The sequence below is a fragment of the Anolis sagrei genome, chromosome 5 (assembly GCF_037176765.1).
Source record: "Anolis sagrei isolate rAnoSag1 chromosome 5, rAnoSag1.mat, whole genome shotgun sequence".
Lineage (NCBI taxonomy): Eukaryota > Metazoa > Chordata > Lepidosauria > Squamata > Dactyloidae > Anolis > Anolis sagrei.
In genome coordinates this window covers 146824006-146896094 of record NC_090025.1, presented here as the reverse complement: position 1 = coordinate 146896094, position 72089 = coordinate 146824006, and the positions used below count along the sequence as shown (strand labels likewise).

The 72089-nt window shown below is 39.6% G+C and overlaps 1 protein-coding gene across 1 annotated transcript; it reads left to right on the top strand.

The window, feature by feature from the left end:
• The first annotated feature begins 18238 nt into the window (after window positions 1-18238).
• E2F7 (E2F transcription factor 7) lies at window positions 18239-55450 on the top strand. The gene is made up of 13 exons (XM_060777421.2): window positions 18239-18449; window positions 22920-23012; window positions 27090-27368; window positions 29907-30075; window positions 37633-37920; window positions 38966-39124; window positions 40186-40323; window positions 42627-42821; window positions 45034-45100; window positions 46446-46938; window positions 49163-49424; window positions 50442-50857; window positions 53453-55450. Exons 1-13 carry the CDS (start codon window positions 18393-18395, stop codon window positions 53627-53629), a joined length of 2793 nt encoding a protein of 930 aa, XP_060633404.2. The 5' UTR covers window positions 18239-18392; the 3' UTR covers window positions 53630-55450.
• Window positions 55451-72089: the final 16639 nt, after the last annotated feature.

Here is a 72089-nt window from a genome sequence, read left to right as displayed (position 1 = left end):
GCAAATGTGTTATTATCTGTACATGAGAGAAACAAAAACAAACGTTTTCATGAGATGTTTTTCCTTGGCTATTTTAAAAATTATCTAAAAAATTTAAGTTCACCACAAACAGTCAAGTTAGCGAGAGTGGCATATTTTCCAAGATTGAGAGACTGGGAAGACATACACACTAACACAGAGAATTTACATGGTTTGCCCACGAAGAGAGAGGAGAGAAAAGTTGCACCAGGTGCAGAGGTTGAGCAGAAGCAGAGACAAGAGGTAAAGATTGAGCCAGATACACGTAGAAAGGAAAGGAGTGTTGCCACAGGCACAGAAGTGAAGAAACATGAGTCAGAAACACATACACAGAGAAAGAGTGAGAAAATAGCTAAACAATATGCAGAAGTGATGCAGAAGTTGCAGGAGAAGGCAGAACAAGGTGCACATTCCAAGGAAAGAGAAGCCACATACAAGTCAGAAGCAGAATCACCAAAGAGTAGAGGGGAAATGACAAAAACACCTGAAAGAAAGAGTGTGCAAGTTAAACAGGAACCTGAAGAGTTAATAGTTGCAAAGCAAGTCAGTTCTATGAGTGAGATAGATGCAGTGAAATACATGCAGTATCATAATTCGGCCACTGGGGGCTTAGACACAGTTGCAGTAGGGAAAGATTATACTACTTGGGATGATAGTGATTTCTAGAATCAGCAAGTACCAGAATGTTCTGAAATGAAATGAGTTTGTTATGATTTGGTTTAGATTATCAAAAATGTAGTAGTACAAGGTATTTGAAACTGTGTTCAAGTAAAGCGTAGGTGCCTTTGCTAAAATGCAATGTGTTTTATGTATTGTAATTTTGCTATGTGTATTGCTAAGATTGTATGATGCATTTATTTCCCCTGTATTGTTGCATTGATGTATTGAGACTAAGAAGTTAAATCATGTGGTGAAAGTTATAGAGTGTAAAGAGTTACAATTATTATGAAATGATTATGAAATGCAATGGTTATTAAAGTATTGAGGTAATGAAGTATAGTAGTTATAATGAAGAAATTGTGTATTAAGAAGAAATGTAAGAATGATATGTATTAAGAAATGATATGTAATAAGAAGTAATGAAGAGAAGTAAAAGTGTGTATTGGAGAGATTATAGAATCACAGAGATACATTATGAAATGAAGAGCAGTAATTATATGGATTTAATATGTAAAAGAAATGCAGAAATGTATGGAGACATGATTGTATGTACTAAGACATTATAAGATTGCAGGAATGTGTTATGTAATGAGAAGAAGTTATAGTGTGTATAAAAGTTATAATGAAGCAAAGCAGAGTAATATGGAAGAATTGTTATATGTGTTTAAGATGAAACAAACAGAGATAATTGTATGTAATGGAAATGTTATCAGATTGCAAAGAAGTTAAGAGAAGTTAAGAGAAGCAAATGTATGATGAAGTTATTATAGAAGTTAAGAATAGTAGACAAATGTTTAAAAGTGAAGAGTGAAGTTAAAGAGTAAGAATAAGTGAATATTGAAGTTGAGAATTAAGAGTCAAGAAGTTACTATTAAGCAAACCACATGTATGTAATAGAGTTATTGTAACACATTGAAAAAAGAGGGGGAATTGTCAGAATAGTTGTAGTTATTTCATATGTATGTTTTTCAATGTGTTTGTATTAGCATTGCAATGTATTAGTATTGCTTTTCAAAGATGGATTCAGTCATGTTCATTTATTGTTCAGTTCACATATGCAGAATTGTTATTGTTACAAAGTTACAGGCCAGACAGTGAAACTGTGATAACACAAAATTCCTTTGCCCTGAGAAAACTAGGGAGTGTACCAGCCAAGAACATAGAAAAGACAGAAGGGCGGATCTCGTTTGCTGTGTGTTTTTCTTGCTATGCTTTGTTCATCGTCATCTTATAGTCTCATCATGTAGTCTTTTGTGTATAGACGCTTTAAGTAAAAGCTACCTTGAAACTTAAGAAGAATGCTGACTGAGTTTGTTTATTTTGAAACCTCACACTTGCTGTGCTGAGACTGGAGAGTCTAACTCTGACAATTCAGTGTAGAGAAGCGTTTCTCAACCTGGGGATAGGAATCTCTGGGGAGGCGTTGCAAGGGGGTGTCAGAGGGGTTGCCAAAGACCATCAGAAAACGCTGTATTTTCTGTTGGTCAAGGAGGTTCTGTGTGGAAAGTTTGGCCCAATTTCTATCATTGGCGGGATTCAGTATGCTCTTTGATTGTAGGTGAACTATAAAACCCAGCAACTACAACTCCCAAATGTCCAGGTCTATTTTCCCCAAACTCCACCAGTGTTCACATTTGGGCATATTGAGTATTCGTGCCAAGTTTGGTACAGATCCATCATTGTTTGAGTCCACAGTGCTCTCTGGATGTAGGTGAACTACAACTCCAAAACTCAAGGTCAATGCCCACCAAACCCTTCCAGTATTTTCTGTTGGTTATGGGAGTTCTGTGTGCCAAGTTTGGTTCAATTCTATTGTTGGTGGAGTTAATAATACTCTTTGATTGCAAATGGGCTATAAATCCCAGCAATTACAACTCCCAAATGACGAAATCAATCCCTTCAACCTCACCAGTATTCAAATGTGGGCGTATCGGGTATTTGTGCCAAATTTGGTCCAGTGAATGAAAATAAATCCTGCATATCAGATATTTACATTGCAATTCATAACAGTAGCAAAATTACAGTTATGAAGTAGCAATGAAATAATAATATGGTTGGGGGTCACCACAACACGAAGAACTAAGGTATTAAGGGGTTGCGGCATTAGGAAGGTTGAGAACCCCTGGTGTAGAAGGACAGAAGTGGTGGGAGTATCCCTTTGGCTCTGTCTTGATCTCTTAGTTGTAGTTGAATGATCCTTCCTATCATAACACATTATAATCTGGTCAAGATAATATCCATGGAAAGCTGGACAAAAGACTATTGTCCCAGTTGAAAAAGGGTGGTCTATGTATGTCCACTGCTTGCTGGGTGAAGAACTGTGGGTGCCATCTAAATGTATATGTCTGATTATGATCAAATGCTGCAATAGTGTTGCTCTCACTATACGTGTATTCTTCATCTACATCAGTGGCTCTCAACCTTTCTAATGCCGTGACCCCTAAATACAGTTCCTCATTTTGTGGTGAACCCCAACCATAAAATTGTTTTTGTTGCTAATTCATAATTGTAATTTGCTACTGTTTCTTTTAAATGGTCTTTTAACTTATGATGATTAAGGTTTATCTGTCTTTTTATTAATTTTATTAATTAATTTTATTAATTTTCTTGGCATCTTATGGTTACCAATTATAAGCCACCCTGAGTCCCCCTCCGGGGGTGAGAAGAACTGGATATAAATGTCTTAAATAAATAAATAAATAAATAAATACTGTTATGAATTGTAATGTAAATCTCTGATATACAGGATGTATTTCCATTGTTACAAATTGGACATAATTAAAACACAGCGATTAATCACAAAAGCAATATGTTTGGGGGAGTATGGACAATGGATGATGGGATTTGCAGTGCTTTCAACCAATTCAGCTCAGAATTCCACAGACCACTAAGACCCCCATGAATGATAGACCTGGACCAAACTTGGCACACAGAATGCCCATGACAAACAGAAACTCCTGGAGGGATTTGGGAAGAATTCACAGTGATTTAGGGGAGATGTAGTAGTTCACCTACATCCGGAGAGCACTGTGAACCCAAACCACTATGAATCTGGACCAAACTTGTCACAAATACTCAATGTGCTCAAATTTGAAAATTGGTAGGGTTTGGGGAAAATAGACCTTGACATTTGGGAGTTGGAGTTTCTTGGATTTATAGTTCACCTACAATCAGTGCATTCTGAACTCCCCCAATGATGGAATTGAGCCAAACTTGGCACACAGAACTCCCACATCCAATAGAAAATACTGGAAGGGTTTTTGTTTTTTTTTTTGTTTTTTTGCTCCTGCAGTCACTCCAGGAGACTATTATTCTACATTATTATTATTATTATTATTATTATTATTATTATTATTCTCAGTTGGAAGGGAACCCCAAAGGCTATCAAGTCCAGCCCCATCTTTCTGCTAGGCAGGATGATAGAATTACTGTTCTATCATTATACATCATCATCTTCTTCTTCATAATAATAATAATAATAATAATAATAATAATATATTATTATTATTATTATTATTATTATTATTCTAAGGCAGTTGGAAGGGAACCCCAACGGCCATCTAGTCCAGCCCCTTTCTTTCTGCCAGGCAAGAAGATAGATTTACTCTTCTATTATTATACATTATTTGTATTAATATTATTGTGAGACTCAGACAGTTGGGAGGGAACCCCGAAGGCCATCTCATTGTACTTCAGACTCAAATTAATGTGTATTCAGGTGTACATCAATATGTAGATACTGATATGTGCTTCAAGAAAACCTGTTGCACCTGCAGAACTGCATTTGAGTCAATCAAATGTACAGTAAATATTCTGAAAGTATCACTGCTACAATCCTGTTGTTCTTCAGTTTGCACTCATTTGACATATTGAGGACCTGATTTGTGTATTTACCATTCAGGTGAAAGTATAACTGTATTCATACTGAAATAGTTTGACATACAAAGAACCACAAGTTATTATCATGTTCAACATTTCCCATTTCTTATACATCTATGGTAGCATCACTATATTTTTTCAGAAACAACAATAAGGGCTGTTTTCCCAGTGTAAATGACCAGAAGGGCACAAAAGAAAGAATGGTCAATGTAGTATAGCTTTTTATAATGGCATTGTTTGAAGAACTCCACATTTCCTAGTTTCTATATCCAACTGCCAGTCTTATTAAATTCCAGTCAAGTTCCAGGATCATGACAAAGTAGTGTACTGCATACATATAAGTTACGAAAATGTACTATCTTGAGAATTTCAGTTGGATATACCCTATGAACAAGCTTCTCTCTGAGAAGAAAGATGGAATTAACATAGTGAATGAACATCTAACTCATTATCCTGCCTCCGACAATGGCTCACCAGATGCTGTAGAGTAAGATTTTTTTTCAAAAATACTGCAGTAGGCAGATCATCTTTGAATATTTCATCTACTTTCCATATGACACTCAGTACTTAGCGTGCATTTGAATTTCCGTAGCGCTATAGAATTCTTATAGCTGATCTGTCTATGTACGTTTGAAACTTAGCAATCTCCTGCCTCACAGACTGTTATCCCTCTGTTGATTAGAATTATCAGGATAGAAAGAAAGGAAAGGAAAGAAAAAGCTGTAGATTTGAGTGAATTTTCTCATGTAGAGGAACATTCATTTCCTCAAACTGTTGAAACTCTGAGATCTTTGGAATAACTGATTCCCTGAGTTCTACCGTGCTCAAGAGACATGTCTGATGGGAATAGAACGAGATACTTTTTGTGATTGCTCCTAAATTCTGGTACTCTCCTCCAAGAGAGGCTACAATTGTCCTTTCCTGGTCCTTCTGAAAGACTTGTGAAAACAGACTGATTTTTAAGTAAAGACTCATCTAGAAGAGAAGAGTCTCTCTGGAAGTAATCAAGCGCTTCCAGTTCCTTCTGTCTGATTGTATCTGCGCATTCAAACTTTATCTTGAAGTTTTTCAGATTTCTCATTCTTACTTCTTAGTCCCTTGGACTCTTTCTCCCCCAATGACAATATGTCACAAGTAAACTTAGTTAACATTTCAGAAATTGAGTTTCACCAATTTTCTTTGAGACTTTGGTTTATTTTATCCAGGAATTGAAGGCGATAAGGTGGTTTTGCATGATTGCACTAGTTAAACATACTGGGATCATTTTGTTTTTAGTGCAAAGTTCCTCTTTCTTCCACTTGATATTTCTTGTATATGTGTACTGGAAACAAGAATTCTGTTTACTGGTAGTAGCCATCTTAGCTAGTTTTGTAGAATACAAAGGGAAAGCCAAGTAGACATATATTTAATTTCAGAAAATATGGATTAATTTATACTGAACTGTGACATAGGAATGAAAGGCTTATGGTAACATGACATTTTCTATGGCGGTATTTCCTGGGAAGATTCCAGGCAATACTTCAGGATAAAGAAAATGTCATGTGGACCTTTAAAAGAACATCAGTTACTACAGGAACAAAACTCTGGATTTCCAGAGCCATTTTCAACTGCAGAGACTAGGATTGGTAGAGCACAGAGCCTGGTCCCAAAGGTACATTTACATTGTCAAATTAATGCAGTTTTACCCCACTTTAACTGCTATGGTGTGATGCTTTGTAATGTACCAGCACTGTTTGGTAGGAATGTATAAAGACCTGTGTATACATATGTGCATATATATAGTATAATTTTTCTGAAACACACACACATACACATAGGAAAGACTACAAGCCTTGTGTGTGTGTGTGTGTGTCTGTATAGACATGTATAGACTATGTCTGTACACCTACACATACAACAAAATGAAAAAAATGTAGTACAGAAAAAAATACAAAATAAGACAGAAAAATAGAAAACATATATTGACTTCTGGCTCTCTTAGCAGTCATAAAAGGCTAAAAATACCTTCTTTAGATAAGGTTATACTTTATGAACTTTACTGATCAAAGTACTTGATTTATCAAATAAAGATCTCTATCAATTTATGCTTCTAGTGCTCAAACTACGCAATTTATTTAATAAATATCAAAACCTGCAGTCAACATATTGTACTACTGTATTTCTCAGCAAAATAACCATTAGTTTCCCAATCCTTCAAAAAAGACACCGATAATTTTCTGCTGTCCTAAATTTTCAATAATCTTTTTTTACATTACAGCCATATTCTGTGCATACAGTAATATTGTACCTTAGTAATTTTCTATATTTTTTCCATTTTGTCTTCTAGCAGTTCAAGTAAATACAGATCAAATATCATTTAAAATTACATTTGTTTTTGTTTTTTGTTTTTTTATCATACTATGAATTTGGCTCCAGAATATTTTGGCCACATAAGACAAAAAGATCTCACATATTGTTCACATTTCCAACATATATTAAGTACACCTTTACATATTTTGGGCGATTTTTCTGATGTCAAGCACCAGTGGTGTACCATTTTGTAAAAACATTTATTTCAGATTATAACACAGATAAACTTCATTCCTTTAGTTAATAATTTCTCCCATTGTTCTGAGTGTTATGTCCAAAGTTTTGTGCCAATTTTATCACGTAGTTATTTATTTGTTCATCTTCCACCTCTCTTCTTTTATATATAAAAGCTCATAAGTTTTAGCAACCAAAGTTTCACCATCTGTACACAATGGTATTTCAAATTCCGATCTGTTCACTTCAAAATCATGTACATTTTTTTACCATTTTAAAATCTTTCAAATATTTGTCTATATGAATACTACTGAAACTGGTATCCTTCTGCCAATACTTCCTCATTTGACATTGTTCTATCAAATGTCACCCATCTTTCTTTTGCATTTTAGAGCATAATCTTGGTTTCTATCTATTCCATATTCTTAGTAAGACACAACTCAGGGTGCTTCCAGACAGTGTCAAAATGTAGATAAAATAAGTGGGTTTAAAAAATGTGGGACTTGACCACAAGTCCAGACACAGACCTATCAGTGGTTCCCCCCACCATCCTGATACCATCCTTTGTAGTAGACTTTAGAAGTCCACAAGATAACCAGGGGACATCCAGCAGAACTTTAAAAAAAATCTCTCCAAGATGTGCTCTGCCATATATGTGCACACAAGCAAATTTGTTATTCTCTCTCCTCACTCAACTGTAAATTCAAGATGTGTTTAATATTATAAAGATCAGAAAAAAAGGAATCGTTGCAGAGAGTTCTAACTGCTTTCCTATTGTGCTAAGACTGAGCTACCAGTGTGACATTGGCTCCATTGTTTGACAAGACCAATCAGCTGTTTTGGGCTTTTAAAACATGCACGTGTGCTGGAGTATTCCACACAAGGGTTTAAGAAAAAAGGCACTAGTTTTCCATGACTGCAGAGATATAGTCATCCAAATATGCACATTTTTTGCCTGGAATCAGGTTTTAAGCACACCTTTTAAACATATGCTTTTCAGCTGTTAACCCGAATCCGCATGCACTTTCCCAAAATGCCATTTAGCCGCCACCACCCCTTTTATCCCAGTTTCTTCCAGTTTATTAGGCATGATGTAGAAGCGCCCTAAGAAATCACTAAAATCCATGTTTACTTTAACTTTATCATACTGTAACTATCCTATCCAAACATCAGATCATGCCCTTCCAAATCAAGCTATCACTTTTTCATGAACACTATCCACTCCTTCATCCAAATCACAGAAGCAGCAAAATAAAAATTTCAATTGGGGACTTGAAACCATTCACTTTATTTTGCATCCTAGAATACTTAATATTTTATTCCCAATTTGTTCCCTTGCCTTATACATTTTGGCAGATTTCTCTGCCATTGTTTAAAAAACACATCATTACACAAAGTAAGTATTGCCTGAACAAACACCATTCACAGCAAAACATTCATTTTTATCAAAGATATTCTCTCCTCGGTTATAAAGGTTCTGTCATCTTTGAAAACCCCTTTTAATATCATTTCATATCTTTACATAGCTGTTTTTCAACAACATGCAATTTGCATTTTTCAGAATAATACACAAATATTTCACCTTTTTCTAAATCATAAAATCTAATAATCTCCATTAATTTTATCTTCTTGTGATCTCATTTTTGAAATCATCTTTGCACATTAATCTTAAACCCAACCAACTCTCTAAATGTATATAATTAATAATAATAATAATAATAATAATAATAATCTTTATTCATACCCCATCTCCCATAGGAACCCAGGGCAGCTTACAAGACAACACACAATGGTGCCATGACATATAAGATACAATACAACAACATATCAAATCAACACACAATAGATAAAACCAACATATAAAATTAATAAAAGCAACCTATATTAAATAGATACAGTAAAATATGGTCATAGCCATGATTAAAAGATCCATACAACAGTTCAGCATCTCAAATGTATTACCTTAAAAGATGGAAGGTGCTAACATTGTAGCAATTAGGTTGACAATTATCTTAACAGTATGGAAAGTCTGCTGCAACAAGCATATTTTTAATTCTTTCCTAATTCATCAAGTAAAAAGTAAATAATACCCTTTATTGTTCCATGAACCCCTTTGTTAGTCAGCTGAAAACTAGAGAGCCCTTCTCAGAATATAGCAGCAAATAGTTTTATGACATTAGACATCAGCATCTCTGTAAATTAAACATTGGCATTATTCATAACTATGTTTTACAATAGGTTTATTTTTTTTCCAGTTCAAGCTTACAAACCCCCTGAAATATTTCCATGGGCTCCTAATTAAGAACCTCTACTCTAATGGATTTCTAAAACAAAGACAATATTAGAATAGTACGCTTTGTCCATTCACCTTCACATAGATGTTTGGCAGCATTATTTTAGATCAATTGAAATATATAAATACTTTTCAGAAAGAGAATGCATAACTAAGCCATGGACCTGTGCTTGGGAGCATTATTACAAATGTTAATCTATTTTGGTACTTTTGTTAAGGCCTGGGGGCAAAAATATGTCTCCATGCATCACCATAGCTATTCACTTCTGACACAGAAGTTTAAAACCATGGACCCTTGTGGTCAATGGTCATGTGAGAAAAGACCAGCCGCTGTGGTGCTCCAGCCACAGAAGAGACTATGATTTATTATGCCAAGTGCCCCTTGAATCTAGCATGAACAACTACACTTTGCTATCTGTCGTTCCAGTGGAATGATGAAGAACATTTATGTACCAGGCTAGAAATCAGACTGAAAGGGATATGGATAATTAATTTTTTTTTCAGGACAATAGAAGCAAAAGCAGATGAACCTCAATATCCACGCAGATTGAGGTCACACGCCCCATTGGAACCCAGGCTGTCTGTTAGGCCTTTGAATTTGCTTCATGAGCCGTTTGTTCAAGCCTTGTCTTTAACAGATGGGACTGTTCCCCAGCCTGCAGAATTGATTACCTACCCTTTTGAAAAAGATAACAAAAAAAAATCCCACCTTATCTATTTTAAGCAGCATGTCATTCCAGCAAACTGCAAGCTGTGTGAGCAACCTCTGACAGCCCATATTCCAAGGATTTCACACAATTATCAGAGGTCACAGAGCTCTGATAATTATTTTCACTTTTCACCTGCTTTACCAAAGCAGCTGTAAGAGATTAATTTCAAGCTATGAGTGAATTCCCCAAGGTCCTGGCAGCATTGGATTGCACACGCTGTAGCTCGCTCCATCAGACTAGAGGAATCACGGCTGCAGCATAATTATGCAGTTTATGTCTACAATGCCAATGGTAGTATTAGCACCCTGGAGGCTAAATCCCAGATCAGGATTCCAAACATGAACTCTCTTTTTTTTAACCTACCTGAAAAACAAAATAAAACACACAGCCATAAAACAATCTTACAGTACTCATGCTAGTTATAGAATTTTTACATCAGATATTGCAAGGTTTCATTAACGAGGAACACTTTGCCGCTATTTAAATTGCATCCAGCTAGCTGTCCTTATGACAACTATTAGTTTCCAACAGGATTAAATCTGTGTACAAGGTATAATGCACAATTAAGCAACAGTTTTATCCTTGATTTTCTTGACATATATCAGTTGTCTCTGACTAGTTGTCCCTCTTAATGTAAGTTGGAATGTCGCCGCCATCAAATAAATATGGGATGACGATGAGGGTGTGGTAAAGAGGAGGGTAGTGGTTGTGGCTGAGCACTTTTATATTTATATATGTTATATTATGTTTGTGAGAAACCTGATTTTTAAAGTTGCTTGTTTGTGTCTCTTTAATATGTGTCACCCGGTACCTTAAACTGTATTCAGCTTCAGTATGATCTTTAGCTGTCCTCCTGTAGAATATCTTCACTTCAGTAACTTGACACAAGTCTTTATTGTAATAATTGAATGAAGAAATGTTTATTTATGGAATCTCTGGCACATAAAGCATAATGGTTACACAGTATTTTTCTTCTCAGTACTTTCTGGATATTGCTACAGTTGACTTTTATTATCATGAACACATGAAACTTTTAAAATGTAACTCTTTCTCAGTCTCCTGACTGGATATCTTAAATACAGTAATTTCTCCTTCTTATCAATAGTTTACTGTAAATTCTATTTCTCAGAGAACACTTTTCTCCTCAGTCCCACTGACTGATACTTAGGCACACAATTCTGCCACTGAAGACACAATATAATACTGGGAACTCTTTCCCCTAGCGCCCAGGCTTTATTCTATTGCAAAATTTGTTCCTTTAATACTTTAACTTTCAAAGCTCTCCTATTTTCAGTTAGCTCCACCCCTTTTCCTCCTGGCTCTTCTGAAATGGATGCATTTCTACCGCAGGAGCTTCGCTACTATGGCAATGCACCAACCAATTAGCTGTAGCTAAGGCTGGCCTGCACTTGCCATATACTAACATTAATAAACACATTCTAAACTTACATTATAATTAGATATTTCATTACATAAGTCTTCCTATCACTGCAATATTGATCTCATACAGAAAAAACACAAGTTCTTTGAAACATGCAACATGTTTTATGCTGTTCCTATATGCATTGTTTCTTTTTCTTCTGCCTGATCCTGAAATCTTGGAAAAGGTTTAGATTTAGATTACATATCAAAAGGTGCTGGAAATTATTTAAATACCGGGATCTGGCAAGGCTCTTGGTTTTGTTAATATGACCTGCTCTTATCATCAATATTTAACAGCCAGGTACAAGAACCTTCTGCCTCTTATAGTTCTGGAGTGGAACAGCAAGAGGGTTCAATGGGAGCTAAAATAATTATTTTATTAGGTTGTTGTGAGTTTTCCGGCGTGTGCAGCCATGTTCCCAACCTTTTTTTTAACCAGGGACAACTTTCCAACATTAGTACCAAAAGGGTTACGAATCAGTTTTTGGTCAACGTTAGATTCAGTTTAGGGTGCTGATTCAGAAAACTGCATTGGATAGACGACATCAGCTCTAGTTTCTGATACAAAACATATGCCATCCAGCAGTCGCCATCTGCTTGCCCACAGGAAACCATATTTAATTAGAGCTGTGGACCTTATATTAGGTCTTGTGGCCCACAGGTTGGGAACCACTGTGCTAATGTCACAAAGGTAAGCCCTAAAGTAACATTTGCAGACATCTGTGTGTGTGTGTGTGAGAGAGAGAGAGAGAAGTAATCTGTAGCCCTGTGTCTTCAATTTATGATGATCGTAAGGCAAACCTATCATGGTGCTTTCCCAACAATATTTGTTCAAAGGCATTTTGCCATTGCCTTCATTTGAGGCTGAGAAAGTGTGACTTGCCAAAGGCCAATCAGGTTTTTCCATAGCTGTGGGGATTCAAACCTTAGTTTCTTGAGTCATAGTCCAACACTCAAACCACTACGACACCATGCTGGTCCCAATATGCTTGTAATCAAAGGATAGTTCTATAAATATTTCCAAGGATTATAATGCATATTATATTCAGAAGCATTTTGAACCAAGGATGAGACCAGTCAATATTTATGCAAAACACCATTAGATTTGTTTCAGTTGCCCATTGAATGGGTGTGATAGTATCCAAATCAAATTTGTGGTCACTAACTGAGGCTGTTACTTGTTTAGATTTTTGCAGCTCCAATGCAGAGTTGTTTATGTTCTTCCTTAATCATTCAAGCGATCTGTGGACTAGTTGATTGGAATTACAGTCAATAGAGTCATAAAATGCTGAAACACACAAACATGTGTCAAATTAGTGTCACATTGCAGTTATTTAATGACTGACGGATGAAAGCTGTAGTTTAATAGCTGTATGTCGTTAGCCAAGGTAAAAGTTCTAATTGCTGGGGTAAATAACCAGTTTTTATACTGTCAGTAGTAGAAAGAAGGAGCGTCATCAGGGGCTAGTCTGAGCCTATTCTGTTATTTGGACAAGAGAGGATCTTTGTTTGTTTGTGTATTTGTTTATGTAGTTAACAGAAGCAATGCAGAGTGCATTCACTGGAGCTAAGCAAAGTGAGAAGCATAGAGAAATACAGCTTGGTCCATAGGGCATGAAGTGCTGGAAGTAAATCTCAGAATTAGTGCATTCATATCCAACTAGAATGATTCCTTGCAGTTCCATTTTTTAGTTGATTTTCTAATCAAAGGATGGATCTACACAATAGAATTGATGCAGTTTGACTTCACTTTAACTGCTATGGCTTTTTTGTATGTGTCAGGAGCAACTTAAGAAGCTGCAAGTTGCTTCTGGTGTAAGAGAACTGGCAGTCTGCAAGGACATTGCCCAGGGGATGCCCAGATGTTTTGATGTTTTACCATCCTTCTGGGAGGCTTCTCTCATGTCCCCACATGGGGAGCTGGAGCTGACAGAAGGAGCTCATCTGTGCTCTCCCCAGATTCGAATTGGTCTTCAGTCCTGCCAGCACAAGGATTTAATTTCGCCACCAAGGGCTCCTTACTACCATACCGAATGCTGTTGAATCATGGGAGTTGTAGTTGATTGAGGCATCAGTACTTTGGCAGGGAAAGCTAAATAGTAAAATACTTTTAAATTTGCCCTCTGCAAGGATGTCACCCAGAGGACGCACAGATGTTTTGATGTTTCATCATCCTTGTGGGAGGCTTCTCATGTCCCCGCATGGGGAGCTGGAGCTAACAGAAGGAGCTCAACTGTGCTCTCCCCAGATTCGAATTGGTCTTCAGTCCTGCCTGCACAAGGATTTAACTCATTGCGCCACTGGGGGCTCCTTACTACCATGGCCAAATGCTATCGAATCATGGGAGTTGTAGTTTGGTGAGGCATCCGCATTATGGCAGGAAAGGCTAAATACTTTTAAGGTTTATCTGCTTTTGATTGTATTGCCCTTAAAAAAAACTTTCCAGATTTGGCAGCATTAATCCATGGCAGTTAAAGTGGTGTCAAACTGCATTCATTCTACTGTATTGATGCACCTTCAACCTGTGGAAACGCATCGAGATATAGGATGAACAAATCCTGTGATCTCAGGGAGGGAGGCGTTGGGGGACTTTTCAATATAATAGAATGAGAGCATAAATGTCAGACCTGAATGCATCTGCACCTTCCATCTCATGTTCCCTAGCAACTAAAATACAAAGACATACATACCATCTCTGATATTGGAGATGAAGTCCTGACTAGCAACCACTAATGTCCCTCCTTGCCATTAAGTCATCCAAGCTCCTTTTTAAAACTACCTAAATTGGAAGCTATGACTACATCTTGTGGCAGTGAATTCTGTAGATTATGCTCTATGTGAAACAGCGCTTGCTTTTATCTTAGGCAAATGGAATTACAGAATACATAGATTTGGCATGCCTAGTTACATAAAGAGCAACACTTAAAACACATCCAATAAAATCCACCATATATGGATTAGTTTCATATTTTCAAAGGCTCTCATGGCCGGAATCACTGGGTTGCTGTGAATTTTCCAGGCTGTATGGCCATGTTCCGGAAGCATTCTCTCCTGATGTTTCACCCACATCTGTGGCAGGCATCCTCAGGGGTAGTGAGGCCTGTTGGAAGCTAGGTAAGTGAGGTTTATATATCTGTGGAATGTCCATGGTGGGAGAAAGAACTCTTGTCTGCTTGAGGCAGGAAGCAGCCAGGCTTTGAAGCTGCAAGGCCATTCAATGCTAATCAAGGTGGCCAATTACAACATTCACACTTCCCTCAAGCAGACAAGAGTTCTTGTAGCTAACACTCCACACTAGGTGCAATACAAAGGTGAAAACAAACAATTAAATAACAGTGTGGTAAAAATAACAATAAAAACTTTATTTATAACTCACCCGCTCTCCCCAAAGGAACTCAGAATTAAAATACAGTAAAATACCTTAAAATGGACTTTAAAACTCATATTATTAATGTCTGCTGATTTGTACTGCAAACATAGGATAAAACTCACTGATTTGCCCAGTTTTTTACTGGCAAACAATAATTCAGAACGTCAGCCATTCGCATAGAGTGCATCAGCACTATTAGCACTAAACTGTTCAGTCCCAGACTGTTTGAAAAACCGCATCTCTGTATACAAACCAGCATGAGCACTGTGGTCTGCAGAGGAGGCCCTGCTCTCAGTCCCACCCATCTCAAGCTCGGTTGGTGGGAATGAGAGAGGGGGCCTTCATAATTGCTCCCTGCCTCTGAAACTCCCTCCCTAAATAATTAAAATGCCCCCCTCCTCTCCTTTAAAAAGTTTTTTAAAAACTCATTTATGCACCTTAGCCTAGGGAAAGGAAGAAGACTTGTACATCTCCATATATATCCTCACCTAGATATTGGACACCTACCTCAGCCGGTTGGATTCCAAAAAACACGTTTAATTTGTAAGAGCTTATTATGTGGTAAATATTTATGATGTGTCATATTATGTTGATTTAAGTCTAATTTTTGGTTATTTTTTGTTTAGTTTTATAAGTTCATATTAAGATTGTTTTATTCATTGCTGTGGAGCCTCCAGTGGTGCAATGGGTTAAACCCTTGTGTGAGCAGGACTAGGTGTTGACTCAGGTCAGCGGTTCGAATCCGGGGAGAGCAGATTGAGCTCCTTCTGTTAGCTCCAGCTCCCCATGCGGGAGACGTGAGAGAAGCCTCCTACAAGGATGGTAAAACATGAAAACATCTGGGCATCCCCTGGGCAACGACCTTGCAGACAGCCAATTTTCTCACACCAGAAGTGACTTAGCAGTTTCTCAAGTTGCTCCTGACAGAAAAAAAAACATTGTTTTGATTTAATTTGTTACTTTGTCTATTTCCAGCTTTGAATGTTTGCCTTTTTGTTATTTTTGTTGGAAACCGCCCTGAGGTGAGTTATAAACAAATTATTATTATTATTATTATTATTATTATTATTTTAACGACACAAAACACAGTTGCTAATTAAAGGGAACCAAAACAATATCTAGGACTTGATTGTGTGCATGTCTTCACTGTCTTTGAAGATGTGTGATACACGTGAGTTTTTAACCTGTATCAGGCTTGGGCCAACTTGGGCCCTCCAGGGGTTTTGGACTCCAACTCCCTCAATTCCTAACAGCCTCAGATCCCTTCCTTTTCCTTCCTACCAGCTGTTAGGAATAGTGGGAGTCAAAGTCCAAAATCCCTGGAGGGCCCAAGTTTGCCCAGGCCTGCTCTATATTATAAGCCTGGCTACCTAAAAGGTCTATGTATTGTCGAAGGCTTCCATGGCTGGAATCACTGGGTTGTTGTAGGTTTTTCGGGCTCTATAGCCATGTTCTAGAAGCATTATCTCCTGACGTTTCAGCAGCATCTATGCCAGGCATCCTCACAACCTCTGAGGATGCCTGCAATAGATGGAGGCAAAACATCAGAAGAGACTTACTTGCTTAGGCGATCTTTGTTGTCTGAGTAGGATAGTCTTCCAAGATCAGTGTACTGGTGGGTCCTTAGGTGACTGTAGAGCCCTATTCTTGATCTGCATCTTCTCCCGCAGTGAGGGCATTGGTTTCCAGGTGGAAGGCGGTCTTGGTCAGGGTTGGCTTGACGCGCCTTCCTCTTGGCACGTTTCTCTCTTTCACCCTCCATTTGTGCTTCTTCAAATTCTACAGCACTGCTGGTCACAGCTGACCTCCAGCTGGAGTGCTCAAGGACCAGGGCTTCCCAGTTCTCAGTGTCTATGCCAGAGTTGTTAAGGTTGGCTTTAAGCCCATCTTTAAATCTCTTTTCCTGCCCACCAACTCTGCTGGACTGGCCACGTTGTCCGGATGCCTGACGACCATCTCCCAAAACAGTTGCTCTACTCTGAACTCAAGAATGGAAAATGGAATGTTGGAGGACAGGAAAAGAGATTTAAAGATGGGCTCAAAACCAACCTCAAAAACTCTGGATAGTACACTTGGAGGACCATCATCCTTGGACTACAAGGGATTGCCTAAGTAAGTAAAGTAAGTACCATTGCTTTTATTATGCGGGTCTTCATTGCCAGTGTGATGTCTCTACTATTTTATTGAGATTGGACATTGCACTCCTCCCAAGAAGTAAGCGTCTCCTAATTTCCTGACTGTAATCTGCATCTGCAGTAATCTTTGCACCTAGAAATACAAAGTCTGTCACTGCTTCCATGTTTTCTCCCTCTATTCTCTATCAGTTATCAATCAGTATTGTTGCCATAATCTGGGTTTTTTTATGTTTAACTGCAACCCAGCTTTTGCGCTTTCTTCTTTCACCTTGCTTAGAAGGCTCAACTCCTCCTCACTTTCGGCCATCAAAGTGGCATCATCTGCATACGTAAGGTTGTTAAGGTTTCTTCCAACAATTTTCACCCCAGCTTTGCATTCATCAAGCCCTGCACATTGCATGATGTGTTCTGCATACAAGTTAAAAAGGTTGGGTGAGAGTATGCAGCCTTGCCGTACGCCTTTCCCAATCTTGAACCAGTCTGTTGTTCCGTGGTCCGTTCTGACTGTTGCTACTTGGTCCTTGTACAGATTCCTCAGGAGAGAGACAAGGTGGCTTGGGATGCCCATCCCTCCAAGAACTTGCCACAATTTATTATGATCCACACAGTCAAAGGCTTTAGAATAGTCAATGAAGCAGAAATAGATGTTGTTCCGTGGTCAGTTCTTATGGTCATATTCTAGAAGCATTCTCTCCTGACGTTTCGCCTGCATCTATGGCAAGCATCCTCATAACCCTGAGAATGCCTGCCATAGATGCAGGCGAAACGTCAGGAGAGAATGCTTCTAGAATATAGCCATATAGCCCGAAAAACCTACAACAATCCTAAAAGATCTATTATAATAGACCACTGGAAGGGGGAGAAAGGGGGAGGAGGGAGAAAGCAGCAGAGTCCCGCCAACTCTGGCCCTAGTTTTAAATTTCCCAGCCCCATCTGCCCCCCTCCTCCTCCTCCTTCTTCTTAAGCTGCTCCAAACCCCATTGGAACACAAGCGTGAGGCTTCCCTTCCCTTCCAATATCCCCAGGTGGGAAGCAAGGAGGGGGAAAGCGGCGGCAAAATTCGGCGGCAGGCAGGCAGGCGCGGGACTCCGAAGCAGAGCGCGCCGAGTCTAGCGCCAACCTTCTTTTTTTTTTCCTCCCCGGCGAGCGTTGATTGGCGGGAAGAGCCATGGGCGGAGCTTCCCCAGGAGGCGCCTGATTGGCCGGATTGTAAAAATATGTTGCAGGGCGCCAGAATAGAAGGGTCGGGCGCCTAGTAGTGGAATCTCCTCCGGCAGCAGAGGCGCGTCGCAGAAACAGGGCTTCTTGGGATAGAGAGAGAGTTATTATTTTCCTGTAGGACGAAAGGGATCCTTTCCTACCTTTATGGAGTGAGCCTCTCAATGCCGCTCAGGTGCATTACGAGAGGGGCTGGGGCAGAGAAGAGGACCGCCAGAAGGGTAAGAGGGTCTCACACTTTGGGGGCGGGAAAATTAGGAAGCCTGGGGGCGTCTACACTAGGTTTGGGCCTTCCAGGTGTTTTGGATTCCAACTCCCATCATTCCTCACAGCCTCAGGCCCCTTCCTTTCCCCCCTCAGCCGCTTAAGCGGCTGAGGGGGGAAAGGAAAGGGCCTGAGGCTGTGAGGAATGATGGGAGTTGGAGTCCAAAACACCTGGAAGGCCCAAGCTGGCCCAAAACTCCTCTACACTGGAGTTAATACAGTTTAACACCACTTTAACCGCCTATAACTATATATCATGGAATAATGGGATCTATAGTTTGGCCAGAAGGCGTCGCAGAGCTATAGGGCAGGGTATATATCCAGGGAGTGGGCGGGAATGTCTTTGGGGCTGGGCAGGGTCACTCTCCCGCGCTTAGGATTGAATGGTCGCTCTCCTCCGCCCTTTTCCCTCTCTCTTTTCCTTCCCAGCCCTTCTCCAGGTTCTTTGCGCCAAAAGTAACCGATCCCCATAGATTTCCCCCCCTCCCTCCCTTTTCTCCCCCCACACCTGCCCTTTTTATTGAAGCCCCTTTGGACCCTGCTTGTATTCCAGGTAATCAAAGCTCTTGAGCACTGTTTTTTCAAAATTTCTGGCGCCATTGTGATCCTATTAATTACATTTTACTGTTTTATTATTTTTTTAATGTTTGTTTTGATTGTGTACAGGTAGTAATACTACATTGGAGAGCTAAAGTATTTATTTACTTAGCACAAGCAGGTTTGCAAATAACATTTTCTTTTTAAAAAGATCAGAAGCTTTGAAATTATTTAAAAGATCTCTCCAACAGGTGGTAATAATAATAATAATCTGCGCACATCATTCATAGAATAGAGTAATAGAATCAAAGAGTTGGAAGAGACCTCATGGGCCATCCAGTCTAACCCCCTGCCAAGAAGCAGGAATATTGCATTCAAATCACCCTGGACAGATGGCCATCCAGCCTCTTTTAAAAGCTTCCAAAGAAGGAGCCTCCACCACACTCCGGGGCAGAGAGTTCCACTGCTGAACGGCTCAGAAATACATCACACAGTCCTAGACGCTTGGGAAGTGTTCAGCTTGTGATTTTTTGATACGAAATCCAGCATATAGATCTCATTTGCTGTGACATACTGTGGTTTTGTGTTAGTAAAATAATAATAATAATAACAATAATAATAATAATAAAATGCTTGCATCATTCAGAAATACATCACACAGTCCTAGACGCTTGGGAAGTGTTCGGCTTGTGATTTTTTGATACGAAATCCAGCATATAGATCTCATTTGCTGTGACATACTGTGGTGGTTTTGTGTTAGTAAAATAATAATAATAATAACAATAATAATAATAATAAAATGCTTGCATCATTCAGAAATACATCACACAGTCCTAGACGCTTGGGAAGTGTTCGGCTTGTGATTTTTTGATACGAAATCCAGCATATAGATCTCATTTGCTGTGACATACTGTGGTTTTGTGTTAGTAAAATAATAATAATAATAACAATAATAAAACTTTATATACTGCTCTATTTCCCCGAGGGGGACTCAGGGCGGTTTCCAAGTAACATCACTTGAAACATACAAAGTAAACAGCATAACATAAAATTAACAAAACAACATAAGCATAAAATTATCACAATAACACATATATATTAAAAATTGTCCTGCCTATTCATTGCAATTAAAAAGCCGGGCCAAGGCTAGTGCAAACTCAAAATATGAGGTGGTTATACTACATTGGAGGATTACAGCATTTATTTATTTAGCACAAGCAGGCCTACAAACAACATTTTTTTAAAAGCTTTGAAATGATTTAAAAGATCTTTGAGTTGGCTGGATGGCCATCTGTCGTGGGTGCTTTGAATGCGATTTTCCAGCTTCTTGGCAAGGAGTTGGGCTGGATGGCCCAAGCGTTCTCTTCCAACTCTGATTCTATGAAATGGCTTACATTATATTCTGAAATATTCTTGTAGTAATTTTGGAGAAAGGTAAGACAATAAGTTAGGACATGCGGATTGGTCCTGAAAGTTATTATTAGTGTTTTACTGACACAAAAACACAGTATGTCACAGCAAACGAGATATATATGCTGGATTTCGTGTCACAAAATCACAAGTTGAACACTTCTCAATTGTCTAGGACTACGTGATATTATTATTATTATTATTATTATTATTATTATTATTTGAAACAAAGTAAGATGAGTCCACAGCAGACAAGATCACTTTGCTGGCTGTTGTATTGGATCACACGTCAGACACTTCCCAAGTGTCTAGGACTGTGTGATGTATCGGCGAATAATGGGTGCAGATCCCAGCAAGGTGGCCTTTTTGCAGCTGGCAGATGGTAATTTTGTCAACGCCGATTGTGTTTAAGTGCAGGCCAAGGTCTTTAGGCACTGCACCCATTGTGCCGATCACCATTGGGTCCACCTTGACTGGCTTGTGCCAGAGTCTTTGCAGAGTCTTATGATTATTATTATTAATGGTTTTGTATGGACTTTATTTATTTATTTGCTATATTTATATACCGCCGTTTCTCAGCCTAGCCGGCGACACAACGCGGTTTACAACATAATATAACAATCAACAGTATACAGTTAAAAGCATAAAAACATAAAAAACATAAAAACACAATTCATACATCAATACCAATCCAGTTCGACTCTTAACTAAAAACGTGATCCAGTTCGTCATCCATGTTGCCAGTCCTTTAGTCAGTTACCATTCGTTGCATTGGGTTAACCAAATGCCTGCTTAAACATCCAGGTCTTCAATCTTCTTCGGAATATCATCAATGAAGGGGCTGATCTTACCTCCAAGGGCAGGGCGTTCCATAGCCGCGGGGCCACCACAGAAAAGGCCCTGTCTCTCGTACCCGCCAGCCGCACCTGTGAAGCAGGCGGGATAGAGAGCAGGGCCTCCCCAGAAGACTTTATCATGTTTTAAATATTTTAATTGTATATTGTGAATTGTTACGGCATCGAATTTCTGCCAGTTGTAAGCCACCTTGAGTCGCCTTTGGCCCTGAGAAAGGCGGGATAGAAATATCATAAATAAATAAATATATTAGTATTTTGTGTCAGTAGCAACTTGGGAAACTGCAAGTCGCGCCTTGTGTGAGAGAATTGGCTGTCTGCAAGGATGTTGCCCAGGGGACACCTGAATGGTTTTTTTTTTTTGGTATTTTGCCATCCTTGTGGGGGCCTTCTCTCATGTCCCCGCATGGGGAGCTGGAGCTGACAGAGGGAGCTTATTCACGCTGTCCCCGAAATCAAACCTCCAACCTGTCATTCATCATTCCTGCCGGCAGAAAGGTTTAACCCATTGCACCACCAGGGGTGATAATAACAATATGTGAAAGTGTGACTGTGATCAAGCCTTTGGAGAATTTGTGCAATAGATAAATATGGAATGATGCACAATGACAATTGGAATGACTATTGAGACTATGTTTGTGGATTACGGGATTGTGAATGTATTGTTTTTAATGTTTTTAATTGTCTTGATGTATTCTATAATTCTATTTTTAAATGTTTATTTTAATTGTACAATGTTTGAAGGCACCAAATAGTTGCTTATGTGTAAAGCCACATTGAGTCCCCTCTGGGGTATAGAAAGGTGGGGTAGAAATGTCGTAAATAAATACATAATTAATTTTAGACATAAAAAGATTAGTACACAGGAAACAAGATCACTCTGCTGGCTGTTGTATTGGATCACATGTCAGACACTTCCCAAGTGTCTAGGACTATGTGATGTATCGACGAATAATGTGTTATTATTATTATATTTTTATTCCAGGATCTTAAAAGACTGGAATATGACCCTTTGTCATCATATTTTTAAATCCTTATTTTTATTGAACATTTTGTTATCTTGTATGCAAGTGGTAATATTTCATTGGATGTTTCCAACATTTATTCTTAATATTATTATAGGCTTATATTCTAACATACCTCACAACTTCTGAGAATGCCTGCCATAGATGTGGGCAAAACATCAGGAGAGTATGCTTCTGGAACATGGCCATACAGCCTGGAAAACTCACAGCAACCCACTGATTCCTGCCATGAAAGTCTTTGATAACACATCTTTAACATGGCTTACATTATATTCTAAAATTTGCTTATATTAATTTTGAGGAGGCAGAGAAGATAAGATGACATGGGAAGCCTGGAAAATAATAATAATAATTAGTAGTAGTAGTATTGTGGAGAAATTGATACTATTTGTATTCCAAGCTCTGAAAACCTATGGGCTTTTACAATTATATTAAAAGTTTGAAAGTTGATTTGCATTATATTATAAAATATAGTGTAAGTACATAATAAGTTTGTATTTGGAGGGGCCAGAGAAGATCAAATGATATGGGAAGGTGTCTAAAAATAATCATTAGTGCAGAAAAATGGTTCATATCTTGTTCAACTTTTGTATTTTTACAGATGGAGGTGAATTGCTTGACACTAAAAGACCTGATCAGTCCAAAACATACTAGGATAGATTTTATAGACGAAGACAGAGAAAGTGCGCAGAAGGTAAGGAGACAGAATTGCATGCCTAAACTCTTGAGTTTGCCTCATGATAATTGTGAAACCCGCCCCATATTGTATGTATGGTTGCTGTTCCATGCAGTTTATTTTTCCCAGCTCCAAGATAAACAAAACTTACTGTCCAACCAGATTGTTCCCCACTGTTTTGTCAGTTGAGCACTTTACTGAACTGACTTGCTAAATTCTCTGCTTAGGCCCACTGACTTCCTTTTGGCTCTAATTTCACAGACAACTGATTGCCCCATCCCTTCCCTTATAAGGTAGTAGGGAATCATTTACTCACGGCTGATTAATGTATGTTTTTTGCAAGATGCTTGCCATATGGGGATGGGATTATAGACATGCCTGACAATGAATCCTAATTGGCTAAGAGTTCTCTGTGCTTGTGAATGGGAGCAGATGACACAGTACTTGTTACTAGTACTCTGGCTGCACAAAAGACCATCTGAATGTCAGGAAGCATGTCATGAATCTGAAGATTAAACAGAAAGCAAAGGAATATTGTGTGGTGTAATCTTACAAATTCATTGTGAAGGCCAAATGTATGATTATGTATATGAGAACATGACTCGGAATTTTATATGGTTTTTAATCTGTTCAATTGATTGATATGTATTTAATTTACTTATATATTTAGGTTGTTTTATATTTTGATGAGATGTGTTTTATTGTTTATCTGTGCGGCATTAAATTTTTGCCCAATTTGTAAGCTGTTTTGAGTCCAGAAAGACAGAGTAGAAATGAAGCAAATAAATACATACATGTTGAATAGAAATAATAGCATTGTTGGGATGGTTATATTTCCCCTCTACAAAGTTTAAACCACGTTTCGCAACCTGGGGGTCAGGACCCCTGGAGAGGTTGGGGGGGGCGGTGTCAGAGGGATCACCTAAGACCATTAAAACACTATTTTCTGTTTGGGAAGTTTGTGTGGGAAGTTTGATCCAATTCTATCGTTGGTGGGGTTCAGAATGCTCTTTGATTGTAGGTGAACTAAAAATCCCAGCAATGACAACTCCCAAATGTCAAGGTCTATTTTCCCCAAACTCCCACCAGTGTTCACATTTGGGCATATTGAGTATTCATGCCAAGTTTGGTCCAGATCCACCATTGTTTGAGTCCACAAAGCTCTCTAGATGTAGGTGAACTACAACTCCAAAACTTAAGGTCAATGCCCACCAAACCCTTCCAGTATTTTCTGTCGATCATGGGAGTTCTATGTGCCAAGTTTGGTTCAATTCCATTGTTGGTGGAGTTCAGACTGCTCTTTAATTGTAGGTGAACTATAAATTCCAGCAACTACAAATCCCAAATGACAAAATCAATCCCCCACCTCACCAGTATTCAAATTTGAGCATTTCGGGTATTTGCCAAATTTGGTCCAGTGAATGAAAATACATCCTGCATATCAGATATTTACATTACAATTCATAACAGTAGCAAAATTACAGTTATGAAGTAGCAACGGAAATAATTTTATGGTTGGGGGTCACCACAACATGAAGAACTGTATTAAAGGGTTGTGGCATTAGAAAGGTTGAGAACTACAGCTCTAAACCAAGAAAACAACATATGAGATAGAATAAAAGGCTTACACATGATCTTCTATCCAGAAAAAAAGTCCAATCATATTAGAATATATAAAGCTAAAGCAAAGTTTAATAAACGCAAAAAAAAAAAAAAAAACCCAACATTTTGCCCTTTAGGCCATTACTATACTGCTATATAGTCAGATTATCAAAGCAGATGATTCACATTATCCGCTTTGAACTGGATTATGAGTGTACACTGTCAGATAATCTGGATTTTATCTGGCAATGTAGAAGGGGCTTAGTTATGTCTTGCACAGTATATCTGTTGACTCTCTAGGACATATGAAACGAACGAAACCTGTTCATATCGTCTTGACTTAAAAGAAGTAGATTATCCAGCCCCATAAGTAGATTCTATAGTGAAGAAAAATAATTTCCAGACACCGAAAAAGTGAAATTTAAGTGTGTGAAAGGGAAGGCAACAAATCAAAAGATCAATGTGTATCAGTATAGAGATGATAAATTGCCCTCTATATCCACAGATTCAACCATCCACAGCTTGAAAAAGTACCCCTCTGCCTCCCTCCAAAAACAATTCAAAAAGTAAACCTTTATTTTGCCATTTAATATATATAAGGGATACCAGTATGTATAAAGAGACTTAAGCGTTCATGCATATCGGTATCCACTGTAGACTCTGGAATCAAAGTTCAGCCAATACCAAGGGCCTACTGTATACAATATGTAGGTGTTATGTTGCCTTCAAGTTTTCCACAGTTTTATTGTGGGTATAGATAAAAGCAAAGAAGCTTTGTATGAATTTGCTTACTACTGCAATACCAAATGGCTCAGCACTGCAAATATCAATCCATTCAGGTTACACAAGCATATTCAGCTCTTGATGTCCCTCCTTATCTACAGTAGATCTCTCACGCTATCCAAACAAACAGGCATTGCAAGTCTGACTGCTGAATGACGAGTAAAGCTAGATGGGCTTTAGTGTGAGTAACTGCACACAGTTTCTGGGCAGTTTCTCTGTTCTGAGATTGAAATGAGAAGCATTGCAGTGATTCAGCAGTTTGCACTGACACGTCTGTGTCAGGGGTAGTTCGCTGTAGAATGAAATGAAGGTGGCTCACAAACAGATATGAGTCATAGGAGATGAGCGGGACAAAAGAAAAGCCACTTGTGGATCATCCCAAAGACCTTTTTATATCTCACAAAATATGGAACATGCTGAGTTCTGTAGGAGTCTTAAGATGTAGTTCAGAGATGCCTGGTGTGCATGATATTTTGAATATACAAAAGCCAAAGTTTGTGAGACTGTTAAACCCTAGCTAGAAATACTCAGCAACCGGTTATGTAATACATGAATCATTGTGGTGTAGCAGGCAGAACAAGTTCATTTTAGAAAATTTCTTCAGGTTTTTTTTTGGGGGGGGGGGGGTGGCTATTGCATCTGCAACTCCAAGGCACAAATGTATTTCAATAAAAGTTTTAAAGTGAAAACTTTGAGCTTTGTTGAAGAATGATCAAATATCGAATCCTAGTAAATTGTAAATTAGTTCTGGCATCTCTGATTGGTTACTTTCTCTGGGGTAGCATCCTACTTATGGACTAGAAAGCAGTTTCAGTAGGTACTAAGTAAATTAACAATTTGTATTAAAATAGTAGAGATCTTAATTAAGGCCCTTTCCACACAGCTGAATAAAATCCCACATTACCTGCTTTGAACTGGAATATATGGCAGTGTGGAGTGAGATAACCCAGTTCAAAGCAGATATTGTGAGATATTCTTCCTTGATATTCTGGGTTATATGTCTGTGTAGAAGGGCCCTTAGATATGTTGGGCTGTTTGTATTCTCACTAAGGGCTCTTCCACGCAGCCCTATATCCCAGAATATCAAGGCAGAAAATCCCACATTATCTGAGTGAGGACTCCGATAACCCAGTTCAAAGCAGATGTTGTGGGATTTTCTGCCTTGATATTCTGGGATATAGGGCTGCGTGGAAGGGCCCTGGGTTATCTCAGTAAAATGCATATCAATGTGAAGGGCGGGTTTATTAAATAAATAGAAACTAATAATAAATTTTAGGTGGAGTGGGATAGCATGGGGTTAGAAAACTGTGGAAAACGTATATTTTGCCTCAATTCTCTTACACATTATATCCTGTTTGGAGTATAGGGTCATAGACAGCAGATTCAGGTTGTTCTATGACCCTATAAAAAGAGTACAGCTTTTATGCCATACATTCGTTCCAAAAATATGATTAAAATTAAGTGGCATGAGGTCTGAACTTGACCCCCTTCGTGTCTCAAAAGTTCAAGTCCATCTGTACATCCTGCAGTTTAGCTAATCCTAGAGTTTTAGTCTGTTTATTGTCCCATGGAATAAAATGCCTTCATTTTTGAGGTGATGCTAGAACTGAAGTGATGGTGAACCATGGAGACTATATAGCATGACAAACAAAAGCAATAATTGGTCATCTCTCTACCTCTCAACTGATTGATGCTTTTTCTTTCCAATAGGAAAATATATTTGATCGACCTCGAATGACCCCAAAGACTCCCATGAAAATTGAACCGATAGATTTGTCGAAACAGAAAAGCATTGCCCCTGAGGCAAATCCAGTTACACCTGTTAAGCTCACTGACAGGCCCCTGGCAGATCCATGGACTCCCACGGCTAACCTGAAAATGCTAATTAGTGCGGCTAGTCCTGACATGCGGGATCGGGAAAAGAAAAAAGAACTCTTCAGGCCAATTGAAAACAATGAATTTAGTGATGCTTTTCCTGATTCCTTACAGGTAAGAGACTTTGTCACAGTGGGTTTGTTTATGGCTATAATTAAGCATAAATATATATGTGCATGTACTTAATTTTAAAAATTATCTGTATAGTCCAGGGGCCTTCAAAATTTTTATGTAGCGGGCCAATTATTGGTCCCCTAAACTGTTGGGGACGGACTATAGTTTGGAAAAAAAATGAGCGAATTCCTATGCGCACTGCACATATCTTATTTGTAGTGCAAAAATGAAAGAACAATACAATATGTATTTAAAATGAAGAACAATTTTAACTAACATAAATTTACCAGTATTTCAATGAGAAGTGTGGGCTCCTTTTTGCTTATGAGATAGTCAAGTTAATTAGGGTTGTTGTTGTGTGCCTTCAAGTCATTTTAGACCCTAAGTCTAAAGTTTAAGAGGAGGTAAATGATCTTGGAAGGCCGCATCTGGCCCGCAGGCCTTAGTTTGAGGATGCCGGGTTTAGTCATATATAGGACATTGTTTTCTTGTATGTATTGCTTGTGAGCCCTTCCACTTGTCGCAGTTTTACTTTATATGAGTTGAAGACCCACATCATTTCCCTTTAACCAGTATACAATTGAATATGTGGCCTTCAAGTTGCCTGTGGACTTAACTTTTATCCTAGTGGATGATTGTTCATTCTCACAAGGTAGTTGAGCTACAACAGGAAAATGAGCAATGTATGGAGTCACTGATTAAATTGGCTGCCTTTTGAGACATGTAAACAATACTTCTTAATCAGTTTTGATCATGGGATGCATGCATGATGGACCTAACCCTTGATGAACAGCTGGTTGAGTTCATAACTTAATGCTTAATCCAGCAGTATAATCTATGTGTTGTCGAAGGCTTTCCTGGCCGGAATCACTCGGTTGCTGTGATTTTTTTGGGCTGTATGGCCATGTTCCAGAAGGATTCTCTCCTAATGTTTTACCCACATCTATGGCAGGTATTCTCAGAGGTTGTGAGGACCTCACAACCTCAGAGGATGCATGCCATAGATGTGGGTGAAATGCCAGTAGAGAATTCGTCTGAAACATGGCCATACAGCCCAGAAAACTCACAGCAACCCAGTATAATCTATGTAAATCAGGACAAAATGGCATTGGTGGTGCTGAAGCTAAAACATTATATTCTTTGAATGAAAATGTTGATGTTAATGTGATAGTGGAGCTTTCCAAACATTTCATTTTGATGACACAATTTTTAGGCATGCATCATTTTGCAACACAGTAAAGTTAAACCAACACTTTATAAGAGGTATGGGTGCTTGCATAGATGATAACAACAAAATGTATGGAGTCAGGTTTTTTGTTACATTTGTGAAACATACCTGAAAACTACATCCAACACACTAATGTGTTGGGACACACAATTGGAAAAGCACAGTGTAATATCAAAATGAGTTGAACGATATTCATGCTGTAGAAAATATGGTGAGAAACAGTTTTCTGAACTTAGAACTGACAGAAAGCCCACTAAAAATACCTTACATCCCTTGGCACCATTTCACTGAAGAAGCCATAGCCACCCCCACTGATACTTTGGCCTTAGGGCAGTTGAGAAAAAAAATACAGACAGCGAAATATGAAGATAATTTGCTTGTAAAGGTCACTACAGTATCCAAGTGACATGTTCTAGTTATCTATAGTGTGGAATGAAGAATGGCCCTTTCAGAGAGGATATTTCTCTTAACAAGAATTATGTTATTGTGGTAGGAAACTCTGCATTATATCATTATTGCAATGTCTTTCTCAAAATAATTTTTTAAGGATATATGTCTTTTATGGATAAGAAAGAAAGCATTTCCCTTTTCATTTGGAAATAACACTGGTAGTATTTTTCAAATATAACAAAAAAAATTCAGCGACATTTTTCCAGAAAAGTAAATCTGACAGCTACTAGAACAAACGTTCTATTTCAGGTACATATAATTTCTGGCCCTTGGTGTCTTAAGGATTAGGAAATAGCTTCCATTGCAAATGTACAAATGCTTCTGTAGATACAGAATGTTTTTATTCCCTGAAATGAGCCCCCTGTGGCGCAAGGAGTTACACCCTTGTGACAGCAGGACTGCTGACTGAAAGGTTGGAAGTTTGAATCCGAGAAGCAGGGTGAGCTCCCATCTGTAAACTCCAGCTTATGCAGGGACATGAGAGAAGCCTCCCATAGGATGGTAAAACATCTGGGCGTCCCCTGGGCAACATAGTTGCAGACAGTCAATTCTCTCACACCAGAAGCAACTTGCAATTTTTCAAGTCGTTCCAGACACACAAAATACACCTGAATTCACTCACTTCCTGAACCAAAAGTTGGCATGATCTTGACAGGGATGAAGAATTTGTAGCCATCCAAATTTGTTGACTACAGGTTTCATCATTCCTCACCATAATACAGGCTGACTGGGATAGATAGCGGTTGGAGTGTCTTGCCTAAACTGACATTTCATTGGTGGAAGTCCAAGTCTAATGTATCATAAACACATGTGGCCAATTACAGAGGTGTTACTTGAATATTTTCTGCATCTGTTTCTAGTGTGATGCTGTAGACGATGGAATGACTGATGACTATGAAAAGCAGAGACCCAGCAGAAAACAGAAAAGTTTAGGGCTGTTGTGCCAAAAGTTCTTAGCTCGCTACCCTAGTTATCCTTTATCAGCAGAAAAGACCACAATATCTTTGGATGAAGTAGCTTCTAGTCTTGGTAAGTATGACAGAATACTGAGCACAAAAATTAATGTTTCTAACGGGTTATACAATATCCTTAAGGCATGATTTACTAGCCTGTACTCCTTACAGTCCTCACTTAAGTTCCTCCTGTGCATTTTCTATCCATTTCAGTGGGGCAGCATGAAGTAAAGGTGCTGATAGATTATTTTTCTGTTATTTGTTTTCAAGAATTAATCTGGAAAATAATCACATGGAAGAAGCATAGCTGATAGGGGTTAGGGATGGATTGCCTTGGTGGGTTCTGCTCCTTGTCAGTTAGAGATGTGTTCATTCATAAATCTGTTCTCGTCTTTTTCTGCATACATTTTCACTTTTGAAACGGTCGGTTTTGATCATTTTTGCATGGAATACACCTTTGATTAAATAGACATTTTGATGCATTTATTCATAAACTGTGCATTGTAGTACCTTTCTTTTCGGCTGAAGCCTGTATAATAAAATATTGTGCAAGTATAATTTGCATTCCAATCTTCCTATACGTATGTAAAATGGAACAGACTTCAGGTTAGTTCTCTTAAAAATACAGATGGGAGTAAAAAAAAATTAGATATCTCTAAAAGAAGCCTAAGTGGTCCTAAACAACTGACTGTTAACAAAATTCACATTGTACACAGAGCAGTAGTTGGAAGTGGATTGTTTTTCTTTTAGAAAAAATATCAACAGAAAAAAAGTAATGGTTACTTTATTTACTTTGTGACATGAAATCTCAATGATGTACAAGGAAACTGAAAATATTCCTTGGTGGTCTTATTTATTGACAATCTCAACAAAGAAGATACATTGTACATAAAGTACTGTCTTCATTACTGGAAGTGCACTTGTCGCAGTAAAACAGATATATTATTTAAGTGAATTTTAGATTAGGAATCATATATATATATATATATATATCCATATCCATATCCATATCCATATCCATATCCATATCCATATTTATATAAATACTATTCATGGGTAGATTTGTTTATTTAAAACATTTATATCTCAATCTTCAGCCACAAAGGCTGTCAGAGCTTCTTGAAAATTGTTAATATGAGAGTGCCTTGTCCTCAGGTTTACAATTTAAATAAGACTAGGACAAAATGGCATTGCAGGAATCACAGAATAATAGAGTTGGAAGAAACCACATGGGCCAACTAGTCTAGCCTCCTGCCATGCAGGAAAGGCACCATCAAAGTACCCCTGGCAGATGGCCATCCATCCTCTGTTAAAAAGAATACTGCCTGTTCTTTTCTCGCACAGCAGTCGGGGCAGTGGCAGTTGCAATGGAGGATCATTCAGGCACAAATAGCATAAACACAATTACTTGGTAGGAAAGTTTGTTATAACAAAGTGTAATATAGAAATCAAAAATTATGGGGAGAAAACATAGCTTACATGCAGCGTGCCCAAGTTTCAATCCCTGGAAGTTTAACTAATACTAATAAGGGAGCAGATAATAAAGAAACCTCTGCTAGAAACCTTGGAGCAACACTGACTGGATCTATACTGCCAAATAATGCAATTTGAACAGCATTAGATGGTCAGTGTAGACCCATATAATTCAGATAGGTAAAGGTAAAGTTTTCCCCTGATGTTAAGTCTAGTTGTGTCTGATTCTGGGGGGTGGTGGTCATCCCCATTTCTAGGCCAAAGAGCCGGCATTGTCTGTAAACACCTCCAAGGGTCATGTGGCCAGCATGACTGCATGAAGCGCTGTTACCTTTCCGCCAAAGCAGTGCCTATTGATCTACTCACATTTGCATGTTTTTGTATAGCTAGGTTGGCAGAAGCTGGGGCTAACGGTAGGAGCTTATCCCACTTCCCAGATTCGAACCACCAACCTTTCAGTCAGCAAGTTCAGCAGCTCAGTGGTTTAACCCACTGCGCCACCAGGGGCCCTTATAATTGTTAGACTGCATCATATGGGTCTACACTGACCATATAATGTAGTTCAAACTGCATTTTCTGGCAGTGTAGATCCAGCCACTGTTGGCCATATTAACCTGCTTAGTATTGTGGGCATCTTATATTTTCAATTGGAGGACTATGTAAAATTGACCCCCAAAAACTAGGTCGAGTTATCTATGCGTTAATTTAAGTACTGTACCTTAATCATTATTATTATCCCATTCTCTGAGTATAGTGGTGAGTGCAGTTTAGTCTGTCCTGGGAGAAGCACTGACTCCCCGTTACTCTTTCCGCTGTGGCAGTGCTCCTCGGTTATTTCATGCCTGTTGAGAAAATGGTAGCGAGTGGCAGCTGATACTTTCCCCTCTTTGTAGTATGACCTTTGACTAATGCGCGAATCATACCAAAATCTATAATTTTGGCCCCAAATTCCGACCTCATCATACATAAGTGTGACCAAGTCTAACCAAGCTGGTTTTGTATACTCTTTAAGAGCCGTGATTTGATCCGTCCAGGTAGCTTGTCCGCCAATAAAAATCATATTCTAAATGGTCATTTTCCTCATAGTAGCTATTGCCAATTCTTATTGAATGATGGCTAACCTTGTGGTGATGGGGTTTTACTGTTTACTGAAGCTGGTTTGCAGGCTGCCTGCTGCTGAGTCTTGTCGGCTTGGTAGGACCTGTCAAATCTTGCCCTGCTGTTGGCATTGCCTTCAGGAGTCCAAGGTCACCTCTGCTCCACAGTCAGACAGCAGGGTGGAAAATGTATATAAATATGTATAAAGTTATTTTTCACTTTTGCCATCCATAGAGCAGGCTTTCTTAAAATAGGTTTTTTAAACACAGTGTTGTTAGGGTACTTTTGTAGAGTCCCTTTCCATTTAATGAAAAATGTAATGAAAAGTGACAGTATCAAGAAACCATGTCTAGAGCAGTAAGTCATTTACACTAAATGCTCATAACCCCAGATCTGCTGCTAAGGCAAGAGTATCAACATGACTTCCAGCCTAGACTTTAGTGCATTTTTAAATAGTTCTGTACATGAACATTAATGGTGCCATCCATGACTTAGTCAGCGGGTGGTAGCATAAGAAGAATGCTTTGTTTCAGATGTAAATCTTCACATGGAGGATAAAAAAATTGGTAGGTGAATTTACAGCACAGACTGTGTAACTTATTTGCAGGTTGAGCTCCTAATAATAATAATAATAATAATAATAATAATAATAATAATAAACGACTTTTTTTGTACCCTGCCACCATCTCCCCAACAGGGACTCGGGGCAGCTTACATGAGGCCAAGCTCAACAATGCAGCAACAGAATAAAATCAAAACATAAGCAACAACATAATCAATTACATAAAAATACACTATAAGAATATTACAACCAATATAAAAGTACAGTAAAATAAAACCATTTAAGACACAGAACAATAAGCAGGCCACATGTACAGATTAAAATACTATGGATAAAAACGGGGTGAGATAGCAGTGGAGCAACTTATTTGTGAAGGAGGAACTCTTCCAAGATGGGGTCGAGAAAAAGGACCTTCGTATAAAGGGTGCACTGAAGACAAAAATTGAGGGTGAATGGTAAAATGAGATTATATAGTTCAGTGGTTCTCAACCTTCCTCATGCCACAACCCCTTGATACAGTTCCTCATGGTGTGGTGACCCCCAACCATAACATTATTTTCGTTGCTACTTCATAACTGTCATTTTGCTACTGTTATGAATCGTAATGTAAATATTCGATATGCTGGGTGTATTTTCATTACTGTACCAAATTTCGCACAAATACCAGATACACTCAAACTTGAATGCTGATGGGTTTTGGGGAAAATAGACCTTGAAATTTGGGAGTTGTAGTTACTGGGATTTATAAGTAAAGGTAAAGGTTTTCCCCTGACATTAAGTCCAGTCATATCTGACTCTGGGGGTTGGTGCTCATCTCCATTTCTAAGCTGAAGAGCCGGTGTTGTCCGTAGACACCTCCAAGGTCATGTGGCCAGCATGACTGCAAGGAGCACCATTACCTTCCCGCCAGAGCAGTACCTATTGATCTACTCACATTTGCATGTTTTCGAATTGCTAGGTTGGCAGAAGCTGGGGCTGACAGCGGAAGCTCACGCCACTCCCCGGATTTGATCCTACAACCTTTCAGTCAACAAGTTTTAGCAGCTCAGCAGTTTAACCCCCTGTGCCACCGGGGGACTCAGAGATTTATAGTTCACCTACAATCAAAAAGCAGTCAATGAGCAAAACTCAAACAATGATAGATCTGGACCAAACAATAGAATTGAGCCAAACTTCCCACACAGAAGCCCCATGACCAACTGAAAATACTGTGTTTTCTGATGGTCTTTGGCGAACCCTCTGACATCCCCCTCACGACCCCCACAGGGGTCCCAACCCCCAGCTTGAGAAACACTGATATAGTTAATCTCCGAAAGTACAGCTCCTAGCCTTTTTGCTACTCATAACAAGGGCATACTTAAAGAAAGATGTATCTCAGAGTAGTAATCTCTCCATGTGTCCAGAAGGCAGCCAGTCCCACATCCGCCATACTGGGAGACTACCTTGGAGTCTGCAATTATTCTTATTATAATTCTTAAGTGCTTTTATTGCTGGGTAATGACTGCTTTAGTATAAAGCATGATATACTTTCTTGCCACATCAGCATATTACTAAACTACACTGTCAGCTCGAAATTCTTTCTGAAGACTTCAGTGCTGTTTAGCAGTATGCCTTGGTTTATAGGGATAATTTATAGACATTTCCACACAGATTTAAGAATCATTACAGACATTTTAAATGCTATTACAATAAGTCTCACAGAAGCCCATGCTGTTTTCAGCTAAGCACTGTTATACATTATTTACCAAAGGACGGGAGGAGGAAAAGGGACAGAGACCCTATGGCTGAATGAACATTGATTCAGTTTTACAGACGACAGCAATTGGTGCTCTCATACAATATGGTTATTGCTTACATAGTATGTGCACAGGCCACATTGATTTATTTTCTGATTGTATCCTAACTGTGGTTGCTGTTCTGCTACAGTGTGTGCAAAAAGCTAGACTAACACACACATTTATGAACTTGTACGAAATCATGTGTGTCCACATGCTAAAACATGTAAGGACTAGTTATCCATATAGTTCTTTTTCATGCTGAAAGCAAAAGTGGGACCGAGTAGCTAAGAATCAATACTGTTGGCATGGTTACCACAACTTGAATCAAACACTGAGGAACCTCCAGGAAAAAAGGAAAACTGAAAAAATTTAGATGATCATGCGCATTCACCTTCTATGTACATACATCGCTTCAACAAGAAGAAGCCAAATAAACTATTGTCCACACTGTATATAAGCATGAATGGTCAATGCTGTGCATATACCCCTGCTGAAGTTTGAATGGCTTACTCTCGGCAGTTGTGTGCAGCAAAAGTGGGGCTGTTTATGGGGGGTGAGGTAACCTAATAAATCTTAATAAGCTATTGAGAGCTGCACATTGTTGCTTCTACTGACTTTTGCTTTAAAATTGCCACAATATCCTTCAAAGCATGGTGGCATAGTAGCAGTGAAATATATATTTTTTCTCTTAATGAACCAGATAGCCAACCACTTGGGAGGGCAACAAAGAAGTATAGGAGGGACCATGCTATCTATGAGCCAGTAATTGCCCATTTCTATTATACAGGATTATAGTAGCCAACTGTTGGGGCACAATGTTCTGCAGGGACAGTCATGACTCTTTAAGTCAGCGGATCCCAAACTGTGCTACGTAAAATCTTTAGGGCTCCGCAAAAGTATTGTAAGGGTTTCACAAAAATCTTTAAAATCTTTCTTCAAAAGCTAGTACCAGAATATGAAGATCCTATTGAAATTCATTGTATTTCTCCTTTAAAAGCAAAACTTGACTTGTGTCAGTGAATGACTTTTCGGTAAGACTGATAGACATAATCTGTCAGTAGTCAGAAAGACTATCTCAGCTTTGCTCCCCTTCGTGTCCACCTGTCGATACAAATCAGGTTTTTCAGCTTATGCTTACATCAAAAACAAATTTAGGAATAAATTGGATGCCGCCCCAGATTTACATATCAGCTGTTACAATTTCAAAACTATGTTGAGTATAAAAATCAAACAATTTCATTCATCACTTTAGGTGTGAATCTAATATATTCCTGTACCAAAAGAAAAGTTTCTGGTCATGTCCAATATTTTATTGTATCGCATTCAAGAATATACTCAAAATGTTTACTTGTTATTTTCCAAGCCTGCTTCATTATGGAGCCCTCGGTGGCACAGTGGGTTAAACCACTGAGCTGCTGATCTTGGTGACCAGAAGATCAGCGGTTCAAATCCGGGGAGCAGCATGATCTCCCGCTGTTAGCCCCAGCTTCTGCCAACTTAGCAATTCAAAAACATGCAAATGTGAGTAGATCAATAGATACCACTTTGGCAGGAAGGTAACAGCATTCCATGCAGTCAGGCTGGCCACGTGACCTTAGGCTATGGACAATACCGACTCTTCAGCCTAGAAATGGAGATGAGCACCATCCTACAGAGTTGAATCTGACTAGACTTAATGTCAAAGGGAAACCTTTACTTTACTTCATTATATGAAGAAATTAATGGAACAGAAGTAGATGAACACAGAAAGAACTTTGTGGATTCACAATGCCTTGGGACAGAGTTAGGATTCTGCAAAAAATATCATAGTGGGAGGGCTCCATGCAGGGGGTTCTCTGAAGTGTTCAATGCCTGAAATTGTTTGGGTACCTTTAAGTGTCATGTGCCAGGGTCTGATATTATTAAGGCCCACTGTTTACATAATTCTCATTCCAATGACTTCAGGAGCAACATTAGCCCATCAACCAATGTTTTAGCACTGTGAAATGCAATTTCTCTGCAAGCAAATAGAGAATTATTGCAAGAAGGTATTAGATACTGCCTTTCACAAGCAAGGAAAAAATACAACTGCCAACTTAAGCAAGCCAGTATAATTCCCACACAATCCAAAATCAAAAAATGCAAGAGGAATCTGTTGGTCATCTTTAGCAACAAATTGTCTTAACTGAGAAAAAGTAGAACTTTATATAATCTAGCAGCACCATATTGATTTCCTTGGTCACCTAAGTTCTTTCGCCAAATTGTTTATGGGATGGCAATGTGTTAGGAATTTAAAACTGTCTAGGAGCTAGAATTATATATAATTTTCTCTCCTGATTGACACAGTGGTGACTAAGATGAGTGGGTGGAGCAGGTTCTTGATGCACAAACTGTTTGGTTTGAGCCTGATAACTCATCTTAAACATTGTGATCAGATGTGACACATAGGAATGCTTCTTACAATTCTGCTCTGGAAAGTGGTCTCTAAGGGACCAATTTTCTGTTGTAATATGACATTATTTCTCTCTTCGATGAAGTAAATCAATTTCAGCCAAGTCAAAAATGTTAGCACTTTGACATTTGTTTATGTTTCTGGTATTGATAATAGCCAGTAGATGTTAGAGCTGTTAGGAATCATTGTTTGCACTGTTTTGGATGTTTGAACCTGCATTACTTACATTCTTCCAAGACAAATGATGTTATGGCTTATTTCTGTTGGTTTTATTTTTGTCTCTACATCCAGGAGTGGAACGCAGACGAATTTATGACATAGTGAATGTCTTGGAATCTCTTGATCTCGTTAGTCGGGTAGCTAAGAATCAGTATTGTTGGCATGGTCGTCATAGCTTGAGTCAGACTCTGAAAAACCTCCAGGAAATAGGAGAGTTGCAAAAATATGAAGAACTTATGGCCTATTTCCAACATAAAGAGTTAGACCTCGAGTGTAGATTTGGAGAGAATAAAAAGGAGACCTTTTTCGATTTCCAAGACCGACAGTTGCTTGACTTCTCAGAGACAGATTGTCCGTCTGGTAAGTTAACTGAAAGCATTGGCAAGGTAAAGATTCTTGCTGTCATCAGATTCTTCCAAATTTTGTTGGGCGAGTGGGCTTATTAACAAAATCATAAATGTACAGAGTAACTTAGCAGGAGCAAAGTGACCCAGCACCAGTAGTCAAAAGTGATAAAAAGAACAAAAACACCCAGACTAATGTTCTCTCTTCCATAGGAAGCTTTTCTTTATAGCAAAATAATATGGTTGCACTATTTACAAGAATAAGGTTTCCATAACACAAATAAACAAATACACGGTAGCTTTGCACACAGCAGCCTTCATACTGGAGATTTCTCACATGAGGCTTCTCTCACACAGAGATTTACCTTAGACTTCTGAGGACAACACTAGCTTTGACTCGCCAACTCTAATAGGCTTTGGCCTACTCACTGTCCTCAGGATGACACTAGCTTTGGTCCCCTGACTCTAATAGGCTTTGGCTTACTAACTCGTTCAGTGTTTGACTCACACTTTTGTAATAAAAAATACCCAGTTAATTTTTAATATTTCTGACCATTTTTAATTATAAGCAAAATGATTATATCTAAAATGATCTTTTGCAAGACGAGTCTTCTTTTTTCTTTAACTACCATATATCATAATCACCTTTTGAGTCTGTCTTCTCATCCACATGCCAAGTACACCCACATTTCTCTTACTTCTTCGTGCTGACTTCCAGTTTACATATTTCTAGAACATAAGCCTCATAGTATGGTTTCACTCTTCTTTGCTCTGGCACTCTGCATTGATAAAACCTGACCAGAATGTATAACTTTCCAATGTAGTTCTTAAAGATATATTACTGTCCTTTCTAGAAGATGATTAAAGTCGAACTATCCATCTGTTGCAGGCAATTATTTTCTGCTCATTAAAAGAAGTCCTGCTTTCCAAAAAGGAAATGTGGGTTTGGGGTGGGGGGTTGCTTCTTTTTTTTAATCCTGTGCGCAAAACCTTTATATATAATGCTTTCTTGGTGGTGATAGAAATAACATGCTGAGACTTGGGTTGTGTTTGTAATACAGCGTCTGCAAACAGCAGAAAGGACAAGTCATTGAGGATTATGAGCCAAAAATTTGTCATGCTGTTCCTCGTCTCCAAAACCAAGATAGTCACTCTTGACATAGCAGCAAAAATATTGATAGAAGAAAGCCAGGATACAGCCGATCACAGCAAGTTTAAAAGTAAGGATTATTTCTCTGGGGGGTGAATAATCATTTGGTTGCTGAGGAGTATAATTGTCATAGAGAAAGGACCAGATTGCATATTTGCTGTTTTAGAGTCTTCAAGGAAATGTCTTCCCTGAAAATAATTATCAGGTCATACAGGAGCTGCTCGTAAACCACGGGTTGCACTGGAATTATCATGGGAAGGTGTGTGTATGAGCTCCTGAATACGTCTTGTCCATTGTGCTTGAAGATAAATGATCATGAGAGTAAATGGTAAAATGATAAATGGCACCATCTCCTATAATGCTGACTTCAATGATAGCACACAAACCACCAAATGAAATGTATTGTCATGTGTTGGGTTATTAATATATTTCAAAGAGACTGCAACCGTCATTGATCAAAATTAATGTGTCCAAGCTCAGGGTCATTATTTGACTAGCCTTTATAGTAGCAGACTGCATTCAAAGAGTATAATATAAAATACTGGTTTTAATATAGTACTCTATATTAGTCCTTAAAAGATAAATCCATTCATACCTACTAGGGAGTCCAGTTACTGATCAAAGTAAGAGTTTGGTCCACACCCACCACAAAAAACAGAAGCATTTTTATACATATTCCCCATATTTTTCAAGGATTTGGCTATTCAAACAAGCTTTTGAGAACATCTAGTCCCTAGTTGATCTATGAATTTGTTATGCAGCCTTGCACTTTATCCCATGCCTTCTCTCCCGTGGTTACAGCTATATTTATTCCCAATTCCCTGGCCCTATTGTTTACAGCCTGGCCATGTTTACACTAGCTATTGCCACTGATGGATGAGCACCGTTTTAGTCTTAGTTTTATGCTGTTGTTACATGCTTATGTGTTTTATTAAATTGTATTTTATTTGTGTTTTATTTCATGACTTGCTTTTAGGTACCTTGTGCTCTTGTGTAAGCCGTCCCAAGTCCCTTCGGGGAGATAGTGGCGGGATACAAGAACAAAGTTGTTGTTATTGTTGTTGTTATGCCTGATTAGCATTTCGTTATAGTGTAAATATTTATTTAAATTTTAAACAACTTTATTTTCAGCAAAGGTACGAAGGTTATATGATATTGCCAATGTCTTGACAAGCCTTGGGCTCATCAAGAAAGTGCACGTAACAGAAGAGAGAGGACGTAAGCCAGCTTTTAAGTGGATTGGGCCTGTGGAATTCAGTGGAGACAATGGTAATTTTCTTTATAATATGTCTCTTCCTATGAGTATGTTATTGCCATACCTGATCCTTGCCACCTAGATAGGGTTAAACAGTTTTCTGTATCTATGTAAAAGAAGCCTTGTAACATCCAGGGACATATGAATAGAAAGCTGGGTCCTTAACATGGCAGAGGTGCCCTACAGAGAGGTCACTTTACCAAAGGTAGCTTTGTTGTTGTTGTTGTTCATTCGTTCAGTCGTCTCCGACTCTTCGTGACCTCATGGACCAGCCCACGCCAGAGCTCCCTGTCGGCCGTTACCACCCCCAGCTCCCTCAAGGTCAGTCCAGTCACTTCAAGGATGCCATCCATCCATCTTGCCCTTGGTCGGCCCCTCTTCCTTTTGCCTTCCACTTTCCCCAGCATAATTGTCTTCTCTAGGCCTTCCTGTCTCCTCATGATGTGGCCAAAGTACTTCAACTTTGTCTCTAGTATCTTTCCCTCCAGTGAGCAGTCGGGCTTTATTTCCTGGAGGATGGACTGGTTGGATCTTCTCGCAGTCCAAGGCACTCTCAGAACTTTCCTCCAACACCACAGCTCAAAAGCATCGATCTTCCTTCGCTCAGCCTTCCCTAAGGTCCAGCTCTCACATCCGTAGGTTACTACAGGGAATACCATGGCTTTGACTAGGCGGATCTTTGTTGCCAGTCTGATGTCTCTACTCTTCACTATTTTATCGAGACTGGACATTGCTCTCCTCCCAAGAAGTAAGCGTCAGTAAGGTAGCTGATGTGCCAAAATAAAGAATATGAGAGACACAGAGAATTTGTTGGTGTTGTACACATATACATTCCCTGACACATGTCATTCTAGCTTGGGGGCTATTGTGCAACATGCAAGTTCAGTTCATAGTTGCATAAGCAGAGTTACTCAGGTGTAACAATTTCCCATGCAGGTGCACTTTGTTAGATGATGCGTAATTATTTGTCAGCGCATTCAAGCTACCATTTAGTTCAGTGGGATTTTAGCACAGCCATTGTTTGTCCATTTACTCAGCAGGATAGTAAGGGTATACAATGTGATTTTAATATTTATACTAGGGTGTTTTAATGCTTTGTCTTAATGTTTAAGTGTTGTTTATGTTTTATGTTTAACGGTTTTAATTCAGTTATATATTACTGTTATTATGATTTTACATGTATGTTGGCACTGAATTTTTATTAGTATGTTGTAAACCATATGGAGTCCCAGGTGGCACAGCGGATTAAAACACTGAGCTGCTGAACTTTCTGACTGAAAGGTCAGTGGTTCAAATCCGGGGAGCGAGGTGTTCTCCCGCTGTTAGCCCCAACTTCTGCCAACCTAACAGTTCAAAAACATACAAATGTGAATAGATCAATAGTTACTGCTTCTGCGGGAAGCTAATGACACTCCATCTAGTCAAGCTCACCACATGACTTTGGAGGCGTCTACAGATGACGCTGACTCTTCGGCTTAGGAATGGAGGTGAGCACCGCCCGCCAGAGTAAGATATGACTAGACTTAATGTCAAAGGGGAACTTTTAACTTGACTATGTTATAAACCGCCTCAAGTCCCCTCAGAAGTGAGAAAGCTGGTATAGAAATACAGTAAGTAAATAAATAAATAAATCACATAAGTGTAAATGTACACTTCAGAAGCATGATTTGGATTAAAACATTGGCCAGAATGTTTAGTAACATAGTCTTCTCACACAAGTTGACATTATGTACATGACATTCAGATGTAAAACAAAGAGATATTTTAGCATTGGGCTGTTGTAGGTTTTTTCAGGCTACATGGCCATGTTCCAGAGGCATTCTCTCCTGACATTTCGCCTGCATCTATGGCAAGCATCCTCACAACCTCTGAGGATGCTTGCCATAGATGCAGGCGAAAGGTCAGGAGAGAATGCCTCTAGAACAAGGCCATATAGCCCGAAAAAATCTACAACAACCCAGTGATTCCGGCCATGAAAGCCTTCGACAATACTTTAGCATTCTATGTGTTGGCCAGATACCTGGGAATTGGACAGATGGTGGTGTGAAAATTGTTAGAACGAGGTGTAATTTATTTTCCAATGTAGGATATTAATTTTTGGACAGGAGAAAGCATCTGTTTTAGCCTGATGTACTGGTTTTGTGACACAGTAAACTGTACAATGACTAAATTATCTCCAGAATTTGGAAATAATCCTTTGGGGAGGGGGTAAGAGTGGGACTATAGCAGCCTGTGCTAATATAAATTTTTGGGATCTATAATCCCCCCAAAAGAAGCTTTTCCAACTAACTAACTTAACAAGAATGCATCTATTTAGGTGACATCAAGATGGACCTTTCGGCCTGTGCTGCTTTATCAGAAGTGAAAGGGGCACCACGCTTTCCACACCAGGCGTGCACGGCTAGAAAAGAGCGGATGTCCCGTCACGCCTCCTTCAACACTGTGCAGCCTTCCGAAGTGGTCAAGAGGGAAGTCAGCTCTGAGCCCAGCAGCCCACGCCGCGGGAGGCAAGGTAATGGCCGCAGGGCTTGTACTCTACCAACAGTGTTCTGGTTTACATCTGTAGATTGGTGCATTGTTAAATCTATTTGTCTCCCCCCAACTTGAGCCAGGGTGTGTTTCTTTTGTTAGAATTTGGCAGACAGCGCAATGCTCTCTAAATGGAAGGGGAAAATATTATTTTATGGTTGCTGGTAAGATGGAACTGACTGGAACAATCCCATTTATAGCACTTTCACACTTTTTGCACTGTAAAGTTTTTATAAAGTGATTTGAAGGTCTTACCAGAATTCTGTAACAATGGATCCGAGGGGCACAGCATGTAACGTAAAGGAGGCCTGGTATGTTAAATGCGGCACAATCTGTGCACAGCTATTTTGGTACAAGTTTGACGAGAGAATAGAAATGAACTATAAAATGCAGAGGATTCACTTTGAATAGGCTGCAGTTTTCCCAGGAATTTACATATGCACTCATCATGCAAGCCAAGGAGTATCCTTTTTCTTCGGTTAACAGAATAAGCCCCAGTTCTTCTGCTGGGCCTGGACCTAGGAAAAGAGGTAGGGTGCCATACCACTATACCAAGCATGGGCAAACTTTCTAATTTGGGGGCTGCATAGTGGGTGGGCCAGGAGGGAGGGGGTTCTCCCCAAGTCACCTCCCTGCTCTTTCCTCCCCTTCCTCTTTCGGAGGCAAAAAGTAAAGATGGGAAATGTAGTCTTGGTCAGGATAAGATGGTGGACAAGAGAGAAAAAGTGTATCCATGAGACCCTGTATTACCTACTCCTGATACAGAATCCTAGAGCTGGAAGAAACCCCCAAGGGCCATCCAGTCCAACCCCCTGCCATGCAGGAAGTCACAATCAAAGCACTCCCGATAGACAGTCAGCAGAAAAGCCTCCACAGAAGGAGACTCCACCACATTCCCAGGCAACCTACACCACTCTCTGACATCTCTTGCTCTCATGAAGTTCTTTCTAATTTTTTCAGTTGAATCTTTCCCTTCCATTTGAACCCTTTGTTCCCTTGTGCCCTGCTCTCTAAAGCAGCAGAAAGTCAGCCCCCCCCCCCCTCAATGGGACGCCTTTTTAAATTCTGGAAATATGGTTCATGTGTTCCTTCTCTACTCATCCCCAAGGAGGAAGGAAAAAGAAAAGGGAGGAAGAGAAGGAAGGAAGGAAGGAAGGATGGATGGAAGAGGAGGGAGGAAAGAGGGAAGAAAAGACAAAAAGAGAAGGGAAGAGAGGAAGGAGAAAGAGAGAAGGGGAAGTAGGGAGGAAAGAGAAGGAAGGAAAGACAAAAGGGAAGGGAAGAAAGAAGGGAAAGGAGGGAGGAAAGAGGGAAGGAAGGAAGGACAAAAGGGTGGAAGGGAAGGAAGGAGGGAGAGAAAGAGGGAGGGAAGGAGGAAGGAAAGAGAGAAGGAAGGACAGGATGGTGAGAGAGGAGGGCCTGAGAAATGAGTCCAAGGGGCTGCATGTGGCCCCCAGGACTGGGTTTGCCCATACCTACACTATACCTACATATACCTGTACCTTTAAAGCTTTTAATCCAGAGTTAACTTCAGAAGCACAGTTGTGTGTGTTGTCACCAAAGATGATCCTTTTCCCTACTTTTAAACTCAGCAGGGAGCAGTAAGGATTTTGTTTATAAGCACTGAGCAAAGATGGGTTGAAGTGCCCACATATAGCAAATTCACAGTCCCATATTTCTTGAAGGCTTGGGACATCTCCAAAACTCACTGATCCATGACAGTGCATTCTCGCAAGCATACAGGTTGGCTAACCACCAAATTCAGCCACATTTGTGAATCTCTACATTTTATATGGACTTTCCTGTAAAGCCATATTTATAAGGCAGGATGCTTAGTGCTGGGAGAGTGATGATGTGAAGTAACGTTGAAGGACAAAGCAAGAAACTGTAGGTGTCAGATAATAGCTGTAATACAAAGACAAGTTGCTGACCTAGAAATAGGAGTTGTGAAAGGGAACAGAAGGAGTGATCATGACACAATGTAGAAAATCAGTCATTATTGAGGTGATGCTTCTGAGTTCCTTGTGACAATGGCTATCAAAGAGATTGCAAGGTATTGTCTCCTTGACTTTTCACATCTCTTGGCCATTTTTAGACCGTCTAGTAAAGATGCAACTGAATGTTTGTGCATCTGCTCCTCACAGAGTATGACGATAGTGATCAATCAAATGTTCCACCTTTTCTTTGTTTTCCAGATGATTACTGCTCCAAAATGATAAATCTTACATCTGTTTGCTGTCAGAAGATAGAAAATGACAAAAGGTAAATTGAGAGTTCACCTGTAATCCACAAAAACTATGTTCTCAATTAATCTACCACAAATAACTCATGTGCATTTTGTGTATTTTTAGAGGGGAGACTGTAGTTGGCATATGAATCATCCAAAGAGAACACACAACTCACAAAGAATTTCATGGGTTAGAGAAGCTTTACTTGTGTGGCTCCTCCTAGATTTGGCCTTTTAGCACATAAGCACTAATCACAACACAAAGAATGGAAAGGACCCCCTAGTGTATTACTTTATTTCCTTTCCTATGCAAAGATAGGACACAAATCACTATAATTTTCTCAAGAATGCATATTGTGAATACCATATCAAGCATTTTAGTGTCTAATATAACAAAAGACATACAATCAGACTTTATCTACCACTCCTTGGATACCCTGGAAGACCATGGTTACTGAACACCAAGTCTAAAGCTGCTTGAGTTCCAGTTCTAAAAAAAAAAGAAAAAGAAACATACAAATCAAATAATATAAATGGGCATTTTGAATGAGATTTCTGCTGCTGCTGTTCTGTTGTTTGTTTGTTTATACCTGCTTTTTATCTCCTCAAGGAGACTCAAAGCGGCTTCCATTAAAAGCATTTAAAATCTAAAAATATACAAACATTAAAACATAATTAAATTAAAGGTAAAGGCTTCCCCTGACATTTAAGTCTAGTCATGTCTGACTCTGGGGGGTGGTGCTCATCTCCATTTCTAAGCTGAACAGCCGGCATTGTCCGTAGACGCCTCCAAGGTCATGTGACTAGCATAACTGCATGGAGCGCCATTAACGTCCCACCTGAGAGGTACCTATTGATCTACTCATATTTGCATGTTTTCGAACTGTTAGGTTGACAGAAGCTGGGGCTAACAGCGGAAGCTCACCCCGCTGCCGATATTCAATTTGAACCACCAACCTATTGGTGAGCAAGTTCAGCAGCTCAGCGGTTTCACCCACTGCGCCATTAGAGTATTATATTTAGTAGCATTGAATATAAATGGTATTAAAGAATTCACATAAAACATAATCAAAGCTCCATTGTCCATTTTATGCTGGTAGTTTCCCAGTCCTAATGTTGACAAACTGCTTCCAAAAAGGTGATGAAATGTATCTGTGTGTCTGGAACCCTCTTAAACATAAGCAAGGCAAAGGTAACAATAATCTGATGTGAACTCTTCTGTTCATTTCATGAGTGAATATGATTTCCGAAGCTACCACTGACTTTCCATAGATGTTAAAATTGAATAATAAAAAGTATCCAAATTTAGATGTTTGGGTTGGTTAAGCTAAGAAGAGTATGGCATGCATCTAGTCGTAATTGTTTCTTTCATCTTTGTAGTCAAAGCTATGAAGCTACAAGGAACCTGGGCATCATTTCTCCCTTCTCTGTCCTTCCTGTTCCCGGAGACTCAGACTATTGTCTTAAGGCATTTCCCACCCTGCCTTTAAATGCCACCTCTGATGTGTCACGACTGTCTTTGTCCAATGGGATGCATGATCAAGCTCTGCCACTCTCTGCTCTGTCAGCTTCCAAAAAGGAGACCAGGAAAACCACTGTGCTTCCCAATCAACCTTTTGTGTACATTCCATCACTTTATATGCTGTGTGGCAATCTTCATGACAGTTTCACAAAGGAGAGTCTTCAAGAAAAGGGAAATGGAGATTGTAACGACCAAGATTCGGCTTGTCTATCAAAAGCTTTTGTGCCTCCTCCTGTTAACAGTCGGAAGAGAAGTTCCCCAAAGTGTGCGCTATCCACTGCAAGTCAACCTATCACTAAAAGACTAGATCTGGAAGAAAATGAAGGTCCAATTTCATTGGTGCTAGAAAAGGTAAGGTAATCTTTTGATTCAGGTGTGAACTATGTTCACTGTTTACTGCCTGCAATGTTATACATTTTGGAAGTTGAAGGAAAATTTGAGGGGAATGTTCTCATTTTGTCTTTCCAATAGCTAAACCCTTGCTTACATCAAAATAACAGTAGCCATTTTTCACCATCAGATAAAACTCATACACATTTATACTATAGTAGGTGCTCCCAGCAATAAACACCGAAAGGTGTATATTCAGTTACATACAAGGCCATTTTGAGCTGGTCCACACAGTATCTAAAAAATCTAATTGCTATTTGAAGCAATATGTGTCTGGAAAAATAGTATACAGAGACCTGGAAGTCCTAGACAATCAATGCTCTTGAGCATGTATTTACTGAATGTTTCAGATACTTTTTTCATATGTTGTTAAAGTCACCACAAACATCTGTGGTAGATGACCAGAAGTTCTTGAACAAGTGCAATGGCTCCTGAATGGGAAGAGGAAAATAATTTCTTCTCTGCATCCTAAAATTGAAAAGATAAAATTGTAGAGTTGAAAAATACCCCATGTGCCATCAAATCCAACCTCTTGCTCAGTGCAGGACTTCCAGCTAGAGCAGTGCTTCTCAACTTGAGGGTCAGGACACCTTGGGGGGAGGCGTGAGGAGATGTCAAAGTGATTGCCAAAGACAATCAGAAAACAACAGTATTTTCTGTTGGTCATGGTGGTTCTATGTGGGAGGTTTGGCTCAATTCTATCGCTGGTGGGGTTCAGAATGCTCTTTGATTGTAGGTGAACTGCAACACCCAAATATCAAGGTCTATTTTCCTCAAACTCCACCAGTTTTCACATTTGGGCATATTGAGTATTCGTGCCAAGTTTGGTCCAGATCCATCATTGTTTGAGTCCACAGTGCTCTCTAGATGTGAATGAACTACAACTCCCAAAACTCAAGGTCAATGCCCACCAAACCCTTTCTGTTGACCATGGGAGTTCTGTATGCCAAATTTGGTTCAATTCCATCGTTGGTGGAGTTCAGAATGCTCTGATTGTAGGTTAACTATAAATCCCAGCAACTACAACTCCCAAATGACAAAATCAATCCCACCAGAATTTCAATTTGTGCCAAATTTTGTCCAGTTAATGAAAATGCACCTGCATATCAGATATTTACATTACAATTCATAACAGTAGCAACATTATAGTTATGAAGGTAGCAACGAAAATAATTGTATGGTTGGGGATCACCACAACACGAGGAACTGTATTAAGGGGTCAAGGCATTAGGGAGGTTGATAAACCCTGGGCTAAAGCATGCCTGGCAGGTAGCTCCCCAGCCACTTTTAAAAAGATATCCATAGGAAACCCCCAAATCTCACTCAACTATTTCCTCCATTACTGAGCCACTCTAATCAAGACTTTTCTTCTAATGTCCAATAGAAATCTATTCTCCTATAATTTAAAACCATTAGACCTCATTCCAACCTCTCAAGCAGAGTAGTCATTTGTCCCCACTCTGTTCAAAAGCAGGGCTGTCTAGTCCCCAATTACTCAACAAAGTGGCACGTAAACTACAAGTCAATGCTAACAGAGCAGATCACTCATGATTTCTTGTTCTAGTGATGACAAGTCAATTCCCCCAAGAACATTAAACAAGAGCAAATCTTTTTAGCTAGGTCATCCCCCCAAAAATATGTAACAATCAATCTTGACAGCACTGTCACTGTGATTGTGTTTATTGTAATGTTATTTTGTTACTGTATTCGTATGTTTTGGTTTTTTTAAATGTAATTTTAATGCTGTTGCTTGTTGCTTATGTTTTGGTTTTATCGTGCTGTAATATGTTCGGGCTTGGCCTCATGTAAGCCACCCAAATCCCCATTGGCGGGGTATAAATAAAGATTATTATTATTATTATTAAATATTCTGGTTTTTGATAGTTGTTTCTTATTCAGAAACAAATGTTGGTTCTTGCTCATTTTTGGCACTTCTACTAGACAGCATTGGAGAGAGAAAAATCCATAAGACATTTAGGTGGTTTTGCTCTAGTGAAATTGTTGCGAAATGAGAACATTCCTAATAGAGAAGCTGCTTCATGAGTAATTTATCCCATTATCAGCTGTACTTTTTACCTTTAAGGCTAGATAGGAATAGATCATGGTACAATTTCTATCTTCCCACAGGGTTGCGTCTCTATGAAAAGGAGGATGATTTGTGTTTCTCTTTTTGTTCTTTTCTTAGAAGACTATTAAGCCTGCGGACACAGAATCTTCCCCAGATCGTAACTGCAGTCCAATTGACCAACTAAGAGGCTTCCAGCTTGAATCAGGGACTTTGGCTGCTATGGAAGCTGCCACAAGAGATGCAGCTAAAGCCTTAGGAACATGGGAGCAAGATAAGCCATACAGAAGTAAAGAGCTGAAAGAAAACACAAAAGAAAATGAACAGACTTCCCAAGAAAATGACAAACAGCCCTCCTTGCCACAGTATTTCTTTACAGCTGGTAAATACTGCTCTGAAAATACACTGTTTTAACATCTAGCTAGAATATATTTTCAAACAATGGCTGATGTCCAGCTAAATTAGACCTGTTTAATGACAAGTCAGAAAATAGATAAATGTAATTGATTCAATGGTTCTTCTGCAGTCGGGACTAAAAGAAGATTTAGGCTAATGTCATACCATAATAGGTTCTTTAGTTGACATTTCAGTCTCATTTTATAGGATTTTCAAGATAAACTGGGTTACTAATGTCTCCTTCTGGGTAATAGTACTAAGAATTGCTAATACAATTTACACTTCTGCTGTTGATACCACATTTCTTCCATTCCAAGATGCACTTTTTTCTTATATAAACATATGTAAAAATGGGGTGCATCTTAGAATTGCAGGTGCATCTTATGTATGGCTTGCTATGAGTTTTCTGGGCTGTATGGCTATGTTCCAGAAGCTTTCGGCTTGAATCAGGGACTGTGGCAGGCACCCTCAGAGGTTGTGAGGTCTATTGGAAAGTAGGCAAGTGAGGTTTATATATCTGGAATTTCCAGGGTGGGAGAAAGTACTCTTGTCTGCTTGAAGCAAGTGTAAATATTGCAGTTGGCCACCTTGATTAGCATTGAATAGCCTTGCAACTTCAAAGCCTGGTTGGTTGCTTCCTTCCTTTGTTGGGAGGTGTTAGCTGGTCCTGATTGTTTCATGTGTGACTCTTTATTTACTGTCCTGATTTTAGAGATTTTTAATACTGGTAGCCAGATTTTGTTCATTTTCATGGTTTCCTCCTTTCTGTTGAAATTGTCCACATGCTTGCCAATTTCAATGGTTTTTTTCAATATCATTTCATTTCAATATCATCTAGTTCCAGCTCTCAGTCTGAAATGATATGGAAAGAAAGCAAAACACTTAGCCCTGGTCAATTAATCTCAGCTTCTCTCTGATATCTGATTCCTCACACTCCCATCTTGAGAGAAAAAGAAATGGATATCTTCCTAATTGTAATACCTGCTTCTGTTCTTCTCTCCAGGATTAAATGGTTTTAATGTCCTGTTCCCTGCCAGCCAAACTCCTGCTCCTGTCGGCCTATCTTCAAGCCATTTGCCTTCACTTAACGTTCCCTGTATGATGGTTCCTTCTTCAGCTTTGGCGCCAGTCCCTCTTATCTATTCTCCAGCAGTAACGGCAAGCCAAGTTTCTTCGGCTCCTTCTGGCTCCTTCCCAAGCGTCACATGCATGAATTTCAGCATGCCTGGCCTGACATCTACAACACCTGTTTTCATTGGGACCCCAGCAGTTGTTGCTCAAAATTCATCACCGCTACCGGCACGGGAATTGCACCAGCAGGTTCATTCAGCTGCACACCTGAGCCCTGTGCCAGGATCTGTTAAAGCAGATTCAGCCATTTGCATGGGTCAACCAGTCACCCTTCTGAAATTGCAACAGGTGAGAAAGCCAAAGGGTTAGTCCAACACAGGGATGCAAAACTCAGGAGTGCCAATGCTTTAAAACGTGTCTATTTAACCACCAAATGGCCTACTAGTTCTAAAATTCTGTTTCATTTCGAGCAGATCTGAGTCCTGTGTCTCATCCTTTGCCATTTGGAATGCTGGCTAAGCTTGGTAGGAACTGAACTCTAGTAAGAGAACCAGGCATTTCCTGTCCAGTTTTAAGAGGAAATGCAACATAATGGCTGGAATTCACCAATGTGGATCCTAGGGCTATGCATTCTTCAAAATTCCTGCATATTCAATAGTGTAGGAAAAACATAGGGGTTGCAAAAGTCCCCCAACCTTTCCTAACCAGGAGGCAGCCATTGTAAACAATGGGGATTTCTTCTGTTGATGGAGATGAAGTTTCTTCCTGGCTCCTGAGAGTAACCTTCCATCTAAAAACAAATTGCATCAGGGATCCTTCTTCACACTGTCACAGACCCCCATTGCTTTTAATGGCTTGCAAATCAGGGTTCCTGGGCCAAGCCAGAAGAATCTCAGCCATTGACAGCACCAAAATGTTCTCATTGTCAAATTCTCACAGCCATGCCCTGCTGAAACAACCTATGAAGCATCTTCCCCTACAGAACCGGGAACCTGTTGGGCAAGCATGTATTGCATGACAACAATAGTTTTGTAAACAATATTGAATCTACTCTGGATAATAATCTGAACTTTTAAAGAAGTTAGTGAAAGTGCTCGACTCTGGCCCTCAAAATAGATTTAATTACATCTTGGATAAAAATGGGATTGGCTGCTACACCAAAGGCTCTCTAATTTCTTGAATCATTGGAGTGGAGACAAACCCCAGTCAGAGTCCTCACTTTCAGTACTTGGGGGAAAAGGAAGACTTGAGTGAGGATTGTGGACCCTTTTGTATTACCGTACATACTCAAGTATAAGCTGACCCGAATATAAGCCGAGGAACCTAATTTTACCACAAAAACACTGAGAAAACGTATTTACTCGAGTATAAGCCAGGGGTGGGAATTGCAGCGGCTATTGGTAAATTTCAAAAGGAAAATAGATACCAATAAAATTACATTAATTGTGGCATCAGTAGGTTAAATGGTTTTGAATATTTACATAAAACTGTAATTTAAGATAAGACTGTTCCAATTCTGATTAAACCATGATTCTCACCTTCTTCAATGTAAATGTGCTTGCGTATCCTTCCAATAATAATAGAGTAAAATAATAAATGCAATAAAAATAATAATAGTACAAAATAATAAATGTAATAATAATAATAATAAATTGAGTAAAATAATAAAAGTAATAAAAACAATAATAGAGTAAAATAATGGAATTGTAATAACAATAATAGAGTAAAATAATAAAAATAATTATACATAACAATAAAATGGTAAATAACTATGACTTGAGTGTAAGCCAGGGGAAACTTTATCAGCCTCAAAAAAGGGCTGAAAAAAACTTGTCTTCTACTCGAGTATATCCTTTTTCTTTTTATTGTTGTTTCATTTTTAAGTGGGTGTTAACTGTTCATTTTTAATTGTATCTTAATGAAGTCAATTCCTGTCTTTGACGCTTTACAAAAGCAGAAAAGTGGAAGAGTGTATTACAATAAATAAATGCAGCTTCAAGTTCTTTCCCAAACTAATCAATGCTGTTGTTAACTATTTTAATGTACAACCTAGCATCCAAGCCAGATGCATTCATAACTGGCTTAGAAGTCTAGATCAGGACTTTTTAAACTTTTTTCACTTGCGACCTTTTTATGCCTAGAAAATGTTTACATGACTCTGGGTATATAGGCATATAAAATAGGTATAAAATCAAACATTTAGTGATGGTAGCAAGCATTTGCAAAGCTTGTTAAACAAGCTGATATTTCCTTTTTGTGGAGCAAGGCTGGTGCATGTTCTACAGAGCCTGCTGTAAACACTGCATGTTATTGCCAACAGGTTTGTGTAAAGGGGTGGTGTTCAGAAACCTTTTTAGTAAGGTAAAGCTTTCCCCTGACATTAAGTCTAGTCAGGTCCAACTGAGGGTTGGTGCTCCTCTCCATTTCTAAGCCAAAGAGCCGGCGTTGTTCATAGACACCTCCAAGTTTAAGTGGCCGGCATGACTGCATGGAGCGCTGTTACCTTCTCGCAGAAACATTGCCTATTGTCTTATTCACATCTGCATGTTTTCGAACTGCCAGGTTGGCAGAAGCTGGGGCTCACAGCAGGAGCTCACCCTTCTCCCCAGCTTCAAACCACCAACCTTTTGGTCAGCAAATTCAGCAGCTCAGCCGTTTAACCCGCTGCGCCACTAGAGGGCCCTTCAACCACATAGAGAATCAGAAACCTTGTATGGTGGGTTTTTTTTTTTTTTTTTTTTTTTGCGAAACCAACACTTAAGGGGAACTAATTTACAGCCTGGAAGTAGTGTGCTAGAGAAACTCCAATTCCATCAGTACTGGTATTGTTTTATTTCTCCCCTATGCATTTCAGAATTGCTTTCATTTTCTTTTAGGAGAGAAAAAAAAAGGCAACCCCTCCTCACATCTGAACTGTTTTCTCTTTTTTATGTTTATAAATAGCCTTCTTCAACACCCCTGACTCCCAAGAATATGCGCCCTGCACCCAAAGAGGCCTTTTTCAAGACACCCGGCAGTCTTGAAGATCCTACTGCGTGGCGAAAAAACGAAGGCAGCCAGAGCAGAGCAGCCAGTTCTGTTCAAAGAAGATTAGAAATCTCCAGCAGCAGTTCTGACTAATCCGGATCACAGTTGAGGTGCAGTCAGTTTAGAGCAGAGCTTTAGAGTTGTTACAGAAATAATCAGTTATTACATTAAAAAAGGGAGAGAGAAAACATGTTAAACGCTCACTCCAAGGGCACGCTTGCCCAGTGTGCGTTGCCTGCTGAATTTCTCTCTCCCAACAACTTTCCCTAGTTGTGTAAATATTAATTCCAATTGGAACTCAGATTGTGCATATGAGAGCATCAGATCCTATTGGATGAATTTTAAGAAATTGGCAGGATGTGTGACCGGGTTAAGCAGTGTCTGTTCCAAATACAAAAAGGGGGAGCTGGCTAGCACTTATATAAAGATAGGACACCCTTTACAAAAACTATTTATCCTGTATCTGTATGTAAGGTCAGCCAAGAGGACCTCTAAATGAAATCGCGTAGCAGCTGCTGCTACTGTAGTAAAAAAAAAAAAATCATTTCCAACTTTGGAACAACAGACTTTTGCAAATTACTTGAATGTAACTGATGGATATACAGTTTTCCCTGCACTTGTTAAGCAAAAGTCTAATAACTTACAACGTATGGATGAATGTACACATGTGAAATATTTTAAGACCAAAATAACTGTGAAGTTTTTACATTTTTACAATCGGGTTTGTATTAATGAATGTTGCAGTTCCTCTACTATGATATGTCCTCGCTTTTTTTCTGCACAAGATAGACAGATTTAACTTCCGCTGGTGGAAAGGCTTGTTCCCAAAACTGTAGAGCAGTCTTCCATAACCTGATATCCTCAAGGCGTGTTGAGTAGGAACTTCATCAATTCCCCAAATCACGATGGAGGGCACCAGGTTCAGACTACTGTACAGAGTAGTAGGTTATTTCAAGACTTGCAGTTGTATGGTAAACAATTCATTCTCTGGCTTAGATATTGCCAACAATACCATGCATTTTACAACTAAGTGAGAGTCCAATTTAAGGCATTACACTCAACTGTAATTATACCACAGTCCCTGCAAAGGTGATTCTTCTACCCAACCGAGAAAGCCTGTAGTCACATCTGTATTTCTTATACCGGTCATGGGCAAAAACAGGCTTGTGGGCCAGATGTGGCCCTTTGGGCTCTTTGTCCTGGCCCATCTGCTTCACCCTCCCCTTCAATATGTGGACGCAGTAGCCCGCCACATCCCCAGATTGAGAGGAAGGCAGAGCCACACCTCTGCCAAGGGCTTTCTGGAGAGCACTCAGCAGCAGCGTGCTTGTCTCCCTCCTCTGGGCCTGAGGAAGGCGGGCTGCTGCCTTTCTAGGGGTGAGAGAAGAGCCAGGGAAAGAAATATACCAATGCCAAGCGTGCTTGACAGCGGCGTGTTTGTCTCCCTCCTCTGGGCCCGAGGAAAGCGGGCCACTGCTTTCCTGGGGCCCAGAGAAGAGCCAAGGAGAGAAACATGCCATTGCCAAGCATGCTTTGACAGTGTTTCTCTCCTTCCTCTGGGCCCTAGGAAGATGAACCACCGCCTTCCTGGGCCACTGGAAGAGGCAGGGAAACAAACACGTCACCACCGCTTGGCAGCGGTGTGTTGTCTCCATCTGCCTTCTCGGGACTCAGAAGATCCAGGAAAAGATGCCAAGTGGCAGTGGCATGTTTATCTCCCTGGATACATACCAGCCCCTTCCCTCGCCAAGACCGCCCTTTCTGGGCCTGGCCCCATCGCTTCCAGCCCACAGTCCCCCTTTTTTGGCCCTACCCACACTCCCTCCCAGCTCAGCCCTTGCAGCTAGGCCCACAAGGTGGCCCCAGGGCAAAAACGTCTGCCCATGCCTGACTTATACAATTAAAATGCCTATTTTTCATTTTTTAAAACTATTTTGTGCACAATATTTATAACATGTTACGGTCAGACACAAAGGAGGATAAGAATTGAGAAAGTTCTACCCTGTCATAGAAACTGCAAAATGGGGTGATCAGTCAAAGCAGTAAGATTATTCTCTAGACTTGAGAGAGAAGGAACGGGGGATAAAGGTTAATTCAAAGTTTCCAAACTTTGGCTGTTGATACTTGAGCACAGTTAATCTTTTCCAAATGAACTGAGTAGTATAGATGTTTTGAGTTTACGTCACCAATTCAGTGGCACATTAAAAGTAAATCAGTCATCATGTTACCTCTAACTTTTTAATCAAGAGAATGGACAGTCATACTGTCTCTTTCTTTTTAAAATATTGGGATAATTTTGTATGGAGGACGTCTGTTTCCTGAGGCCAGACACATTTTCTAATCTGTCATTTCACAGGCATAGGAATAATGTTTTAGTGTATGTTTAAGTTGGATTTTAAATAATGAAATATGTTACCTAAAGGAAATTAAGTATGGATAATTCTAGTGGAGCTGCAGAATAAATGGGAAATGCAGTATCCTCATGTTAGGTCAGACCACTGACTGCCTTACAAGGAGGGTGAAAAGACTTAAGTTTCTTAAAAACACAGCAATAAAAATCATAGGAATTCAAAACATGTAGAAAGAAGACCCAATAACTGTTACAGTAGAGTCTTACTTATCCAATCTTCGCTCATCCAGCATTTTGTATTATCCAACACAGTCTGCTTCCCGCCCGGATCCACAGTTATTTTAATACATTGCAATGTTTTAGTGCTAAATTCGTAAATACAGTAATTACTGCATAATGTTACCGGGTATTGAACTGCTTTTTCTGTCCATTTGTTGTAAAACATGATGTTTTAGTGCTTAATTTATAAAATCATAACATAATTTGACATTTAATAGGCTTTTCCTTGATCCCTCATTATCCCACATTTTCGCTTATCCAGCGTTCTAGCGGCCCGTTTATGTTGGATAAGCGAGACTCTACTGTATAATTTACCATTTCTGTTAGTCTGTCGCAGCAAAATGAAGAGCGTCTTGCGGTAACTTCAAAACTAAAACATTTTAACCGCATGATTTCAGTCTACTTCAGTCTGATATGGTGAACTGGGCCCGCTTGAAGCCTATGGCATTATAAATGTATTCGTCTTTTAGGTGTCAGAGAACTATTGTTAACAGTGAATTGTTAATTTTTGAAGAAGTTCTTAACACTACAGTGTGTATGTGTGTTTTTTCTGATTTTCAACAGATGTGTTGTTCCATACATACACATTGAATTGTTTTCTGAGTGAAATTAACTATTTAACAATACAATCATTACCCACACAAATGGACAAAGTCAGTTATGTACAAGACTCCCAATTTATTCTCAGCCATCCCAAAGTGGTGCCACTTTGGGCTTAAAACACATTGTTCCTCTTAAGAGAAAGATCATAAGATGTACCAACTCCTCATCAACCTCCCTCCATATGTCTTCCATGTGGCAATAAAGGAGTGGTATGAGAAGATCAAGGTTGATGTAAAACACTTCCACAATTATAAAACCAGTATACCCCTTCTCATCCCCTTGGCTGTCCTCCAGCATAGCTGTTTTCATGTTCATAACTTCCCTGAGCACATGGTTTTGGTCACACAGAATTGGAAGGAAAAAAATGAGAGTCCAAGTGAGTCTTTCCAGTGGTGCAACTCCTTTTGATGAGCACATTTGTTTGCTTCCAGCTTCACAAAAATATTTGGAGTATAGCAGCCTAAGTATGGAATTTCTTGTGAAGTGGAGCCAGTGTTGGGTTTCATGTGCTTGGAAGAAAGAGGGAGTTTGTCCTAATTGTGGTTGGCCATTTTAGGAGAAATGGAATTGAAGGTTCAAAGGGGACATGATAGGCTTAGACTAGGCATGGGCAAACTTGGGCCCTCCAGGCATTTTGGACTTCAAGTCCCACAATTCCTAACAGCCGATAGGCTGTTAGGAATTGTGAGAGTTGAAGTCTAAAACACCTTGGAGGGTCCAAGTTTGCCCATGCCTAGCTTAGACCATAGAGCTAAGCTAGCAAATAGCGCAACCTGTATGGGTCTGGCTGTTATCATTTTGTGAAGATAAAAAAGGAGTTTAGGTGGACACGAGCTGAGAAATCAGATGTGGGTTAGATCAAGGGAGGTGGTATCTATGGCCCTCCAGATATTGTTGTATTTGGATTTCGGACATGGCCAATCGCCAGCACATCTCACTAGTCTATCAATAATCATTGGAACGACTTGTAGGTCGAAGCAGAATTGAAGCTGCATGAGGTCAGTGATGGTGACCCAAGGTCCAATCAGTGGTGTTTTCCAGTTCCATCCTGCCATATCTTTCATAAAAGCTCTATGAGAAAACTATGAGAGGCAGGAAGATTGTTTGCACTGATCTAAGTGCGCATATGTTCAATTGTGCAGGTTTTCAGGTCTCCTAAAATTTTCATGTTCTGGTACCTTTTTTTCCTTTTTTGCCAAGGAGAGGAAGAGTGTGTGCATAACTTATATACTTGAATCTACCTACAACGTTTACATTTCTCCATTCCTTTTGTAAAAGGTGCTGTTTCTGTATTTAATTTTATTTTTTGTTTTGTTTTTTAATGTAAAGCTGCTTCACATTTATAACATTGCACTGCTAAATTACTTTGGTATTAACTTTAGAACTATTTGTGGTTCTTTTTGCCTGTTAGAAATTACTTTCTTCCTGTCTTTAGTTCTTTTTCGCTACACTCTACATATAAAACTATTGTGAGCACACACTATTGTTGTGGGAGAAGTATGGATATTTTTATACTTTCTATTAGAGGACTAATCTTTGTAAGCTAATAAAAAAGTGAAGCAAAAAAAGCGAAGGGAGTTGTTCCTTTTTGCCCGATGGATTGTTTTTGAAAGAATCATAGAATCATTGAGTTGGAAGAGACCTTGTGGGCCATGCAGTCCAACCTCCTGCCAAGAAGCAGGAAAATCACATTCTGGCATGTTTGAAAGCCTCAAAAGAAGAAGCCTCCACCACACTCTGGGGCAGAGAGTTCCACTACTGAACAGCTATCACAGTTAGGAAGTTCTAATGTTCAGGTGGAATCTCCTTTCCTGTAGTTTGAAGCCATTGTTCCATGGCCTAGGGCCCTTCCGCATTGGACAGTATTGCAGGTGTGGTCTGACCAAGGCAGAATAGAGGGGTAGCATGACTTCCCTGGATCTCAACACTATACTCTTTATTTATGCAAAATCTCATTGGCTTTTTAAGCCGCTGCGTGACATTGGCTGGACATGTTGCAGTATCATATCTTTCAGGAATTTGAGGTCAAAGGAGTGGGACCACCCCATTGTTGCAATCTGAACCCATACAGGATACATACATGGCTTTCCTCTCCCACACTTCATCCTGAAGTCCTGCAAGGCCAAATTTCCATAGTGTGTCTCATCAACTAAGCTAGTTTAATAATAAAAATATTATTATTATTATTATTATTATTATTATTAACTTTATTTATACCCCGCAAAATCTCCCGAAGGACTCGATGCGGCTTATGATCTTAATTATACTAAGACAAATACAAGCAAACTGCACATATGGGTTGAGGGGGAAAAAGCTGTTTCCAAGCAATGCTGCTCAGTATTTCCTAATTTAGCTTGCAGCAGTTTAAATTCAGTCATGTTGGCAGATTTAACACCTGATGAGCAAATTTCGTTATGCAAAAAAGTGCAACAACAACATGTTTTTGAAATATTTGTGCCAAAAAATCGAACATGGGAGGAAATAGTATTTTGACATTTGATCAAATGACAAGAGCTGAGTTTTCTCCAAAATCCAGTTCTTCCCTGGGTTGTGCCACTCCCCTTTCAAAGGATTTGCTTTCACTGACCACAGGGTGGCAGTAGTGTTTGTGTGACAAACTAGGGAAAATGTTCTTCCAAAGTCCTGAGCAAATACCCTTGTAATATTTTTTCCTGGTTTTTTTACACCTATTGATTGTCAGGCAGTTCAAAGTCTCAGATCATTTGCAGTCATTTTTATGCAGAATAGGATGATGATAATCTTCTAAAAGTTGATAAATAGTTCTAGAAGGCTGAGTTCAGTTTCTGCTTGACCATGGAAACCCACTGGTGACATTGGGTGAGTCACACTTTCTCAGTCTCAGGTAATGGCAGATTGAATAGATTCCTCCCAAGAAAACCCCATGATCTTCAGCTCGACAAGCTAGAAATTACTTGAAAGCACAAAACAACATAAGAGCTGTAGGACAATTTAAGCTGTAAGATCTATGACATTGTTGTGATAACCTGTATCGTGTAAACCGCATTGAGTCGCCTGACTGGGCTGAAAAATGCGGTATAGAAATAAAGCAAATAAATAAATAAGATAACTGAAGGGACCGCAGTGGCACAATGGGTTAAACCCTTGTGCTGCTGAACTGCTGACCTGAAGGTCGGCAGTTTGAATTTGCAAGACAGGGTGAGTTCCCATATGTCAGCTCCAACTCCAGCCAACCTAGCAGTTAGAAAGTATGCAAATGTGAGTAGATAAATAGGTACTGCTTTGCTGGGAAAAGGCAAAGAGATGCTTCAAGCAATCTTGCCAGCCCCACAACCAGGAGGTGACAATGCAGGCTTGAAAATGGAGGAAAGCACCACTCCAGAGCCAGAGATGAGCACCGCCTCCAGAAGCCCGAAATGAAAGGAGAAGCCTCTGCCTTTGTTTGTGTTTGTCTCTTATTGTATATGATTGTAAAGACATTGAATATTTCCCTATGTATGTAAATGCTTTAATCTGCTCTGAGTCCTCTAGCGGAGAAGGGTGGAATATAAATAAATATTATTATTATTATTATTATTATTATTATTATTAAAATTAGCAGAACAAATATATTTATAGTTTAATGCTAACCTCAAGGAACTGATTGACAATATCATGTAGATCAGAGGAGTGGACCCTTTAAGTCATTCAGATCATTTGGAGTTCCAACTCCCAGAATTGTCAACCAGCATGGTCAATGGCAAAGAACTAAGAAGATTGTAATCCAGATATTTTCTATCCTTTTTAATGCCTTGCAATTACTTTTTAATTTCTTTTGAATCTCTATGAACAAAAGATCCTGTATGATATACTTATTCGGCTTTATTGTAATTACTATGCTTTAAACCACGTTTTTTGCATTTATAATTTTTTCCAGGGAAACATCCCTTTAAGCATTGCACAGCATGAGTCACTGATAACAACAGCCTGCTTGCAACGGTTTGCGATTAACCATCATGAAAGCATTTCCCTTTATTTGAGTCATCTTCCACAAAATGGACGCCAGATGTAGTCTTCTGTAATTGAAGGTTGCTGTTCTTTTAATCCACCCAAACAAAGCTTGGTTTGTAAAATAGAATTTTCACAAAGAAAAGCATCTTGTGAACGTTAGGCTCCAGCAGAAATGGCATTCCCTACTACAGTGGGTCTTTGGTATTCGTTGGGTTTGGTTTTGGGACTCCTCATGGATACCAACATCAGTGAATGCTCAAATCCTATTCCATACAATGGTGCAATAAAATGGTTCCCCTTATATAAATTGGCACGATCAAGATTTGCTTTTAGAAATTTTATTGGGTAGTTGAATCTATGAATATCGCATTCGTGGATACATGGGCCAATGGCACTAAACTTCTTTATTGAGAAGGGTTTCCCTGGCAATGAATTATAACTACCAGGGAATGCTAAACTCACCCACCAAATACTCCACCCTTCACCCCAATTCTTGGGGGGTGTGGGGGAATGAAAGACTATGTTCCTTGGCCACAAAATCCAGAACCATTGAACAAAATGTTTTGGAAAATTAGCACAATTAGAAGCTAGACATGTGGATGAGTTTTAGTGATAATTCCAAATATTAGACATTGTCTATACAGGTGGAGAGAGAGAACAAGAGTAGGCAAGACACAGACTGAAATCTTGTGCTGTTTCATTATAACATAAATACGCACTAAAAGTTACATTATGCTTGCATTACCCAACCCACATCCTGAACATAGCACAAGAAACTTGTATCTGCTTAAGTCATTAAGAGTTTACCAATCACACAGAATATACGATACAATCATATATAACTGATCTACTAGAGCAGTGTTTCTCAACCTTCCTAATGCCGCAATCCCTTAATACAGTTCCACATGTTGTGGTGACTCCCAACCATAAAATTATTTTCGTTGCTACTTTCATAACTGTAATTTTGCTATAGTTATGAATTGTAATGTAAATATCTGATATGCAGGCTGCATTTTCATTCACTGGACAAAATTTGGCACAGATACCCAATACACCCAATTTGAATACTGGTGGGGTTTTGTCATTTGGGAGTTGTAGTTGCTGGGATTTATAGTTAACTTACCATCAGAGAGCATTCTGAACTCCACCAATGATGGAAATGAACCAAACTTGGCACACAGAACTCCCATGACCAACAGAAAATACTGTAAGAGGTTGGTGGACATTGATCTTGAGTTTTGAAGTTATAGTTCACCAACATCCAGAGAGAACTATAGACTCAAACTATGATAGATCTGAACCAAATTTGGCGCAAATACTCAATATGAACACTGGCAGGGTTTGGGGGAAAATAGACCTTGACATTTGGGAGTTGTACTTGCTAGAATTTCTAGTTCACCTACAATCAAAGAGCATTCTGAACCGCACCAATAATAGAATTGGGCCAAATTTCCCACACAGAACCCCCATGCCTTGAAAGGACTCGTTGGCGTGAGCCCCCCTCCAGCCTCACATGCTCTCCCTCACCTGTACATGTGCACCATGCTGCCATTCACTGTGCATGCCTGCTCTCTTCTCCCTGCTTGGAGTCTCAGAAATAGCCCTCCCCTTCTCTGAGGGGCCGGCAAATCAAGCGGAGGAGAGCTTTTGGTGGGAGGATTCACTATCTGTTTCCAAAAAGGAAGAGAAGGACAGGCAGAGAGATCTTCAGCCTTCTCTGCCAAAGGTGTTCCTAAGAGCATCAGAAATATATGTTTTCTGATGGTCTTTGGTGACCTCTTTGACACCCCCCCCCCCCCCCCCAGCGGTCCCAACCCCCTGGTTGAGAAATGCTGTACAGAGGACATGAATCATGGCTGGTCTTAGAGGCAGCATCTTGCCTCTTAGATCAGTGATTTCCAACCTCCCCCCCCCCCCCCCCAGGTATTTTGAACTTCGGCTCCCACAATTCCTACAAGGAGTGGTTTAGTGCCATCATCATTAAGTCATCACCAAGAAAAGTCTATGCAATAACTTGGAGATTTATTAAGAGGACAAAGGCTATGGCCTTTGCCTGAAACTAAAAGGACGTGGACTTCCCCAAATAAGTAGGGATTCCATGATCAAATTTAGTCCCTGGTGTCCCAGAGGCCTGCATCTACTCAAGAACTGCCATGGGTCAATGTATGCAGACATGGGAGTTGCTTCAAGGTCTGAACGTATCTCCCTCTACATTCCACCTTCTGGGGAGGCCCTGCTCTCGGCCCTGCCTCTGTCACAAACATGGTTGGTGGGGACGAGGGACCGTGCCTTCTCGGTGGTCCCTCCCCCCGCTTGTGGAATCCATTCCCCGGGGAAATTAGGTCATCTTCATCCCTCCTCTCCTTTGGAAAGAAGTTGAAAATGTGGATGTGGGACCAGGCCTTCGGGTAAATATGCTGACAAGGAAAATGGCAATGATGACAATTGCCATGGTAATGGACTATGGACAACCTTGATGGAGTTTCTGATCACAGAATTTGGCTAGATAAAGCTATAAGACTGTCATATTTAAGCATATTTTTAATTGAATCGATTCAATGTTTTTAATTGTATGCAATTATTGGTTTTATTATGTATTTTATTATGTACACATGGAAGCATCGAATTGTGCTGGCTGGAAGCCGGCCTGTGTCATTGTCATCCCCCCCCCCCCCCCAAAGGATTGAGAAGGGTGAGGAACAAATATTTTAAATAAATAAATAAATTTAGTCTTCTCTGCCAAAGAGTGCTGGTGCCTCACCAAACTACTAAATCCAAGAACTGTAGCATGGAGCCATTGTAGTTAAAGTGGTGTCAAACTCCATTCATTCTACAGTGTAGATGCACCCCTAGTCCCAATACTCAAACCACTATGCCACTTCTGGCTCTCTGTCAGTAAACTTTTGTGTGAATCTAAGCACTGTAGAAGCTGGTCACTTTGTAAAAGACTGCATGTTGTCCAATAATAGCAACACTCTTCATTTCTGAAGTCAACAGTCCAGGAAAATGAGCTAGTCTCCAGACCCACCTTCACAACAAGATCAAACTTGCATTTCAAAAACGCAGCCAATTCAAACCAGGCACCCCCACTGTGCAAAAGATGATAAAATTTTGACACACACATTGAGCAATAAAAAGGTGTGATAAATTTATTTGTGGATCCTAGCATGGTATTAACCTACCACATATGTTAGAAAGTACTGTACAGTGCTATGAGAAATAGAGGTTTGTCATGAGAAAGTGAAGCCTACTTAGTAACCCAGTCGGGTCCTCTGGCAACACCAAATTGCTTCTCCTAATGCATTTTTCAGAAAAATCTTTATGCAATCAGTACAGAACAAACCATATTCATGCCTTCCCATGCTTGGAAGCATTTGTGCTAATTTCAGTGAAACAGGCTGAAAGTGGGAGACAGTTTCTCATCTCTTTCTCTCTTCTTACATAAATTTACCCTTTTATTGGCCCATTGATTCCATTTAATAACATTCTATTACAACGGAAACCATGAGTCGTGTCAACAATAATCCATAAATCAATTTGCAAACTGATGAAAACGTCAGAGTCATCTTAGTTTCTAATGTTCCACATATTTCAGGTCATAGCCGCAGTGTGCAAACAATAATGGCTGCAATTAGGTACCTGTTGAATCACAAGTTACCCATTTTTGCCTAAAAGATGCTGAATGCTGGGAAATGTAAGCAACTTTTTGATTTTGCAGAAAATGAGCATACCTTTCATAGAATCATAGAATCAAAGAGTTGGAAGAGACCTCATGGGCCATCCAGTCCAACCCCCTACCAAGAAGCAGGAATATTGCATTCAAATCACCCCCGACAGATGGCCATCCAGCCTCTGTTTAAAAGCTTCCAAAGAAGGAGCCTCCACCACACTCCGGGGCAGAGAGTTCCACTGCTGAACAGCTCTCACAGTCAGGAAGTTCTTCCTCATGTTCAGATGGAATCTCCTTTCTTGTAGTTTGAAGACATTGTTTCGTGTCCTAGTCTCCAGGGAAGCAGAAAACAAGCTTGCTCCCTCCTCTCTGTGGCTTCCTTTGCTAATGTTTCATTCCTACATTCAAGTTTAAAGATGGAGTTGCAAGAACAATTTGAAATATTCACTTGCTGGCATAAATATTTTAATTACTTGAAGTTAGTCCCTAGGAAAGCTACTAAGGTCAGGAATGGGGTGGGGGAATGAGTTTTGAACAGAAATTACCCATTTCATACTTTCTGAAACTTGCTGCATGAATTTGCACATTTGCAACACAATCTGTTTCAAATGCATGAGACTATGTGGGGAACCCAGTGGCACAGCGGATTAAACCATTGAGTTGCTGAATTTGCTGACCGCAAAGTCAGTGGTTCAAATCCGGGGAGCAGGGTGAGTTCCTATTGTTAGCCCCAGCTTCTGCCAACCTAGCAATTCGAAAACATGCTAATGTGAGCAGATCAATAGGTACCTCTCCAACGGGAAGATAATTGCGCTCCATGCAGTCATGCCAGCCACATGACCTTGGAGACGTCTACGGACAATGCCGGCTCTTCAGCTTAGAAATGGAGATGAGCACTACCTCCCAAAAATTGTACACGATTAGACTTAATTTCAAGGGGAAACCTTTACTTTATCAATGCATACATTTTAAAAATGTGAATGGCTAAAATGTGTAATTGAAAAATGTGCACAAATACAAACTACAAGCTGCAAAATTCGATTGGATGTCACTATGGCAATTAAAGTACAATATAGCATTGTATATATTCCCCCAGAACACCGGTGGTGCAGTGTGTTGAGCTGCTGAACTTGCTGACTGAAAGGTTAGAGGTTCAGATCTGTGGAGCGGGGTGAGCTCCTGCTGTTAGCCCCAGCTTCTGTCAACCTAGCAATTCAAAAACATGCAAATGTGAGTAGATCAATAGGTACTACTTTTGGAAAGGTAACGTTGCTCCATGCAATCATGACGGCAACATGATCTTGGGGGCATCTACAGACAACACCGGCTCTTTGGCTTAAAAATGGAGATGAGCACCACCTCCCAGAGTTGGACACAACTAGACTTAATGTCAAGGGGAAACCTTTACTTTATCTATGCGTACATTTTAAACATGTAAATAGCTAAAAGGTGTAACTGAAAAATATACTTTCATCACTGAAGAAAATATGTACAAAATGTGGTATATTAGAAAAGATGTACACATTTTATTGAGGGAGCAAAATAAAGTCAGACCAACTGATTTAAACCAAGACTAGGGTAGTGATTCAGGTGGGATTCAGAAAAACAAAACTAACATTTTTTTTCACATGCCTGTCTATGATGAATCCAGTCTTCCACTTCCTTTCCCAAAATGTTTCTGAACAAGGGCCCTACATTGTCTACATATATTGTCACTATCTTCCACATATAAGATTAAATCATAACCTACTAACAGTTCAGTTTCACTCACAGAAGTCAGTGCAACACATTTTGGACTACATGGGAATAGAATAGGACTTTTCTAACTAATGTGTTGTCACATTTCTTCAAAGGCAGCAAAGAAATGCACATAGTCAAGACCTAAATATTGTTTTGGTTCCCTTTAATTAGCACCCACCCCCACCCCCCGGTGGCGCAGTGGGCTAAACTGCTGAGCTGCTGAAATTGCTGACCAAAAGGTGGTTCGAATCCAGGGAGCGGGGTGAGCTCCCACTGTTAGCCCCAGCTTCTGCCAACCTAGAGTTCAAAAACATGCAAATGTGAGTAGACCTCTGGCGGGAAGGTAATGGCACTCCATGCAGTCATGCCAGCCACATGACCTTGGAAGTGTCTACAGACAACACTGGTTCTTCGGCTTAGAAATGGAGGTGAGCACTACCCCCCAGAGTCAGACACGACTACACTTAATGTCAGGGGAAATCTTTACCTTTACTATGCAATTGAATCAAAGTTTGAAGTTGTGTCTAAGTCCAGGAATAGCTTGAATAATATTTATCCAAGTCCCAAACTTTTGTCATATTTAATTATCATTTTGTTCCACTATTTCATAATAAACGTAGAAAGTGCACTGAAATGCCCCGATTCTTCAAGGCTGAAGTACCTGCAGATAGGGCTTTTGCATGTACCCTGTCCTAAGACTCCATGTACTATACTGACAGGGAATAATTGGGATTGTAGTGAACAGTATCTTTTCCAAACTCATCTCCAGTCTATACAATCTTATGCTTCTCCCCTTAAGTTGTTTGTTACATAGTTCACAATTCTTTTTGTTTTTTTAACTCCCAACAGGTTCACTCTGCCACACATACTGACAAAATAAACCATTTTTCATTAACTGATTCACAGCCATGCATGCATCAAAATCTAGATCAAGTGTAAATACATTTTTAGTTTTTGCCTTACTAGTAGAAATCAAGCAGATTTCATCCTGGCATTTTGTCTTATCTTTCACAAAAAGGTAAACTAATCTGAACATTATAGCCTTGGTATACCTCCAACTCCTTGCAGCATAAATGCTATCTCTGCCACAGAAAAATATTCCAACAAGCTCCAGTGTCTCTGATAGTGAATGTACCAGCAGCAAGAACAAGCCACAAATGATTAGTTCTCCTTCCATTTCCCCAAAAAACATGCTATTTTTCATGTTTTATGTAGGATTCAAAATACAATATGCCTTTTAAAATAGGTTCTCTCCTGTTTTTATTCCCTGACATATATTCCATGAGACTATCTGTCGCCAAAGATAGTGAAATAAATAGGCTCAGCATGGAGGAACCCATTGTGCTTAGAATCTGGAGCAACCCTAAGATAACGTGTTCAGGCTTTCAAATGCATACAAATTTATAATATTTTCCCCAGAGCAATTTGTGTTTGGGTTACAAGGAGAATATAGAGAGGGTTTGGAATGTATGCATGCTGGAAGTTGGGCCAACTTTATGTCTTCTTTGCTTAAAACTGCAATTATTTATCAGCTCCAGTGATGTAATTTCAGTTGTTTAACAACTGAATGCACCATAATCAAGTTGTTACAGCTCGAAGCCTTTCCTTTAAAATTACTCACACCTTGTAATTGTACAAACCAATCCAGGCCTGCAAATATTTGGGCATGCCAATTAAGAATGCAAAAATTAAACCTCAATTTAGGAGTTCTAATACTCAAAGCAACTAGAAGTGTGGAGAGAAATGGCAACAAGCATAGTAGCATTGCCTCCTACATTATGGTCCACACTAATTTGGCCAAGTGAAGCCCTGTTTTCACCATCCTATTGGGAGGCTTCTCTCATGTCCTCGCATGAGGAGCTGATAGAGGGAGCTCATCTGCGCTCTCCCCAAATTCGAACCTGTGACCTGTCAGTCTTCAGTCCTGCAGGCACAGGGGTTCAACCCACTGCGTCACTGGGTGCTCACCCCTTCGGGGAGGGAAAGGTGGAATATAAATGCTGCAAATAAATAAATAAATAAGGGCTATACAGCACAACAGCACTGGGAGAACATCAACATGTGCTAAGCATGAAACAAAAATGGAACAAAATAATTGCTATGACAATATAATGCTGTGTAGTGATAAAGACTTTGATATGAAATGTGACGGGTAAAGACAGGTGGCTAAAAGAAGTAGTAATGCCACCATTCCAGCATTTTAAAATAATATGCACAGCCCTGTTCAATATATAGTGTCTTAAGTTATGTAGGCCCTTCAAATAGAAAGCTGATTTCTTCAGACATTTTGAATGCATGTAGTATATATGAATTTAAAAGAATGTCAGATAACCTACAACATCTAGAGTTCCTTTTTTAAAAAAACTTGCCAGCAATTCTACATATTGTATGGATTATGGCCCACCCAACATACTCCTGAAAATGAAGACTGTTATTAATTGAAAACTGGAGTTCCATGCAGCTGCTATGGCATACTGTGCAATTTCTTAAACAAACACCCAGAAATTCCACCAAGGATATAAAGCTGGCACAGTCTGCTCTAACCCACCTTTCTCATTATCTCACTTGTCCTCTGAGACTGTAAGTTGGATCCAGCAGTTTTCAGTTGGCAGTGAGCCCCCATACGCATATTTGAGGTGGAGAAAGAGCTGGTTTATATACAGTTAGTATTTATCTGGTCTCAGCCTGTTGCCAAGATCAGCACTTCAAAGCAAGGGAGGAAATTAACAGTGGTTTAGATGTAAAACCTGAACTGCAAGGCCAGGATTCTAGGTTGAGGGTAGAGTAAAGCATAGTGCTCTGCCAAGGACAGGGTAAAGAAGACTAGGATGCAGAACAATGGCTTCAAACTACAAGAAAGGATATTCCACTTGAACATTAAGAAGAACTTCCTAATGGTGAGAGCTGTTCAGAAGTGGAACTCTCTGCCCCAGAGTGTGGTAGAGACTCCTTCTTTGGAGGCTTTTAAACAGAGACTAGATAGTCATCTGTTAAGGGTGCTTTGAATGCGATTTTCCTGCTTCTTGGCAGGGGGTTGGACTTGATGACCCATGAAGTCTCTTCCAACTCTATGATTCTAAGAGTAATGCTCTGTGCCTTCTACCTTCCCCACTTATATTCTGCCAGCCAAGTCTCTTCTATCAATGGCCATAGATAGGGAGATAGCTAGCCAGTGTTGAGTAGCATTCCTCCAGCTCTTTGGCCCTCCAGGTGTTTTGGATCTCAGCTCCCTTAAGGTCTTTTGGATCTCAACTCTGCCAATTCTTAACAGCTGGGAGTTGAAGTCCAAAACACCTGGAGGGCTGAAGTTTGCCCATGCCTGAGTGTAATACTTGCTCACTCATTATTTAGTTGGTATTGTCCATGTGGTTTGGGTGTTAGCATAAGACTGGAGACCAGGATTCGAATCCCTACATGGTCATAGAAAACTACTCTGTGACTCTGAGCAAGTCACACACTCTCAGGCTCATAGCTGATAAGCTGGCTGGGATTTATCAGAGTTGAAGTCCAACTGAGGACCAAAGATTGGGAACTACTGCTCCAGCTGGACAAATAAGGATGCTATCACCCTATTGGACCCTCTTGGAGGTCCAGAAAGATATTTTCTTCTTTGTACATGCAACTGCAGGAACACAACCTCCTAAATGGTTGTGATGGGTGAGTCAGATGCTAGATGGCAAAAAAGGACTACAGATGGAAATATTGAATGCCTCCATTAGTAGCATCTGAAAAGGGGCATATGTAGTCATTATTTAATAGACAAATTCAAGGATCCTAGAATAATTCAAGGTTGGAGTTTCTGTAGAGACTAAGATGACTAAACTAAGAATTTAGACATATCACAAGAGGACATGGCTTACTAGAAAAGGCAATAATTTTTGTAAGGTGGAAGGAAGCTGGAATTACAGGTGATTAGACTCAGTGATGGAAGCCACAGCCCTGAGTTTGCAAGACTTGGGAAAGGCTGTTGATAGTGTGACTTGGGGGTTTCTTATTCATAGGGTCAGTATAAGTCAAACTTAGTGGAAGTTAACAATTATCTTACTTTCTAATGTACTTTTGGTGGCTATGTACAATGGACCTTAGGTATTTGCTGGCGTTTGGTTCCAGGCCCCTTGTAGATATGAAAATCTGTGGATGTTCCCATTTTAAAAAATGCTGCAGTAAAATTGTGCCCTTTGTATAAAATGGCACAATCATTGTTTGCCTTTTGGATTTCTAAAAACTTTGTTCAAGTTGTGGTTTATTGAATCTGTGGATGCAGAATCCATGCACATGCAGAGCTGACTATACTCTCGTGTCGCAGTTTTCATCTCAGTTAGCAGCAACTTGTTTGTATAGCTACTACCTTGTAAGTATCCACTCCAGTATAACTCAACCCAAAGTACTTTGCACTATAGTGAAAAAGCACAAAGCAATAAATTGTTGCATGGAAAATCCATCCCATCAGCTGCTGTGAGGAGACTGCAGCAATGCACAGGGTAAACAGAGATGGTTGTCTAGATGACAGATGACCCTGCTAATAATACCTGCAAATTGAAAAGTCCAGGGGTCTTGGTTGTGTAAGACCTGGCACTGCTACATCAGTGATTTAGAAGGCAGAAATGTAAAATAACATTTTTAAAAGAGTTAAGATTCACATACCAACAAAAAGACAAGCCTCAAGCTCAGCTTGCTTCTTTTCACAGAGCCCTTTAACTCACAGAAACATTGTTGTACTGTTATCTATCACAATGTATATAAACCATGGCTGAAAGTTACTTTAATCTATAGAGCATTTTATATGGTACTCTACTTGCTGAATGTATCATTTCCGTCTACATTCTTCAGAAAATCATAGAAGGGAGAAAATAAATGTTTCACATTTTAAACATATGTGGCAGTTTTTGTGCATCTTCCAAAATACTGTCAAGTTTTTCATCTTTTATTAATCTTTATCCCATGTAGTATGATGTATTGGTTTGAGTATTGGACTATGGCAGATCAGGGTTCAAATATTTGCTCAGCCATGGAAAGCTGCTGCGTGACCCTGAGCTAGTCACTCTCTCGGCCTCAGAGGAAGACAAAGGCAACCTCCTCTGAAGAAATCTTGACAAGAAAACCCTGTGCTGGGTTCTCCCTTGGATCACCATAAGCCAGTCCCTAAGATAAAGAGTAAAGGTTTTCCCCTGACATTAAGTCCAATCATGTCCAACTCTGGGGGTTGGTGCTCATCTCCTTTCCTAAGCCAAACAGCCGGTGTTGTCTGTAGACACCTCCAAGGTCATGTGGCCAGCATGACTGCATGGAGTGTCTTTACCTTCCTGCCAGAGTGGTACCTATTGATCTACTCACATTTTCATGTTTTTGAACTGCTATGTTGGCAGAAGCTGAGCCTAACAGTGGGAGCTCACTCTGCTCCCTGGATTCGAACCACTGACCTTTCAGTCAGCAAGTTCATCAGCTCAGCAGTTTAACCCATTGCGGCACTGCATTTAACCCACCGGTCCAGTCCCTAATCACCAATAAATAACATGTACCCATAGATGCTCAGAGACTTTCAGTATGTTGGAAAGAACTGTGCCAAGCTTACACCAGGCTTGCTTTGGGCCCCACCAATATATTTATCTTTAATTTTCTTTATTGCAGATGTGGAGTTATTGCAAACTGACTGTTGCTCATTCAGCTAAGTGACCATGGGAACCTCTATTCAATAGCTCTCAAGAAGATTTCTTACAACTGGCTTGTGCTAGAAGAGTCTGCTAGCAGCATGTTAAGACAGATTAAACCATGTGGGAAATTCAAGGCAAAAGCAGCTCAACTGACTTTTACATCAGTTCTTGCCAATATTGTCACAGATGCAGCGCCAGATAAGTGCATGCACATTTGAAACTTATTTTGTTCTAATAGTTGTTCCACAATCTAAATGGGATTTTGCTGCTAGCCAGAGAAAATAAATGCTG

What these genes read in the sequence shown, in the direction of transcription:
- E2F7 (XM_060777421.2), top strand. Translation starts at nt 18,393, where the DNA reads ATGCCGCTCAGGTGCATTACGAGAGGGGCTGGGGCAGAGAAGAGGACC. An exon ending in TTTCATTGGTGCTAGAAAAG is followed by an intron (nt 46,939 to 49,162) that starts GTAAGGTAATCT and finishes TTCTTTTCTTAG; the next exon opens with AAGACTATTAAGCCTGCGGA. An exon ending in ACAGTATTTCTTTACAGCTG is followed by an intron (nt 49,425 to 50,441) that starts GTAAATACTGCT and finishes TCTTCTCTCCAG; the next exon opens with GATTAAATGGTTTTAATGTC.